The 72089-nt window shown below is 37.2% G+C and overlaps 3 protein-coding genes across 3 annotated transcripts; 1 reads left to right on the plus strand and 2 right to left on the minus strand.

The window, feature by feature from the left end:
* Positions 1-8649: 8649 nt before the first annotated feature.
* On the plus strand, positions 8650-16150 carry LOC141653330 (uncharacterized). Its single transcript, XM_074461054.1, has 15 exons — positions 8650-8960; positions 9429-9543; positions 10370-10481; positions 10583-10627; positions 10763-10830; positions 10915-10969; positions 11070-11149; positions 11318-11401; positions 12237-12350; positions 13093-13211; positions 13338-13455; positions 13711-13841; positions 13970-14123; positions 14234-14313; positions 15723-16150. The coding sequence occupies exons 1-15, from the start codon at positions 8746-8748 to the stop codon at positions 15805-15807; spliced, it is 1575 nt and encodes a 524-aa protein (XP_074317155.1). The 5' UTR covers positions 8650-8745; the 3' UTR covers positions 15808-16150.
* LOC141653329 (chloride channel protein CLC-b) lies at positions 16002-20801 on the minus strand. The gene is made up of 6 exons (XM_074461053.1): positions 20251-20801; positions 19748-19948; positions 19288-19465; positions 18000-18532; positions 16449-17607; positions 16002-16326 (listed from the first exon to the last, which is right to left on the minus strand). The coding sequence occupies exons 1-6, from the start codon at positions 20460-20462 to the stop codon at positions 16219-16221; spliced, it is 2391 nt and encodes a 796-aa protein (XP_074317154.1). The 5' UTR covers positions 20463-20801; the 3' UTR covers positions 16002-16218.
* Positions 20802-24806: 4005 nt separating this feature from the next.
* Positions 24807-31169, minus strand: LOC141653331 (long chain base biosynthesis protein 2a). The gene is made up of 12 exons (XM_074461055.1): positions 30751-31169; positions 30582-30647; positions 29690-29778; positions 29443-29588; positions 29221-29345; positions 29038-29131; positions 28410-28573; positions 26588-26749; positions 26107-26233; positions 25845-26011; positions 25608-25715; positions 24807-25197 (listed from the first exon to the last, which is right to left on the minus strand). The coding sequence occupies exons 1-12, from the start codon at positions 30874-30876 to the stop codon at positions 25102-25104; spliced, it is 1470 nt and encodes a 489-aa protein (XP_074317156.1). The 5' UTR covers positions 30877-31169; the 3' UTR covers positions 24807-25101.
* Between the last annotated feature and the right edge of the window lie 40920 nt (positions 31170-72089).

The following is a 72089-nucleotide window of genomic DNA, read 5'->3' on the forward strand; positions in this document are numbered from 1 at the left end:
TACCAGGCTTTCGATCTTAGGTCAGGATTTACCAAATCAAATAACCAATTGTGGCCTTTAATTAACTATTTGTATATTTAATGTTGTAATTAACAATAAAGACTAATAAAATTGATTAACCTAATCACCTAATGAACAACCCTTAACTTTTCATGGATCCCCTAAATCCTAGCAAGAAATTTAGCTACCCATGTTAAAATCAATAACAATAATTAAAGTAGATGATAAATAAAAAGGATTCATAATTAAATTGATCGGAAGAGAAATAAACATAAACTAGAACTAAATTGAACGCAAGAGAAATAATTAAAACTAAATAAGAAGAACGAAAGAGGAGATTAAATTAATTACCAAAATAAATCCGAGTACGAGCAAAGTAGAGAAGAGAATTCAATCTAGATCTAAAAAGCTGAGAAAGTTTCTACGTAGTAATCTTTCTAACTGTCTGCTTGCATGAAAATAAGTGTGAAAAGTTGTAACCTAATTAAAAGATTACAAGAGCTTTTATACTAGGTCCAAATAAAAGAAATAAAATGAGCAAAACACGTCTGTCCGTCTAATTAGTCGATCGACCTAGGTGTAGTGTCGATCGACAGTATGTATAGAAGTCTATCGACAGAGCAGAGATGTCTATCGACAGAGCTGAGAGTTCTGCAAAACGGTCTCCTGTGTCGATTGACAATGTCTATCGACATATGGGCCTGTGTCTAATGGTCATGTCTAACGACATATTACACTCTGTCTATCGATATAGAGGGGCAGGTCTATAGACATCATGTATAAAACTCCATTCCTTGCTCTCCTAAGCTCCTCTAAACTCTTCCGAGCTTCCCTCTTGTTCCTTTACCGAACGGATTTGGCTTCTAAATGCATAAGTGGGTTTCAAACCTGCAAGAGACATGAAATACACCCAAAGTAGCAAATACGGGAGGAAATAGAATGAAATAATCATATAAGTAAATAGAAATGTGTGCCAAACATGTGAATAAACGCATATAAAAAGGCACACATCAAGTGCCCTACGCTGTGACATCCTCATTCATTGCGGAAAAGTAAACACATAATTCTAGATAAAAACTGCATGTATATGTTTGTAATAGGTTCATTTGGGTAAAAACCTGTAATTTTTAAAACCTGAACCTGTTATAAAAGTATCCAAATGGGAAGGTGTCAAACATGTAAGGTCTAAAATAAATCTCATAATAAAACATCGCTAAAGTCGCGAAACAAAGTTATACAACCCAAATATGATAAAGGGAGACATATGTCCCTAAAAAGTATATAACATAAAAAGTGTTTAAGGGTCACAATAAAATAAAGTCAATCTAGGTCCCAAGGTTACTTTGCTCGCTAGCTCGTCCATGTACCCCATATATGCATCACTTACCTGTCAATCGCATTTTATACAAATACGAAAGCCACAGTCAGTGGGGAGTAACTCCGAGTTCTCCCAGCCACAAAATGTCATAATTAATATAACATGTAAACATAAGAATATGAATATGAATAACACATAGCCTTAGCATATAGATGCTAGACAATCGTACTCATCATGTGAACAACAATATAACAGCACATAGTCCTAGCATATGAATACTAGACCGACTCATACTACACTATCATGTGAATCACATAACATCCAGGAATCCAAACTCTATCAACCGTAGCCGGCTTGCATCTCACCTTCTATGATTCATAGAATCATCAACAAGAAAGGACAATATATCTAGAGACGGGCATAAGTTCCTAGTATAGTCAATAGTCACTCTGTAACTCGAGTCTATACCACGAGGTAAGGTAAACACCCTAGTCCTAAACCTGCGCAGACCTAGCGAGATGCGGAAAGTACCGCATCCAAGACCCATGATCACACACATGAGTACCCCTAAGGAGTCCACCAAAAGGTTGGCTAGTACTTAAGCTGACCACATACTTCTAAGAGTACGTCAGGAGGTCATGCCCTAACTTGGATATAAGCCCACCAAGCTAAGACACAAAGGCTATTAAGCTGTGAACATACACTCGTCAAAGACTATAAGGGCCTATCTATGACGAAGGCCGAAATACTCACCTAGGACCTAGTCCCAGCTTGAATACTTTAGCCCACACCACACAAGACAAGTAGGACACCCAATTAACCATAAGAGGGGCAAAGAGTCCAAACTTGCACACACCCAAATGATCATACACACCCTAGCATATGAAAGGCTACGCAAGAGCATATTCAGCTGACAATCCAACAATATCTCCAATATCAATAATAATCCAAATTCCAGCTAACCAACAGTACCATAATCCATGAGAACAAGCTAAAATGGCAAAGAGTCAACAAGACTCAAGCATAAGGCATCCAAAGCATCCAACAACCAACATGTGAAATGATAATTACAAATATCAAGGCATAACATAAAACATCCAATAACAACCAATCTCACCTCAAAGACAAACCCTCGACCCTAGTCCCGCGACGGGTCATTGGTCAAATCGAGGCTGACCGGTTTAAACCTAGTTTGACCAAACTCGTTCGGTCAACTGCCCATTTCTAGTCTTGGCCTACTTTGACCCAAATCACAAAATTCATCACAATATCATTCTCATGCTATTTCCAATTTCTATCATGTGAACACTATCAACATAAAGAAAAACATTCCAACTTACAAAATAACTAATTCCACAAAATTCTCGCATAATAAAATAGCATAAATAACCGTCTCACACAAGGGTAAACTTTTCTATAAATTTTAATCGATAAAACGACGCCATTTACTCATACGGACTCCGAATTGAGTGATTCAAGTGGCTAAACCACCTAATTTTCCGATGTCGTTCAATCTGTCATATTTTTGGAAACATTGGAAACCGTCTCGGTCCGGTACTGACGCATTCCAGCCAACACGCGGACTTGTCACAACACATAATTCCTCATCCAAATTTGTTCCAAACAATAATATACAAATGGGTAACATAAATTAAACATAATCATACTCATCTTACTCCATTCATTCATTTATCAACAAGATCGTCTCAAACAACAACAAACAACAACAACAACAAACAACAACAAACAACAAATACAACTATTAATGTGACATTAATTCGTCGAGTAACTCGGAATAGTTACCTTAAGCTAGCAAAGAGACAAGTAATAACTTGAGAAAGCTTCTAAAACCCAAAATTATGCATCATCTTCTACAATATATGAGTCACCTAACTCATCTTCAAATTCTTCACCTATAATAAGAACAACAAAAACACAATTATTAAGCTTTAAATTCGAAACCCTAAAAGATGAGTCTTAAAACAAAATTGGGGGAAATGAAAATAAATCTTACTAGTAGATGAGGATTGAAGAGAGGATTCCAAATATATAATTTTTATGAGATTTGGTGGAGAAATGAAGGATTTATGAAGGATTTAGGGATTGTAAGGAGGTTATTTTGATAGATTTTTGGTGTTTGATGAAAGGGAGAGAGAGAGTGAATTATGGAGGAAATGAAAGATGAAGAGGAGACCCATGGAGGATGGAGGGTGCATGGTTTGGGGTAGGGTGTTTGGGTGAGTTTCAATTGTTTACGTTTTGGTTCGTTTCGACGGAAATTAGAAATATTCGTCGAACGCGATTTTCGAGAAAATTAAAGTTCTTAAACACGATTTTACTATACGATTAAGTACTCATATGCCCAATATTCAAACTCGTTTACCCAACGACCGTAAGAAATGGGAAAATCCCAATTTTACGACTTTTATCCGAAATCTATTTTATTAAAGGAAAAGGTTTAAAATATAGTTTAAATCACTTTTAAACATTTCTAAACTATCAAAAATAATTACATTTCTTCAAAATAAAATAAGATTATATTTTATCAAATAAATTTTATTCCAAATAAATTAATATAAAATTAAAATAGATTAAAATATTACTTTTAAAATATAATAAAGGTCTTCAAATTTACGGGATGTTACATACGCAGTTCTCGGCAATGTCCAGTTTTCGTAAATTAGACATATCTCACTTGTTTCTTGGTTTGGGCGTGTGACCAACCGTTGAAATCGTAAGAGAACAAGCTATCACCTTCAATTAGGAATCACATCAATACCATTCTTAGAACTCGACTTATGATCATTTTAAGACAGCCCTTCCATAATCAGACTTCATACAAATCAAATTTTCTTAACAAAACAACTTAAACATTAACGATGCAAACAATAACAACTCAAGACTCCTAAAACCAGTCTCGTAGGTGAGATTTTATCATACCAACATGTGAATTAAACACAACATTCAATATGCATGTCAAAAGTAGCCTTACTTCACATGTTTGATTCATTCACAACTCGCATCATACTTTTACCAATCTTATTCGTGCTTCTCGCCAAATAATACTCATCACATCTCACCCATATGAAACTCAAACGAAACATATCACAATTCGATCCATTCACATTGATCCTTACTCATGCCAATCATATTACTCATCAAAATCACCACATTACTCCGCATATCCTCATTAATGCATTAACTACCACATTATACAACTTTCACATCACATACCACATAGCATACATTTTACCTCAATCTCATAACTCCCATGTAGTTAGCGGTTCGAGATCATAAAGGCCATAGTGTTTAGGACATCTCCCAAATCTTTGCGGTAGCTCCAAACAATCTCCTCCCACACTACTACAGATACAGGCTATAACAACAGTTAAAAACCGTTGTTATATAAAAAAGCGAATGTTGTTAAAGCGCCCGTTGTTAAAGGTTTTAACAACGGTTGTTTTTTCTAAGTAACCCGTTGTGAAAACTATTAACAACGGTTTAAAGTAGAAAAAACCGTTGTGGAAAGTGTGACTAAATTTTGGTGGGAAAGTTATAACAACGGTTACAGTAGAAAAAACCGTTGTTATAACTAAAGACAACGGGCTTTTTTTAAAAAACCGTTGTTGTTGATTTAAAAATAAATAAATTAAATTATATATTACTAGATGCATGCATTATTACTGCCCCTTATAATTCCGATGCATGCATTATTACTGCCAAATCCCTGCATATGAAAGGACAATATATGGAATGAGAAGGGTTATAAGATTTGAAGCAGATATGATGGCACAACTTCCTAAACATATATTAATTAAAAAACAACTCAAACGACACATTACTAAGTATAAATTCATGCATTATCTCAATAACCATTCTATTATATCACTATCTTCACGTCCTAAACTCCAAACCCTAAATTTTTAAAACAAACTCCAAACCCTAAATCTTTAAAACAAACTCCAAACTTCCTTCAACAATGAATGATACCATCCGTAATACATGCATTATGACCGAGTACAACAAGAGTTTCATCCCCCGGTTGCTGGACATCGAGAGCAGGTTCAAGAGCTACCTTGAGGAAGCTCGGATCGCACTCAAGGACGCCAAAAAAAATGGCTTGACAGACTCTCTATGCATATCTAAGAATTGCATTTTTAGCAATGTAATTTGTTTTTTTATGTATTTATATATTAATTAATTAAGTTTATTATGCATTCCTCTCCATCATCTTCTTCTTTGTTTTATTTCATTTAATTTGTTTTACAAGCTAATAAACGCAGAAAAACAACAGTGACAAAACTAATTAAGCGAATAATACTTAGAGAAAGAACAATAATGATCGATAAAAACACGTGCAAATAAAATAATTAGAGAAAGAAAATAATGACGGAGATGACAAAACCTAAAACCATGCATATAAAGCGATAGATATTTACTTGATAATTAGAGAAAGTAAGAGACGATGACAACAACAGTGACGGAGATGATAAAGTGACGATGAGAAAGAGAGAAAGAGACGATGAGAAAGTGTCTGTTTGTGTTTGTGTATGTTTGTGTTTGTGTTAGGTTTGTGTTTGTGGGTCAGAAATAGTCGATCTGTGTTTGTGTGGTTTATATTATGGAAAGTATTGACAACGGTTTTTACACATAAACCCGTTGTCATTAGAGAATATATTAACAACGGGTCCTTAGACAACCGTTGTTAAAAAGTATTAACAACGGGTTTATATATAACTGTTGTAATTACTTTTCACTAACTTTGCGCCAAATTATTAACAACGGTTATAATGTATTACAGAGTAAACTGTTGTTATTAGTTTTTATATTAACAACGGTTGTGCAAGTTTGACCCGTTGTTAAAACCTATAACAACGGTTATCAACACATAACCGTTGTAATTAAGTTTAGTAAAATTCGCGCCATCCATTCTACAATCTTATGGTGATTTTCGTGAATAAGCGTTGTTAAAGGAGCGTTGTAGTTGTCTGGATTTGTAGTAGTGCCGGATTCATTTTATTTGACACACCTAAATTCATTTTGATTTATTGGTTTAGATTCCAAGATCTGAGGTAGTAAATATCATTAGACAATAAAAGAACAATTAATATAAGTAGTTTAATACAAAAGGGTTTACAACTACAACTCGTAAACAACCCGGCCTGATATCTACTAACGGAAATACATACAACTGGTGGCCTGGAATTCTAATATCATGAAGTCTAGCTGAACTCGATGTCGTCGCGTCCTCATCAACTAACCCCAGAATTAATGCAACCATAGACAACCTGAAAAAGTCTCACCGCTCACCATTTGCTGGCAATATTAAATGGATCACCGCAGACAAATACAAACGAGACAACAACCAAGAAAACATCACACAAGGTCAGTACCACTATACAATCAATCATAAGAACGGAAGCAATCACGTATTTCACAACATTAAATCCAATCCAACATCGATCAACTCCAAACTCCAAGAACCAGTGTCCGAACCGCAGCCCGGACACAATGTGATGTAAAATTATATGAACAAACGTGATTGAACAGTACGACGAACTGTTCGTACGCAGGATATGATAAAATCGTGTATGTTTGTCGATTGAATTAGTAGTTTTGCAGCGGAATTGTGTTTGTTGTACTGTAGATTTCGTGAATTTGTAAGGTAACAGGGATAGTATGGTGAATCTCGCTCTCCGCCTCGCAAGGTACGAACTCGAAACACTCACAATCAACCTCGCAAGGAAGATTAAAAGACTAAACTCGCAAGCCTAATCAAACAAAGTTCACAATGGAAACTTCTAATAAAATTCTGAATCTCACGTGTTAAGCTAGATCATACACGCCCCCTATTTATACTCCTACTTAGCTTGACTAATAAGCAATCTTTCCTAATTCTACTCGATGTCACAAATCTGACTCGATATCTAATTCCTTAACTTGCATATTAAGCAATCTATTTCTTTCCTAAACTAACTAGGAAAGTTATTAAAATACTAATAATTAAAATACAATCAGATTTAGTGTATTCTAATTAAACTAGGATTAGAAAATAACAAGTTTTCCTAACTTGATTAGAATTAGGATAAGCTAACCTTTCCTAATCTTATTCGAAAGTAAATAAAATAAGCTAAAACTAACTCCACATGGTTTAGGAAACCGTGTCTCCACAGCTTGGACTCGGAATTCGTGTTACTAGCTCTTTCCGAGTATGCTCATACATCACAATGATTTCTCACCGCAGCGAGTAGCCTTGCCAAGTTCTCATCGCAATGGGTAACCCTCCCCTGCCAGTGGCAGACCGCAGCCTTGCCACCTAGAGTCCCGCTCATCACAACGAGCGAACCCAGATCATTAAAGTGCACACCCTCATGTGACGAGAGCCACAAGAGGAGAATTATGGGGTTGAAGTCCAGTTCCCGACATAGATTCACAACCACAATGCTAATATCAACATCATCTCAAAAATCATATCAAACAAGTATATCACATCATCAACCATATAGCAATATTGAGTACCATACCTTTTAGCGATTCTACGGTCACAAGAAATTGATAACAATTCAATATCAATCTTCTATGAAACCGCTACCTACATACAGTAATCGCATATAATCACTATAAACTCCATTCAATACCCTTATCATAGCAATTTCCCCCAAATCCCAAGATCTAGGGTTAGTCTCAAAAGAAAACTGATTAAACATCTTAGATTTAAAAACTTTCGCAAAGGAATGTAAATGAAGATGAAGGTTGAAACCCTAATCTGACAATCGCCACGAATCTCTCACAAGAATGATTAAAGAGGGATGAGAAAAAGTGTAGATGTGTTTTAGAATGTGTTTAGAGTTAAAATGATTTTAATTTCGATTTGTTGTTTAAATTTGTTTCGATAATTTGATTGAATTGCTTGGGGTGGGAGGGTTAGTTTGGAAAGTTCATTAAAATTTGTCGACGATGAATAACGATCGAATATAAAATTTCTATCGGGTTCATGACCTGTCCTCGCCTAAGTTGACTTTCTTCCACGGAAACGTCAGTTGAAGCAGTTTCGCTCCATACAGCAGAAGACCGGCCGGCGTCCTATTTTTTAGCGGGGCACCTACCGAGATAGAGGGTGTTGATTTTCGCCGTACACATTTTACTTGTGCAGTACATTATTGACAATTATACCCCTCATTTCTCCACCCATCTTCTCTCTAAAAAAAATTATGAAGTGCTGAACTGTAGAAACTTGTATCCAGCCCAACAGTTTAACAACCCCAGCAGGCCAACCCAAAACCTCCTCACTCATCATCTCTTTTTTTTTTTTTTTTGACAATAATCACTCATCATCTCTATTCTCTATAACACTCGTATGGTATCTTCTTTCTTCAGTCTTCTTACACTATTACCAGTATCTTAGCAGTTAGCTGAAACAATTAAAAATGTCAATCTCCATTATCTCACCTTTCCACCTCTCTCCGACGACGTCGTATCACCGCCGTATAATAACAAGCTCAGTACGCGCGCAACCAACAGTATCTGCGCCGCCAAAACCACCGCCGACAATTACCTTAAACCCTAACAACAATAACAACCTCAATTCAACTCCTCTTCCTCCTTCCTTATCCTGCGCTCTTCAATGCCCTCATTTTCAATCGTACGTCACTCGCTCTTGTATTTTCTATTTTTAATGTGTTTTGATGTTCAATTAGTCTCTTTCCATTCTCTCAAATATACACGTCCTACTCCTACTATAATTCAATATTGTAAGAATTGCGAGTTGCCATTGTCCCAAAACTATTATAAATTCGTTACGCTCGGGTCAACAGGTAGTTATTAGAACAAGTTAATTGGTTAAATATAATATAAGACCGTCCTACAGAAGAATTTGTGTTCGATGTAATATTGACTGAATTCTCGCATTTTCACATTATCTGTTGCGAATTCTACATGTGCGTTTTTTCAGTGTAATTTAGGCAAGTGGAGCAGGTTACTGAATTTTCAAGCTTGTGATATACTTATGTTGAAATGTGGGAGCATAAACTTGAATTAATAACAATCAGTTGATTGTTTCATTATTTTTAATGTAAATTTTAGATAGTGTGTTTTTAAACATGATGATTAGGTGCTCGGGATGTACACACGAATATGATCTTCATCGACCGAGTGTGGTGGATGAGGCTGCTGATTTTTTCAAGCGGCTTGGTGTAGTTGATTTCAGTTTTGATACTTGTAGATTGGTAAGTTCATGTATTTTCATTGGAGTACCAAATTAAGATTCTTATTATCCTTATTGTTAAGGAAATGATTATTAGCAGCGAAACCGGTATTTAGAGTTTAGAAGTGCCAACTAATGATGCAATGGAACAAACTAGGAAAAAGATCGAATATTTTAACTAAAAATTCCAAATTTTACAATGTTCAGGGTCCGGCTGCCCTTGCCGGGCTTTTTTTCCACCACTGTACACTATGCTACTTTATTGGAGCTGACATTGTAGTTTGTCCGTATGTGTATTTATGGAATCATATGTAGTTCCTAAGAATTTATTTAAATAAGTTTGTTTTGCATCAATTAGTAGACAATTTTCAAATTATTTAGGGGGTTGATTGTGAGGATTTTTTCCGGTTATATACTACTATGTCAAAATTTGATTTTCTGTAATGTATGTCATAGAATATTCTGTAAAATTAATAGACATTTGAAGATGTACTTTATTTCCGTGAATATATATTGGATGACATATCTGGCTATTTAAGAAACCTGTTAATGTAAGGTTGTTTCTGATGATTCTACAAACATGGGATAATATGTTGGATTTGCTATCTCCTACAACTTGTAAAATATGGTCTCACGTTTCGTTTGTAGATTCACAATGGTTGTGTATGTAATCTCATATATGTACAAGCTATAGATATCAATTTGCGGTGTTTTATATGTAGACTGACAAAATTGGGCTGGGATTAAATTATTATTTGATATGTTGCTGGATTTGGTTCTAAAGAGTAGAACACATATTTCACTGTGAAGCGCTCACTTTTATTCGCAATGTTTTGGAATTGAATCAGTATGGCTGGAGATGTCGAGCAAAGTTGGCTGTTCGTGGTTCATCGGTAAATCCTCTTATTGGTCTATATCAAGAGGGTACACATAATGTAATAGACATTCCTCAGTGCAAAGGTTCGACTTCCATTGTCTGAAACATTTTTATATGCAGTTTCTTCTGATTTTGTCTGTGTGAATGTTTTCTAATGAAATGGATTTATTTGATTGGTCTACAGCCCATCATCCCAGCATCAATGCAGCAATTGAGCTACTTAGAACTGGTGCGCTGTTCAAAGATGGTTTGATCAACCATTCTGTTTTTCTCTGTTGGCGTTGTCGTGCTGTTGACCAGTGAAATAATCTGTGTCTAAATTACTTCAGGATTATGTTCTTTCTAATCTATTGCTTATTTTCAGGTATAACTGAATTAAATGTGGAGCCGTATGATGAAGACTTGGGTACGGGTGAACTGCGATATGTGCAAGTTAGTGATGGTTTCTAACAATGTTTTTTAGTAATTGTTTTGTTCATAATCTGCTCCAATATTATTGATTTTGAGTGCTTGCAGATGGCTGTGACAACACATGATACCTCACTACCATTTTCTGATAGATATAGAAATGGTTCCCATCTAAACCCATACTGCCTTAAAGTTGAAGCTGATTTTGTCTTTTGATGGGATTAATTATGACGCTTGTTATTGTTTTATACATCTGATTTCAGGTAAAGTGCAGGTTAGTTTAGTATGGAACTCGAGAAGCGAGACCTCACCGAGTTCTGATAAACTAAATGCTTTGGCCAATGTAAGCTCTTTGATTTATTTTGCAAGTATAGCGTTATTTCCATTCATAATTGTTAAGTAAATGTCTCCAAATAGGATCCCATTGATTTAGATAAAATATTTTCTATTGCTACCTTTTTTCTGTTCTCGATTTCCACGTGCCTTTTATGATTATTATTTTTGGTTTTAGTTCCTATGGAGAAAGGGTGGCGAAAGGTGCAACATTCATCTCATTCACTCTGTTTGGGCCAACTTTCAGACATCAACGAATAATGTAAGTTACGTATCCAAATTTTTCATTAGCTTTCAATTATTAAGATCTGATTATCTTATGTCATTGTTATGGGCCTTCGGGATTTCGCAATTCTTAACCATTTACATTTTTGGTTAGAGTTAGGAGTGATGCACCTATGAACATGCGCTAGCCAAGAAAATTGGGGCAGCCCTCTTTGTAGAATATGGCGTGATATTTTCTTAATATATTTTTTAATTGAAAATTGCATTTTTTTTTGAAAATTTTAAAAGACTGTGTGCTAATAATAAGTTATTTTTAGAAGTTCCATTTCAGTCTTACCTCTATACTCATCGTGATAGTTATCAGAATTGTCTAATAAGACACGAAATGTTGGTAACAGTAGTAAAGTATTAAGAACCAATTGCAGAATTAATCACATTCATAGCATCTATTATGCTCATTTGATACATAAAGTATTTGTTCCTTAAAGATTCAACCATAAAATAACTTTTGTGGATCATCTTATTTGTAAGTTGCAACTTTGACTTCTATAGTTGTACCGGAAGGTGGCTTTTATGAACCAAGTAAGGCCATGCGAAAAATGTTGTGCAATTACAGTAGATATGCGAAACTCATGGTAACTTGTAATTGTAGGTAGGATTTGAGTATGAAGTGGTATCTGTTCTAGAACATAATTGCTTCTCTTCTACTATGTTTTGCGTGCGAAATTAATTTTCTAGGTGATGGGCTTTATCACGTATTTCTAATTAAATTTCGAAAATGCATTTTGGCTACACCGGGTATTATTTGCTGTTGATAACTTGCCCCATTTTTTAAGTAGTGAAAGACTTGAAGGCAAATATTTGCTATGCAGATAATTTTTGGAAACAGGTGGAGACATCTTTTTGGTGAGAGAGACTTTTGGGAACATGTTGGAGGTATCGATGTTTACTTGACTCCCTCGAGTTTCGGGCAAGCAAACACTCGGGTATAAATCTTTACTCTTTGGAAACATATGTAGGTCCTAGGTGAACTTGAGTTATGCATTTATGATTTTGTTTAGCATGGGAAGCTACTGCTGAGGATTTTTTTGCCATATTGGTTTCTTCATTTTGAGCCACTTATGTATTTCATTACATTTTACAACTCGCGCACTACATTACTTGCATCAACCACTTCAGTTTTGTCACAGTTTTCTTCTTCATTTTGTGAGAAAACTTCTTACCTGAAGTTTGACTTAATTTTTGAACCCTTGGACCTGCAACATCAATGAACTTCCATTAAGCATCACATAGAGTGTATCACAGGAAAAATGTTGATTGGGGATGAGGTAAAAACGAGAGTAATATTCCTCTAAAAGTGCATATGATAGGAGCATGTGGATTTGGCTATGTTACTCCGACTCGGCTGCAAGTGTCGGACATGGCATGATATCGGTGTGTCGCGTAGGGTTATTTCCCGTGAAGTTTTCAGTTTTTTGGTCTAAAATGAAGTCTTAAAAGTGTTGTGTCGTGTCGGGCACTCCAATTGTTGGACACACGACATGCGACACCCAACCAAATTGAAGGTCAGTGTACAATTTGGTATTTATAAAGAGCTGAAGGTCCTAACTAAAAAAATCAGCATCTGCTTTGTCTTAACAACATCAACTGACTTATAAGTACGTAATCAATTGAGACATGTAAATTCTAAATTATTTCAATGGTTGATCTCTACCACCCTTGCTTCAGGCATTCGACTCTTTGCTGCGAAAGCTGCAGAAGTATGTCCCACATGGTTCATCAGTGGCTGATTTATATGGAGGAGCCGGTGTTATAGGATTATCATTGGCTGCTTCTAAGAAGAGCAGGTATCAAAATCTCATTTTTGTCAAAGAGGCTTATTATTTGCCTTGATTACAAAAAGTTATATACAGAGTACCGTATTTGGAACCATAATATTTTTTTCCCCTTTCTCTCCTCTCTGTGGTTCTCAGGTCCGTGAAGTGCATTGAGATTAATAAGGACTCAAAGCACTGCTTTGAGAAGACAGTAAGCCGTTTACCAACTGGCGTGGATTGCAAAATGAGCTGGCATAATGCAGATGCTTCAGTGGTAAGGGCCCTTTTTTTTTTTTTGTCACTGTTCAATCCTCCCTTTGTAAAACAATTTGAAAAACTAAACCTTTCAAGTTTAATGAAAACGAGGCATGTATTCGAGTCTGGGTTGTGAATGAAGAGGCACTAGTCCAAACAAAGCATCCAAGGGCCTGGTCCCTTTTTTCTCCATTTTCATTCTTTAGTATTCCTTTTCTAATAAGATTAGTGATCTACTGCCTCTTAGTTTCAACATGTTTTTTGCCTGGTGCAGGAGCCTACTTCTTGGCTTGTGGGTTCTGATGTAGTTGTGGTTGACCCTCCTAGAAAAGGGCTGGATGAATCAGTTCTCCATGCATTATGGACTATATCATCTGCAAAGCGCAAGGCAGATACTTCTGCAAGGTTATTTTTTTTTTCTTTCATTATGGCTGTGATTTGATGATAGATCTTATGTAGCCCTACGTCTTTAGGTTTTTGATGCATGTTACGATATTTTATTTTCTCTAAAATTGAAACTGTCATCTTTTCAGTACTTCCACTAACCTGAAAGAAGAAAAAAGGCCATGGATTTTACGAGAAAGGGAAGAATCCATTAGTGTAGAAAGCAAAACAATTTGGCCAGAAAGTGATGCTCTGCCTCAAACACTTATTTATATAAGCTGTGGATGGGATAGCTTCAAAAGGGTATGTTTAATCACCCCAGTTGGAATAGCTACTTTTACCTGTATATGTTAATCTGCATGATTAAGATTGAGATTTCCTAATTAGTTCCTGATGCCGTGATTGATTAATAGGACTGCAAGCATTTGTTATCTAGCAAGGCTTGGCATTTGGATAAAGCACATGGCTTTAACTTCTTTCCTGGAACACAAAGGTAACGTCAAGATTGACCTGTTATGCTATTTATTTTAGTACCTATTATTTGAAAGTAAGTTGGGAGTATAGATAAACTTGTTCTTAAAAAAGATCTCTGTGAACGGACAATAAGATAGTTAATATATAACCTGTTTGACAAAGAGCCAGTTGCCTCCCTAGTTCCCTGCTTATTATGTATACAACAACAACAACATTACCCCAGTGCCTCAATGGCTCCCGCATTTTGCGGGGTAAGGGGGGGTCGGATGTATGCAGCCTTACCCTTGTGGTAGCAACACAAAGAGGCTGTTTCCGAATGACCCAAGATGAAAATTGCGTCGAGAACTGCATCGAAGGACCGCTACTTCACAAAAGAAAGAAGTGCAGCCACTTTAGTGAGCCATTTTGATTTATTCCATTATAATCCATAACCAAAGAGTAATGAGTCTTTGGCTCCATTGGAAATGTGGAAAACCTGCTTATTATGTATATGCTTGACAAATTCTATTGCCAGTGGGAATTAGTGTTTGCGAAGAAAAAGACAGTCACCCAAGTGACGGAAATATCATCCATAGTTTGTCTGCCTCCTTCAGTCATTCTCTTTGTATTTGTTAAATTTGCGCACAGTGCTTGTCCAAATTAATGTAGTTCAACAGTTGCTTAGTGCATACTAAGATAAGACCTTAAGCTTCAAGTTGCCTACTTGGACAGTTCCGACATCTAATACAATTTACATGTCCAGCAGCCAGTTTGTAGTGATATCATCCGAAAGATTGCTTCCTCAGTAGGAATAGAGTGTGATTTCCCCTCAAAAATTCCAATGGAGCCAAATTTGAATATTCTTTAGTTATGGATTACAATGGAACAAATCAAAATGACTCGCCAAAGTGGCTGCACTTTTTTTTTTTCTTTTAGGCACTTGGGCAACGTTGTTGTACAATCAGCTATCTTGGACATGTTTTGATTGTGTCTAGAAGGTTCACATGGTCCGGTTCCTTGACATAGAGTATTATAACAATTGGTTATTTGCATTTACATATATCGTAGGGTTTACAACATATAGACAATCAACAGAAGATACTGTGAACAGGATCCCTTGTGCTTGCTTTACGAAGTTTGCGTTCTGTAGAAGGTTTTTATATTGAGTGCTTTATCATTTTCTCACACCCTTTGTGGAGTCACCTTTCTGCAATGAAAACACAAGGTGAAGCAAAAACCTTTCATGGACTCTTGTAGCCCTTTTTCTTATGGCCTGCTTGTCATCCTGTACTCTTTTTTTTTTTTTTCCTTTTATTATTGTTGTGCTTGTTCTTCATGTTCTTTTTTTATAAGCCAGAAATAATTTGGCTATGGTATAATTCCAAGCTGGTGTTTTTCTTGTACTCTTGTTTTTTAGTAATTGATGATGACCCATTTTTATTGTTGCAGTATTGAGATTTTGGCCATCTTCAAAAGAGATCCTGTGGCAAAGAGTAAGAAAAAGGCAACCAAAAAGAAGCTTAAGAAACCTTGAGGAGAATCAAAATTCTGGACAGGTTGGGTGTGGTCCAAAATTGAATCTTAAACACAAAAAATACCCTGGCTACCCAGAGAATCAAAACTTGATTGGGCTAAGTGACAAAATTTGAAACCACAAGAGAACAAACAATTTCTGAGATGTCAATGGTACTGACATTTTGCTGACGGAGCTGTAGCTATTATTATAGAAACTGTAACATGTAGTACTCTGTACTTTATAGATGGTGTAGCTGAAAAATTTGGGCGAGCCTACAACCTCCTTGTAGGAAAAATGTACAATCTTGTACATATTATATTTAAGAAAAAGAATGCAAACAATCCGGAGTATGTTGAAAGAATATAGAGTGCAAATCTATGGTCTTGACTCTTGAGGTAATAACTCGCCTGTTTTGCGACTTTAGAGAACTCATCTCTGCTTTTCTCTTCCCTTGGCCTTTGGCAGATGAGGGAATACGCTCTCGATGTTGTGGGCCCTCAAATCTTGTCTTGTTAGGATTCCGATTACAGGATATATCTGCAAAAAAGAACATTACTGGTTACACATTCATTCAGAAATCCTTACATCTATTCCTATTTTACTCTATATCAGCTATGTACTGCATGTATATTATATGTTACAGGACAACAGGAACTTACCCCTGAACCTTGGTACTTTGGTACAATGAGAAGATGACGAAGAGCAACCTGCCTAAAGAGCACCATTGCCTTTGCTGCAGAAGTGTCTTCTACTACGGTATAAGGAGTTTTGTTCGTAAAGGGGTGTAAATCAACATACATCTCCATCTCATGTTTCGAAATGGCTACTTGTTCAAAGTTTGTGTCTCTCTCAGCCAGCTCAGCCCATGTAAATTTCTCTCTCACTTCCCATTCTTCTGTTCGTCTTAGTTCTTTCATGAACCATTTTTTCTTTAGCACAGCTACAAGGTGAGCCCTCAAGATGAGTCCATGGAGCTCCATTAGCTTAGAATGATGTGCATTTGGTATTGGTAGCATTGCATCATCATCAATCACGGGAAAGCCATTGTGGGTAGTGTTCTTGAGAACATCTACAATCCTCGAGACTTTTTCAACTCCACGTAGACTGACTAATGGAGGCTTGACATCAGCGAGCTCACCAACAGTGATGTTTCTCATCCATGGCTCAGGGTTTGAATCTAGAAAAGGAAGGCCTTTAAGGTCTAGTATAATATCATATATGCTAGGGTTGAAACAATCCCCTACAGTTTTCGATATGAGGAGGACAAGCATTGTTATGGGAAGTAGTAGTAGATTATTGGTGAGTTCAAGGAAAATGACACAAAGGGATACAGTCATTCTCATTGAGCCCGACATGAGGGAGGCGGCACCGAGTACTGCATAAAGACCCTCGTCGATTTTTGAGTAATTTTTCATGGCTAACCCGAGTAAGCGCCCATAAGCTGAACCAATAAGAATGATGGGTAGGAAAAGTCCGGAGGGTACGGCTATGCCAAAGGTAAAGAGACCCAATATGCAGTAGAGTGCAAAGTAGATTAACAGAGAGACGGGATGGAACTCTCCAGGTGTATTTGTTGAAAAGATGTTCCTAACAGCATCATCATTGGTTGAAAAGAGTAAGCTACCAAGGTCGTTATAGTAGCCTTCTGGACAGTTGAATCTTTTGAAGTTCCCTGTTCTTCCTGTTGTTGAGCAGGTGACATTGCTAATTGACGGATCACATTTTGTGCAATTTACGAGGAAAGGTAGGCCGTACATGCACACTGAGGTGAAGACCGAAACTGTAAGACTTAGAAGAATCTTTGCCAGCTTTCCCTTCCTGCAACAGAATACAGCAGTAAGAAAATGCTGTTCCAAATCCAGAACTATAGAGCTTTAAGTAGTTAAGTCTGCACTAAAGGTGTCAAATGGATTGGGAGGGTTGAGTTTGGTTGGATCAATGCGGGCTGTGTCAGAATAGTGGTCGGGTCAATACGGATTTATTATTTTGCCTAAAATTAGGGGTTTGGTCAATATGGGTCGGATCGGGTTGGGGTCAAACATACATTATCACGTCTTTTTCCTGGCCGATTTTCATTTAAATGTTTGATTTCACTATTATTTCAAAGGTTATGTTAAATATTAATATCTTAATCCATTTGATGTAGATCTCTTGCTTGATCTTGTGAAGAAGGTAATTCTAGATGTGAAAAGAAGTTGGATAAAGCTTACTCATTGATGAGATTGTACAGTCTAAGGACTTTGTGAAGAAGGTAGTTATACAAGCTTCCGAGAACTCCACCAATGAGTCCTATGAGGATGACGGGGATGATATCCATCACGTGGTACCGCACAGTGACACTACTCACATCGAACATGATGAGCCCTCCATCGCCAAATAGCCCACATTGTCCAGAACTGCAATACTCTATGAAAGCTCTGAGAATCACAACTACAACTGCTGTGCTAAAGAATGTTCTCCATAGGAGGGCGCTTCTCCACCATGTTGCCACTTCCTCCAGAGCAAAAAGTACGCCTCCTACTGGAGATCGAAATGCTGCACAAACCCCTGAAGAGGCCCCACATGTGATCAGGTCTCTCCTGTCCCTGTCGTTGTTCATCAAGCGAAGCCAACGCCATTTTATACGGTACTTCTCGGTCCCACCTTGACCGAGTAAAGAAGCAATGCAAGCTCCTATATGTACCAAAGGTCCTTCTTTACCGAGGTCTAATCCAGCAGAGACAGCTCCGATACTGCCAATTATCTGTTGCAGCAGCAAATAAGTTTACGCAGGTAACAATTTAGTTTTTGATGCTCGTGATTATTATATTGAATGTTTAAGCCTACACATATAATCTAGATTGCTGGTTTTTTAGTTAGCATGCTGGGTTGACTACATTACACCGTGAGACCTTTCATTTTCTAATTATTTGGTCATTTGATAGTAGTTTGAGACTTTGAGGCTTGAGTAATCTTTATGAATGATATCACAAATTAGATAAAACTGAGTGTACAATCATCAACATTATTTCTATGATTCTATCCCTTGACTGACATGCTTCTTTCCAAACGAAGATTGAAAACTATGATTATGATACAAACTGGGAAATGAAAATTTTGAGAAGTGCTGCCTAGAGCTAATGATCATTTAGGTTGATCCTGTGAAGATAAATGCGTACTGAAGCAACTGTTAGATAATTTAGATTACATAGAAATTAGAATACAATAACAAAGCCTTAGTCATGCAATAATTTGAGCTTGCTAACATGAAATGTTTGATTAGTACATGATATAAGGAAAACATGTTGGAGATATGTATGAAACGGTTTTTCTAATGTGTGCCAACTTTAATAACCTAAATGTGGTAAGATTCACAAGATATTGTCATGGCATATTAAAGTATAAACTCATTTTTACCATGATTAATGGGGATATCTTATGAGTCTTACCACATTTAGGTTATTGTGTACCCTTAGGGCACACGTTAGAAAAACCGTGTGAAAATCATAGCTCACCAACCTTGACAAACAGTGTTGGGGCTCCATACATGTTTGGGGTATCAACACCATTAAGGTAAGCTTTAATTTCTGGTATTCCAGGCCCAGCTGCGGTTGGTGCGAAAAAAACAACTAACAAAGTTGCCATTAGAGTAAGTAGGAAATTTATGCCTGTCAATGTTATCAGCCCCATCATATACCTGCACCATAAACAATAACCAAACCAAAAAAACTTTTGAGTCATCTTATACATTATTGTGCTTTGACTCTATAGTGGCCGCGTCATATTCCAGGCATAGTTGATGTGTATGGTACTTGGGCATTTCATTTTATACTCCAAAAACTTGGGAATTTTCCTTAAATACCCGATTTCGATTTTTAGACAAGCACTTGTCTCATAATTCTGAATGAGTATGTACGTAGTTTATAGATCAAATCTATGTGATACTAATATAGTTGAGTTACTCTACAGAAATAAGCACCTGTCCTGCATCACGTATTCTGAAACTAGAAGAAGCTTGTAACCAGCAATGTTTTCGACAGCGAGATTAATAAGAGTAGCAATAAGCCCAGTTAACAGCCCCACTAGAAACGCCAGTTTCCATTTCAAAAACACATATTGCAACACTTGAATTTTTGACCGACTTCTCCAATCCTGTTTGAACAGATCGTTCTCGTTGATTCTGCATCAAAAGTACAGACATGTCTTGAGTTATGTTTAGTTAAGATGGCTCTTTCACATCATAATAGTCTATCATATAATCTTTTACAAGACACGGGAATTTCAACCAAACACATGCAATTCTGTGGTTAGCTGGTTTCAGAAAGGTACAGCATGTACACAACCTTACACCTTAAACCACAGACACATAGGAGTTAGTTATACTATGGATAAGAATAGCAAGAAAGTTTAGGATGTATGCAACCTTATCCATAACAGTGCTATGGAACACAAACCACAGATAAAAAGAGAGGGAGAACGTACTCGTAATCGAGGCTTTCAATATGCGAAACCTTAGCACCCACCATAGCTAAGTGGCTAGCAGAGAGAGTTCTATTTCTCTTAAGAAGAGGTTGGTGTAAGTTGTATTCAAGGTCTACGCTTCCTGAAGTTGCTTCTCCATTTTGATGATCATCTGACTCCATTGTTTCCGTGTTTATTGGTTTTGATGTTGTTGTTTCTTCTGCTTCTGCCATGGCTTCTTTCTGTTTTATTTGTCTCTCTGTTTTTTTTTTGTTGCAAAACTATGTGAAGTTGGAGAGCTATTATATACTCCTGTATTTTTTTATGGTTGCTTGGATAAAGTTACATGAATATTTTTCTACTGCATTATTGCAATCACATTTTTGCCCTTTTTTGTATTTTATACATTTTATACATGTCACTTGGATATTGGACACCTTATTCTTTGGAACAGCCTATAATACGTGGGGAAAAGTAGAAAAATTCAAATTTAGAAAATTTGGAGGGTGTCGTTTGACACTTGGAAAAAACAGTAATCTTAGTGCTTTATTAATTTATTTTATCTTTATGCTGGCTTTTTTTTTTCTTCTGTCACCCCAAATTATTTTAGTGTGGACGGTGGTTGAATTGGTCGTGTTATTGTCTATGCCTCCTTGGTTGATTAGTGTTCGTATTGCCGTCTGAAATTCTTGTAATCATTGTTCGTTTTCTAATATACACAAAAATTCAAATGAGACTATTTTATGCATATAGCGGACTCATTTTATATGATAATGATTTGTTTAATGAATATTTTTGCTCTTGTTATTACTACTAATCTTAAAATATTACTCTACTAATTAATCTTAAAAGGCAAATTCACCCTTTTGCTTTCTTTCCCCTGATTGCTTTCTTTCTCCTGAATGGAATGATGACCTACTTCTCTTTTTGTTAGTGAGGTTATGTCGCACCCATTTTTAATATTTTTCTATGTTATAATCAGATTGTATATCGTTATTAGCGCTTTACTATGTAGCATGTGTTTCTTTCGAGTGTCCGAACTTATAATTTACTTGTGTGCTTGGTTAAGACATTATCGGTTAACAATGTTATAAGATTACCAGAATTAATGTCGTCAGGTACTTGGTTTAACGGCAACTAATGCCTCGTTGACAAAAACTTATGAGCGGTTTTTTTTTTTTTGTTCAGATGAGTGCACTATGTTGGGGGTAAAAATCGAACCCTCAACTTCATGATTGGAGTAAGAGAGTTGTTACCACTTGAACTAATTATTGTTCTTATAAGAGACGATTTCTTATTTTGGTAACCCTTTTATGCGTTAATCGTAATCGTTTTGATGTATTTGTTATATTAATTTGGTTACATACAGGAGTATCAAGATCCAAATCCCAGCCACATGTTGCAAGGCTGATCCACATGGAAGACATATTGTGTCTCTTCCAAGCTCCAATTTGCATATGGGAACTAGTCATAATTCACAGGAAATAGATGGGGTGTCTATCTTTCAGCCAGATAAGCATAAGCAGTTAATATTGAAGAAATGACAAGTGTTTGAATCGGAATGGTCGGATCCGAACGAATCATTGGTGAGGAATAAATATGGCTCTTCATACCATCGAAAAGATCAGCTTATCCATAATTATTGAATAATGATAATATGAGTCTCCTAAGATATGGAGGGTGGCGATATATAATTCCGTGTACCGTCAGCTAACATTATGACTTTATTCACATGAATATGATCATTCTGGATCTAATTAGGGCCATTTATTCAGCCGAAATTACTTTTATTATTTTTCTTTTGAAATTATTGTCATGTTGGAAAGTTTTCATTTGTTTTATAATTGTGAAACTGTGGAAAAGGTTTTCCCTCTCTTCATATGGCAAAATCTTTATTTTGCTAGTTAAATAAAGAGAATGATAACAGATTTTGGACTCGGGACATAAGTACCATGCTTATTTAGTTACCGTGACATTTAAGATTAAGGCATCTTTAAATTGAATTACTATTACTACAATGATTTGTTTAATAGATCATCATACCTTAAGATTTAAGAATCAGTACTTTTATAACCCCAGTATAGGAACACAAGAGTTAATGTTAAAGCGAAATCACAAATACTATCATCATTTATAATTTTATTAGTTAAATAAGCTCATATTTACTAATCTATTGTCTCCCAAAGAAAATGTATTAGCAAGAAACGGTATACATGGCGGAGCTAGGATTTGACCTCAGCAGGGACGAACAGGTAATGGTTTAAGGGAAACTCGAAAAAAGTTTAACTAAAAACTTTGAAATTTCCGACCGCTAGCGGTGGCGAGCACAATGGTGGAGCTAGCGAGGGAGCCCGCTGGTGGATGAAAATTTCAAAATTTTTAGTTAAAATTTTCTTGCCTTTTCGACCTTTTCCTTATACCATTACTCTTTCGGTCCCGTTAAGTTCCAATCCTGGCTTCACCATGTGCGTCTTTGTTAGCCCCGCGCTCCACCACTTTTGGTATGGGCTTGGCTCGTATTTTCGCCATCTATGAATGAGTCGAGCTAACAAGTCACGGTCTTAGGGTGCTACAGATCTAAAATAAATGAAGCAGGCCACTAGTCTTTGTGTGATGTTCTTTTGGACCTACTTGTCCTTTAAACACATGCCAAATAACCAGTGACACCTAACTCCATATATACCTACTTTACATAGACAGCTGTATGATGCTCCGTCTATTTGCCGCATTTTAATGTCCATACACTTTGATTGTTTAAGGGTTTATCGACCTGATAATTCAAATTCTCCCTTTAAACCAAAACTATCCATCTACAGCTACTATTCGTCTAAAACTGTAGATAAATAGTGTCCCTTTCACAAAATAAAAGTGGATGATAATTAATTATGAATCAAATGCTACTTATAAAAACAAAGTAAGAGAGTAAAGAAATGTATGGCTTTCAAAATCTAGAGTATCATAGTTTTTTTTTTTTTTTTTTTTTTTATATGACGAGGGGGTTGAATCCCTACCACGATTCATTCGCACCACAACATGGATCATGTAAGCCACCACTTCGCCAAAGCTGCGTGAAAGTGATCATCGCCCCATTTGGTAGTCAAATCAGGGACCTCTCAACTCCCGCATTTTCGCAAGTTTTCGCCGCTTAACCTTCTACCATTTGACTAACACCATCATTTTTATTTTTGAAAGTAAGATTGTAAAATGTTTTCAAATAGTAAATGACAGTTATACGGAGTAACACACTAATCCTCCAATGCGTCGTCCTTATCTCTCGTCCTATCAAACCCGATGATCTCCAGTCCATCACCTTTAGTCGGCCCAGATATTCCCAATTCTGCCATATACTGACTGACTAGAAACGGAATGATCACTCCGGTTCAATCAAAATGTCAATAGTATCGTACAAGCACACGCCCGAAGAGATCCGTAAGGGCATGGTAAATGGCAAGGACCTTGATCCTCAAGACCTCAACTAATGCGAGGAAGTGCATATATATGGTAATTTAGTAATATGACCTTGTTGAGGGTGTGACTGACTTTAATATGACAAGTTGTCTGTAAGCTTTATTTTCAGTTGTCCTAGGAATCCAACTAACGCAACAAAACAAACCAAATGTTGCATCATTGTATTCGCCTTTAAGAATCGATGCCACATTCGAGTTGGTCCTAAACCATGATAAATTAGGGTGGTCATGGCTCTCAGAATAGGATAGTTCAAACGTATTGTATGGTATAAGGCTATAAGCATCTCATAACCTTTCCATTACACTCTAGACTTACTTAAAACCGTCATAAGCTTTTTAATATACATAGCCATTATCGCTTATCATTAAATGAACCACATAACATAAAAAGGGAATATTTTAAAATTAAGACAGTCTCAAACGAGATTTTGACTTCCATCACCAATTTAATGCATTAATTATGCATCCCAAGTAGACCTGGCAAAATGAACCCGACCCGAAAAGACTGACCCGAGACCCTAAATCAACCCAAACTGCCGCACCCGAAAGACACCCGAAGCCCGAATTGACCCGACCTGGCCTGAAAATAACCCGAGCTTTCATGGACCCGTAACAGACCCGACCCGGAATGACCCAATCTGAAACCACCCAACCCGAAAATGACCCGACAAAACATAACTTTAATTGACCCAAAAGACTTGAAATGCCATTTTTTCTCTTAATTATTGACCCGAAAATGACCCAGCCCGAACAACCCAGCCCGCTTGACCCGACAAACAAACCCGAAACAACCCGGAAACCCGAAAGGACCCGAACTAACCCGACAATGCGGCAAACCCGAGATGACCCGACCCGAATTAGCATGACCCAAACCCGTTGACCCGTTTTGCCAGGTCATTCCCAAGTCCCAACATGCGGACTTTAACTGCTTTTGAGCCGTTTATAAAAAAAATGAGGACTTGCAAGATTCGTATGTATGAGAATCCGCAGTAACAAACCAAAACTTGACTACTCAATCAAAGAATGAAAAAGAGAAGCACCATCCTCATGCATCTACAAAATTTAATGATTGGATTGTATACATGCAAACATCTCGCAAAAGACTGTACACAGTCAAAAAAGAGGGTTTCTTTAATCTACATGAACACAATTCCATAGAGGTATCAACCAAATGATAGCTTTCAATAATTACAAAACGGCGTACCTCTAAAGGGGAAGCCCCCCGGGTTAGACCAATACTGACGAGGAATGAAATAAAAATCACTTCACAATTTCCAGAACAATAAAAGCAGATGACGGCATAACACACAGCACCCCGCTACTCCTTTGGAGACGGAAATTACTACGTTAACAGCCCATCTAACCTCACCCTGCTTAATACTACAAAAATGAAAAATGGAGAGTTCTAATCGAGCTTCAGCATTCCATCCTCCTGATGCACTTTCTTCGGCTCTGCAGGGAAGTATTTGATGCCAACTAGGTCGCCAACCTCGCTTATAACCTAAAAAATTTAACCAAATTTTTTTTAGTTAAAATTACCTGTGAGTTTTGTATGAGAATGTCTCATATGAATGCTCAATCCAAATCATTATATCTTTCTCATCTAATTATATCTTGTAGTAGCATTAGCTTTTCGTTGTTTTGAATGTAGTGTTAGTTTTACTGGATGTAACAATGGCAATGGCTATAAAAGCCATATGTAGTTGCATCTTTTTTGCCGTTGTCAAAATCAAAAGGAGTTGATCTCACACGTAAAATAAAGTTTGAATCTTGTTTCCCTGAAAGGAGTGCCTATAAACTACCCCAGTGACTTGTTCATTCACTGGACTACCCTATATAAACTCCGGGCAGTTCCAAAAGTAGCAGTAACAAATGATACATCGTGTTCTAGAACCGAAAATGTGCACTAACCTCCAAAGCCTTGACCAGATCCTCTCGGGAGTGAGAAGCAGATATACATATGCGAGCCCTTGCCAATAATAGTGGTGTTGCTGGAAATCCAACTACAACAACAGCCACCTGCAAATTTCCAGGGGGAAAAGGTACAAAGAAATATTATTAGATCCAGCCAGAGCCAAACATGTCAGTGATTATCTGAAACAAAATTTCCAAGATATAAAAAGAGTTATTCACGATACTGATGCTTACATTTTTCCGAAGGCACTCCCTAGAGAAAGCAGGAATTTTGGAGGGATTGTAGAGCATAATGGGCATCACAGGGGAGTCATTATCACCAAGTACCTCAAAACCCATTTTCTTCAGCTCTGACCGAAAAAAATTACTGTTTTCACGAATTCTGGCAAGTTTTTGAGCACCTGATATACACATTTATGTCAATACTACAGAATTCAACGCAAAAACAACCAAAATCAAGTAGACAGTAGCAAAGGCGAAGATAGTAATCTCAGACCTCTACTGGACCCATCCTCTCCAAGAAGAACTTGAATTGCAGAAATGATTTGTTGTGCAGCAGGTGGTGATATTGATGTTCCATACAAATGAGCAGGACACGCGTATTTGAGGTATTGAATAAGCTCCTGCAAAAAATTAACTAAATGCTTAGCTGAAAATATTGATTTTACACACTTCCAGGTCTTGGAAAATATAAGATGCTACTCCCTCCGTCCCGGTCATTTGTTGTCCTATTCCATTTTTGGTGTCTCAGTCAATTGTTGTCCTTTCTATTTTAGGATTCCATTTGATGAGCAATTTAATCCTTCACAGTTGACACTCAATTTGGTCCACTTCTCATATTATAATTGGCCCCCTTCTCTTTCCTTGTCTTTGTGCCAAAACCAAAGGACAACAATTGACCTAGACGGAAGGAGTATTTGACAACCATACTAATAACTAAACTCTTGCTCAGAGGTACAAAATTCATAAAAATAAACCTTAGAGCCAGCAATATAACCACCACAGGATCCAAATGATTTTGTAAATGTTCCCATCATGATATCCACATCAGCTGTGTCGACTCCTAAGAGCTCACAAACACCCCTGCCTGTCTTTCCAACAGCTCCAATGCTATGTGCTTCATCCAGATAAACATATGCCTACAACATACAGATGAAATGTAACATCAAGAAAAGAACAAGAGGCACAGAGAACACCACCAGGTCTTGTAAGGTTGTTAATTTTGCTATTCTTATTCTAGGTTATAGTTGTCGATAGCAACTTTTACAATTCTCGATAGTTATTAAATTACAAAATTAATTTGCAATTCAGAAAGACATTTTTTCCCCATAATCACACAAAACACCCCCACGGAATGACCTTAATCAAACATAAAACAGTGAGTATTACAGAGTCTGTCTTAAAATGTGAATCTCACAGCGGTCAGTTGCCTTGTACAAAGCTTCAGACAGAACCACTTAGCAATTGCAAGGACGTGTAAGGAATTAACCACCTCATGCAAGGTTAATAGTTACCATACTGCCCAAACTTTTCACTACTGCTCAAAAATCCATGTCAAGCATTTGAAGTTTGGACATGGGTACAGATACATGTACTAGAGTCCGAGCAATACAAATCAAGTCATGATTCAGAAAAGTTAACTATCACGCTTCAGCTAACAAGAAAAATTTCATTGGAAGGTAGGTTAATGCTACCAGTCTACCACCCAATGTCAAGCCCATGAATAACAAAAGCTAGCTTTTGTAGAGTTCTTGACCTAAACCCCTTTTATGTAGGATGAATAGTCTTTTGCCTGCCGATGTTAAAGGACATATGAAAACGAGACTTCTTCATGCCAAGATTCACCACCGTCACATACATAACACGAACATGGTAAATAATATTTCCTGATAAATCTTCTGGTTTTCAAGGTGCAACTGTGCAAAGGCACCTTGGCAAAGCCACCAATACCATCAAGCCAATCCTTCACCAATAGTTTTCCTACTATATGTTTAAGGATTTATACTTGCTACAAACAGAGTCCCCAGATTACAGCCCCTTGTGCCTCCAAGCTCCATACTATGAGTATTTCATCATCCCATTCCTCCTTTCACCAACTAAAACCTCAATCAGCAGTATGTCATCTCCATAAATCCTCGCAGGTTAATCATAGCGCTATGGATTCTCCTGCTGCATTAGTAAACTAGGACCTGAATCCATCTAGTGCTTCAGTCAGTTTGGGATATTTGGATACACATTGCAAGGATACAAGTAAAGCCAATGGACATTCACACCCCTTACCGGCTTACCCTGCCCTAGACAGGAGACTAGCTAGAGATACAAGGGCAATGGCACGCTATGGTTTCAGTGATCAAGCTACAATTTGGACTTCGCCTTTGAAGACAGGGCAGGCATATGGTCCAATTGTTTAGGAGAGAATTTGGATAATCTACCTAAGTTCTAAACGGACAGACAGCAGCAAAGATAGCAACATGCAAATCTTAGTTTACACAATACATGGAGTGTAAACATTTATAGGCAGTATTTATCATGTATACATAAAATAATCGCTTTATAAAAAGAAAATGTCAAATCTTCTCAAACATTGTCACATTAATGTTCAATCTTGATAAGTAGCATAAAGTTCATGCCATTTTGAAAATCACAATCCCCAGTTCAGAAAACCAAACAATTAAACTTCAAAAAAGGAGAGAGTATATAATTAGTAAAGAACATTGTCTATAAGAATTACTACTAGTTAGGATAAAAACTGTCAAGACCTCATAAGTAGGAATGTTCATTGTAAGGTTATTTGCATACCTTGTATTTTTTGCATATTGCAACAATCTCAGGGAGATTGCATAGCTCGCCTTCCATACTGTATATTCCTTCCACAACAACAATTATTTTCTTCCAGGGTCGGTGTGTCCTAGCTTGACCTTCGGCAATTTGTTCCCTTAAAACTCTTTCAAGGTCAGATGGAACTGGAAAAAATCAGATAGCACTTCTCAGTTAAGAGAAAGCACGCCAGATAAAGAGGAAAAAGAAAATGACTAACTTTTACAAAAGGGTGAACTCATCTTATCATAGTAGTATACCAAACTTGCACAAGGCAAAGACGTGAACCTCAAGCACACGAGACACGTCATTTTAGAAGACAAACTTGTATTTTTTAAAATAAGAATTTTTGACACAATACCTCCTTTTTTAAATATTTTTAAACTTCAAAGAAGTTTAACATGAAAAAAAAGTAAAAGCTAGGGATAATGAGGCAAAGGGGAAAATGTAATAAATAAAAGAAATAGATGACAACAGTGTGAAAAATTCAATATAATGTGACTGACTAGATTTAACATATGAACAAGGCGTGCCACAGACCTTGAGTTGTTTACGCTAGCGCTTCACTAAGCCCTGTAACTAGATTTTAAAAACTAAGATAGGAACTCACTATTGTGTTGGAAGATGGAAATCGTAGCCCCGGATCCTCGAGCACCATTAACAATTGAACTGTGATTAAGAGAATCACTTATAATCAACCCACCCTGTTGATGAATATGAAAACATTAGTATTCATGACACTTGACATGGGTAGTGTAAACATTTGCAGTAATTTATAAGCATATAAACATACCTTCCCAATCAAGACAGGTATAATAGCAGAATTTGTAGCATAACCCATCCCAAAGACTAAAGCATCAGGCTTTCCCACAAATTTAGCGACACACTCCTCCAATTCAGAATGCAGTACAGTAGTGCCTGCAATAAATCAGCCTTAGCTAATATTATGGCACATGATCCACATACCTAGTGTCCACACAAAAAAAAATGAGAAAATTAAAAACATTATAAGCACCTCCATCTACACGTGGGCTACAAGTGCTTGCAGAAAATTTCTTCAACGATTCAATAGAACGGGGTGTGCAGTATTCATCGGCTGCAGCAAATCCGAGGTAATTATATGACCCCAAATTAAGACAATGCTTAACTTTGTCCATACGTCTGTAACAACCGAGTTTTAATTTATTAGTGATAAACAACACCCAAAGTTGGACTATTAAGCAATATAAATAAAAAGGTGTTCCTCCATGAAAAATACATACATTAAAGTCTTGTTACGATCGTTGGAAAAACGTTCCACCACATCAAACCAAGCATCAGGAGCACTCGAAATTGGCCTTCCGAAACAGTCCTACAGCCGGCAAGAGAATATCGGTCACATTGTAACACACTCAAACCTTAAGCTGTACAGTTTATCATAAATCCCAATTTCACACAGCCTTAATATCCCTTTCCTGGCTAAAGGAGCAATAGTATCCCAAACTAAACATCATTTCAATTTTTCAATAAAGGAGCACACTTCACAGTTCAATACTTTTACCTTCTTAAATATATAGGGAGTATCAATAGCAGATCCACAAAATTTTCTTTCCGGGCTCCCAAGGAAAATATAATATGTATTTCTACATGAAAATATAAATTTATTCTATTTTTAGAAGTGGACCAAAATACACCCAAAAAAAATGTTACCCCGAAAAGAGCCTGTGGATGCGCCACTGCCGAGTATCACAGATACAAATATTCACGTAAGGCCGTGTTATACAAGAATTGGTATATAAAACCACCATAAACTGACCAAAATATCCTCCAAAGTTAAGTTTCAGCAAATTACATAAGTTGCTTTATGAGTATAACCTTCCTTAAATTGTGATTTTACCTCATAAAACCGTTTTACACAAGACTGTGTATCATGAATAACCCAAAGCATCACATTCTAACATATGGCACATTCATTCTAAACCAAATCACACACCAAAAGAAAAAACATGCTTCTATGAATTAAAATTAAATGAAATACAGAAGTTAATCAAATACAAAATCATATTCTATAGATAGTAATGAATGAGTTGCTAAGGAATGCTAACCAACAAGGCAACAAAAGGATCGTCTCACACGGTAAACGGTTATATTCTATATTTGTTCAAATTTAATTACCTGGATACGAAGATAAAGTCGACGAGTATAGAAATCCTCGGAATCCAAACATATAGGCGCGTAACCCTAAATCATCAAAAAAATAATTAAAAAAGCGACAATTACGAAATCAACAACAAAAAAAAAAAAAAAAAAGTAGAATTCAAAAATTCAAAAATCAGAAAAATACCTGGAGATTATTAGATTTTCCCCAATCGATAATTTTGCGAAACAAATCACGTAATTGACCAAAAGCAAACAACAAAGTATAACTTAAATAAGTTGATAATGCGGTCAAATATGGAATCGTAATCATCTTCTCTTACAAAATAATTAATTAGGTAATTAAGAGATGAGATCTCAGATTAAAATTGAAAAATATAAGATTAAGAGATCTGAGAAGATGAAACAACTACCATGGATGATTAAGAAAATTAGGGGAAGAAGAAGAAGATGAGGGTAATGTAATTATTATGTAAATGTAATTCTACGGAGTATGTGATTAATTAATGATTGTAATTGTAATTATGTTTTTAGAGATGTGTAATTAGCTGGCTCTCCTAATTTTGGTAAATTGGTGTTTCAGCTATTTTAGTTTGGTTTGGATTTAGACTTTTGTTTTGTTTAGTCCGATTTGGATATATTACTTCTCTTTTTTAAATGGTTGTTTGATCAAAGTTAGGAGTTTCTCTTCACCAAAAGAACGTCAAGCCCTATTTTTTACCATATCAATGGTAACATGGTAAAAAATGGAATAAAGGAAGCTTTTTTCGAGCGATTTTAGAGAGTCCAACATTCACGAAATACTTTCGACCAATAATAATTAAAAAAAACTGTTAATTAGATATAATAGAATATTATTTACGTATTGAAGGAAAGATAAAAGTCTACCACCAACATAATTTGTGCAATCAAACTCTAACACTCAAATTTTAATCAATAATAATATTTGACATAGACTATGAGACTTATTGCAGAGTAACAATAAGGGAAGAATCATAGTTCAGTTAAGTGTTTACATGAGAATCAAATAGAACTCATTGATTATGTATAAAACCATGCGTTTAATTCTTTTAGTTCATTAAACTCTTTGATAGATAGTCCACTTTTGATATTTGTTTTATTTGTTTATTGATGTTGATATTGCTAATATGATACATACCTCTTTTTTTATTTCTATAGTTAACTTAATTATGTAATTTCTTGCTAATTTTCTTTTGCTTTATAAATGCTTTCAGGAGTAGATGTACGTGAGATTATTCATTTGCTGAAGTCATCAACAACAACAATAGCTTGGTTGTAAATTTTTAGATTACATCATACTATAAAGGTAACTTTTATTAAGATATTATGCAATAAAAGACAACATAATCAAATCTATAAATACTATTAAAAGGCTAGCATAAAAATGTCACGTAGACAATGCCACATGGGATGAAAAAAAGCCACGTATACAATAACAGTGTGACTTGGCAAACTAATATGACATGGATTATCAATTTATTCATATATTGCATTAATTTAATTCACTTATTTTCTTTAAAAATCCATCCATATTCCATTAGCTTTAAACTTAATTAACTCAAAAAAAAAAAAAACTACAATAAGAAAATACACATTAACTATAAGTTAATAATTTCAAGAAATTTCATATGGATTAGTATTATATCTATTCGAAATAAAAAAAAAATTGAATACATAAGAAATTAAGAACGAAGAAGAATAAATGAAGTTGAAAACAATATTTTTTGTATTGTCACATTTGTCACTAATTCACTACTTTTTTTTTTGAAAGGCACCAATTCACTATTGTTGTTATTATAACTTTGTTGTATATAGAAGATGTTTTATAGAACTAATTAATCAACAATTGAGCATTAAATATCATATAAAATATTTTCTTAGGAAAATATAAAATATATGGAAAAAAAATATTTATTTAATTTAAGTAATTTACAAACAAATTCAGTAAATACTTAAATGAAATTAAACACTAATAATAAAATTCTAAAAGGGAGTAATACCGTATATTTAGTTCATGAAATTATTTCACGTAAACGATAAGGTTTTGGAAAATATAAAATATATAGAAAAGAAAATATTTATTTAATTTAAATAATTTACAAAAAAATTCTGTAAATACATAAGTAAATTAAACACTAATAATAGAATTTTAAAAGGGTAGTAATACCATGTATTTTTTTCATGAAATTATATCACTTAAATGATAATTTAAATGAGACCTTCTCCATTCCACTTTTATTGTTTAATTATCCGTTAAAATTTATTCCAAATTAATTATTTTTTTCAAAATTTAGAATGATAAATGACTTAATTATTAGTATCTATACAATATAATAAGAAGACAAGTTGAGTAGTTTATTATTTGACGTCTGTCATGTCAAGCAATTTTAAGTGCCACATTTTATGTTATTTTTCTTTGCATTTAATTTTAATCCACGTGTAATTTTTCTGTTGGTTACTAATAATTCAATTATATTAATTACTTAATTATTTAACTAAAATTAAGTAAGTATCCAACTAAAAGTAATCTCTAAATATCATGTGTTACATTCTTATAAAATACAAACAAAATAAAAAAATACTAGTGGCAAACACAAAAAACAAATTAATAAAACTCTTTATTTTCCTCTCATAAATTTGGTATTAATCTACCTATTCATTTAACTTTTTTTTTTCTTTTTTTTAATAGATGGTCTTTTGGTTTTTCCTCACAATTATTATACTTTGTATTTATTTCACCATTTTTTTATCTCCCCCTTAGTTCACACAACATTCCTCTTCTCTCAAATAAATTATTGAAATTAATTACAAAAATTTCCTTATATAAATATTATAACAATTCTATTTTCCATTTTTATCCAAAAAATTGGTAGGTAAAGTATGCATATATAACCAATTGAATTATTTAACTTTTTAATTCTTATTATGTTTTGAATTAATTAATAGTTTGAATCTTATATAAATATTACAACAATCCTATTTTTCATTTTTATCCAAAAAGTTGCTAGGTAAAGTATGCATATATAAACAATTGAATTATTTAACTTTTTTATTCTTATTATGTTTTGAATTAATTAATAGTTAAAATTCTAAAAGGGAAGCAATACCGTGTATTTAGTTCATGAAATTATTTCACGTAAAGGATAAGGTTTTGGAAAATATAAAATATATGGAAAAGAAAATATTTATTTAATTTAAATAATTTACAAACAAATTCTGTAAATACATAAGTAAATTAAACACTAATAATAGAATTTTAGAAGGGTAGTAATACCATGTATTTAGTTCATGAAATTATATCACGTAAATTATAATTTAAATGAGACCTTCTCCATTCCACTTTTATTGTTTAATTATCCTTTAAAATTTATTCCAAATTAATTGTTTTTTCAAAATTTTGTATGATAAATGACTTAATTATTAGTATCTATACAACATAATAAAAAAACAAGATGAGTAGTTTATTATTTGACGCGTGTCATGTTAAGCAATTTTTAATGCCACATTTTATGTTATTTTTCTTTGCATTTAATTTTAATCCACGTGTAATTTTTCTATTGGTTACTAATAATTCAATTATATTAATTACTTAATTATCTAACTAAAAGTAGGTAATTATCTAACTAAAAGTAATCTCTAAATATCATGTGTTACATGCTTATAAAATACAAAAAATAAAAAAATATTAGTGCTAAACACAAAAAACAAATTAATACAAACTCTTTATTTTCCTCTCATAAATTTGGTATTAATCTACCTATTCATTTAACTTTTTTTTTTTCTTTAATTTAATAGATGGGCTTTTGGTTTTTCCTCACAATTATAATACTTTGTATTTATTTCACCATTTTTTATCTCCCTCTTAGTTCACACAACATTCTTCTTCTCTCAAATAAATTATTGAAATTAATTACAAAAATTTCCTTATAAAAATATTATAACAATCCTATTTTTCATTTTTATCCAAAAAGTTGGTAGGTAAAGTATGCACATATAACCAATTGAATTATTTAACTTTTTTATTCTTATTATGTTTTGAATTAATTAATAGTTTGAATCTTATATAAATATTACAACAATCCTATTTTTTATTTTTTATCCAAAAAGTTGCTAGGTAAAGTATGCATATATAAACAATTGAATTATTTAACCTTTTTATTCTTATTATGTTTTGAATTAATTAATAGTTTGAATCTTATATAAATATTACAACAATCCTATTTTTCATTTTTTATCCAAAAAGTTGCTAGGTAAAGTATGCATATATAAACAATTGAATTATTTAACTTTTTTATTCTTATTATGTTTTGAATTAATTAATAGTTAAAATTCTAAAAGGGAAGTAATACCGTATATTTAGTTCATGAAATTATTTCACGTAAAAGATAAGGTTTTGGAAAATATAAAATATATGGAAAAGAAAATATTTATTTAATTTAAATTTTTTACAAACAAATTCTGTAAATACACAAGTAAATTAAACACTAATAATAGAATTTTAAAAGGGTAGTAGTACCATGTATTTAGTTCATGAAATTATATCACGTAAATTATAATTTAAATGAGACCTTCTCCATTCCACTTTTATTGTTTAATTATCCTTTAAAATTTATTCCAAATTAATTGTTTTTTCAAAATTTAGTATGATAAATGACTTAATTATTAGTATCTATACAACATAATAAAAAAGCAAGATGAGTAGTTTATTATTTAACGTGTGTCATGTTAAGCAATTTTAAGTGCCACATTTTATGTTATTTTGCTTTGCATTTAATTTTAATCCACGTGTAATTTTTATATTGGTTACTAATAATTCAATTATATTAATTACTTAATTATCTAACTAAAAGTAAGTAATTATCTAACTAAAAGTAATCTCTAAATATCATGTGTTACATGCTTATAAAATACAAAAAATAAAAAAATATTAGTGTTAAACACAAAAAACAAATTAATACAAACTCTTTATTTTCCTCTCATAAATTTGGTATTAATCTACCTATTCATTTAACTTTTTTTTTTTTTATTTAATAGATGGTCTTTTGGTTTTTCCTCACAATTATAATACTTTGTATTTATTTCACCATTTTTTATCTCCCTCTTAGTTCACACAACATTCTTCTTCTCTCAAATAAATTATTGAAATTAATTACAAAAATTTCCTTATAAAAATATTATAACAATCCTATTTTTCATTTTTATCCAAAAAGTTGGTAGGTAAAGTATGCACATATAACCAATTGAATTATTTAACTTTTTTATTCTTATTATGTTTTGAATTAATTAATAGTTTGAATCTTATATAAATATTACAACAATCCTATTTTTCATTTTTTATCCAAAAAGTTGCTAGGTAAAGTATGCATATATAAACAATTGAATTATTTAACCTTTTTATTCTTATTATGTTTTGAATTAATTAATAGTTTGAATCTTATATAAATATTACAACAATCCTATTTTTCATTTTTTATCCAAAAAGTTGCTAGGTAAAGTATGCATATATAAACAATTGAATTATTTAACTTTTTTATTCTTATTATGTTTTGAATTAATTAATAGTTAAAATTCTAAAAGGGAAGTAATACCGTATATTTAGTTCATGAAATTATTTCACGTAAAAGATAAGGTTTTGGAAAATATAAAATATATGGAAAAGAAAATATTTATTTAATTTAAATTTTTTACAAACAAATTCTGTAAATACACAAGTAAATTAAACACTAATAATAGAATTTTAAAAGGGTAGTAGTACCATGTATTTAGTTCATGAAATTATATCACGTAAATTATAATTTAAATGAGACCTTCTCCATTCCACTTTTATTGTTTAATTATCCTTTAAAATTTATTCCAAATTAATTGTTTTTTCAAAATTTAGTATGATAAATGACTTAATTATTAGTATCTATACAACATAATAAAAAAGCAAGATGAGTAGTTTATTATTTGACGTGTGTCATGTTAAGCAATTTTAAGTGCCACATTTTATGTTATTTTGCTTTGCATTTAATTTTAATCCACGTGTAATTTTTATATTGGTTACTAATAATTCAATTATATTAATTACTTAATTATCTAACTAAAAGTAAGTAATTATCTAACTAAAAGTAATCTCTAAATATCATGTGTTACATGCTTATAAAATACAAAAAATAAAAAAATATTAGTGCTAAACACAAAAAACAAATTAATACAAACTCTTTATTTTCCTCTCATAAATTTGGTATTATTCTACCTATTCATTTAACTTTTTTTTTTCTTTTTTTTAATAGATGGTCTTTTGGTTTTTCCTCACAATTATTATACTTTGTATTTATTTCACCATTTTTTATCTCCCCCTTAGTTCACATAACATTCTTCTTCTCTCAAATAAATTATTGAAATTAATTACAAAAATTTCCTTATATAAATATTATAACAATCCTATTTTTCATTTTTATCCAAAAATTTGGTAGGTAAAGTATGCATATATACGAGGCGGACCCAGGATTTAATATATGGGATAGCAAAAAAAAAATTACTCTTTATATGCATGTAAGGAGATTGAACCGGTCATTTGGTGAAAAACAAAAGCCTTTACCACGAAGAACATGTTTATTGGAGATTTACTAGAATAATATCTACTTATTACTGTTTAACAATAATTGGGGTAGCAAAAATCGTCTTGTAAACCATTTTTTTTTACGTTTGGGGTAGCGGACGCCACCCCTTGCTACTAGGTGGGTCCGCCCCTGCATATATAACCAATTGAATTATTTAACTTTTTTATTCTTATTATGTTTTGAATTAATTAATAGTTTGAATCTTATATAAATATTACAACAATCCTATTTTTCATTTTTATCCAAAAAGTTGCTAGGTAAAATATGCATATATAAACAATTGAATTATTTAACTTTTTTATTCTTATTATGTTTTAAATTAATTAATAGTTAGAATCTTATTTAATTATTATTTTTGTATTTGTATTAAAATTGTAGGAGGATGACATACTCACATATCAAAAACATTGCATGAAATCTGGAAATAATGGTTATGAAACTTCTTTGCAATTATCTTTTGACTTGAATAATTTTTCAGTTTCATTGGGGTTTCCTTTTTTATTATTATTATTATTATGTATGCACAATATCAAATTGTACTATGAATCTCTAATTATTGGTAACATGTTACATTATATATTCCAACTCTTAGAATATTAATTGACAAATTTTGTAAATTGTACTAAATTGTCTTATACCCTTTCGTGCACTTCTGTGTACTCTTCAACTTGTATTTTGTCAATCAGGTTATAAATCAAATATATTAGTCGACAAACAGATTATAAATAAAATGTCTTAATGGAAGTGTTGAAGTTATATGCTCCAAGGATATAAATCGGATCTTTTAATGCGGATCAAGGTAAATATTTTGCATGGTTTTTGATTGAAATCCAATGATAATTTTCCAATCCATTGTTCCATTTTGAATGCTTTCAAAGTTTCAAGCCTTTAAATCATTTTTTGTTTTCCATCAAATATTTTCTTCTAGCACTCTCAATATTTCTTCGAAAAATATTTACTTTTTTTGCTTGTATATATTTTTGTTTTCTCATAATCAATTGTTACGAATATTTTAAAATTATATATCACTTAGGTATTTCGTTATATAAAAATCATTTCAATAATATTTTTCCCAATACGTTGGAAATCAATTGAATTTACAAGGACGATGTTGCAAGACCGACGAGCCGACAAGAATTGTAAATGTATTATTTGTTAAAAGTTTAACAAACTCCATTGCATTTAAGAAAATAAACTTGTAATTTTAGCCTAATTAGTAAGATAAACATAAGTTGTATTTTAACATAGCGCTTTCTGTGCATTATTCGTATCGTCTCTAATTGACTAAAGGCAATATGTAAAATTCAGTTATAAAAATCATTACCATCCATTCATTTATATATTTTACATATTTACTTTATTTTACATTTCTTTTTTCATTAGAATACCTTAGGTAATAAAGAATAGAATTAGATGTCCAAGTGTCCAACATTTTGTTTCTTTGTCGGATAAAAATAGAACCAAGGTTCTCCGAACGCACCAAAACAACACTAAAAACAATTTATCAAGTACTAGAATGCCAAAAGCCGTCAATGTTGAGTGAACTGAATAACCACCATGACAAAGCCAAGCGCCCTCGAAATCCAGAGACAATCTAAACACCGTAAAAAGAAAAGCACAGAACAAAAACAGAAAGGGACTAACAATAATTAACACAACAAGACAACATTCAATAAAAGAACAAAGACAATGAGGACCGTAGCAAAATAAGAGTAGTTTTCAAAGTTAATATTCCACTGTTTGAATGCAATTTTACGTTTCCGATAATTTGTGTTGACTTTGCTTATAGGCTTTGAGAATAAGTTGTTTAAAGTGCTCTAATGAAACACAAGGCAATACAATTTCCCATTTAATTTATATGCAATAGCAGTTTTCGAAATCAGATAATGGACATTCGTTGTTCTTTAAAATGAGGGATTCATGGGTTTTGGTGCTATAATATATCTTACCCTCATGAATTATGACAGGACCCTCTTTATTGCCTTGCTTAGGTACCCTACCAACATATCTCCAAGATAATAAGCAAGAAGACAAACAAGCCAAATAACGCATTCATGAACGATACCGCAAAAATAAAAGAACAAAAACAATCAAGCCCGTGATTCTCACGGGTCACAAAACTAGTGTCCTCTTAATAAGAGTAAAATTTAAATGAAAATTGAAGAAATCAATTAGCTTACTTTAAGGATGCAGTTTGCTCCACTAATGCTAACACGAGAATGTGAAAATTGACTAAATACGGAGTACCTATTTCGAAAACTCATACCATTAATTACACTATAGATTTTCGATAGTATGGCTTATATGTTTCTATTTTAAGTTCGTATAAATTGTCGATTCTATCATGTGCCAATTATTTCTTACGAAGTGTTTTTTAAAATTGATTATATGTAACTGAAAAGGAATAAGAGTAACTCTTGTGTAAGGAGTTTTTACAGAATAAGAGTAACTCTTGTGTAAGGAGATTTTACATTAATATAATCGTAAAACATACAAATACAATCCTATTAGTGAGTAAAAATAATTATTTAAAGTGTCCGTTTCACGATAAATTTGTGTCAAACTGCATTATCCAAATTATTCCGGGTGTAATTCCGGAGCAGGATTATGACCACGTTAGCTTGTTGAATGATGTCTTTTCTTGTCTCTTCCTTTCGCTCTCTCCTGTAAAGATGAACAAACTGAGGGCTCAGCTTGGTACCGAGCGTACTCACTCCGACGCTCAAGTCAGTAAACTTAAAGAGATTAAGTTGTGTGTTAACTTGGCAAAGTATATTGTAGAGAGATAAGGGAGTTTATACCAGATTATTAGTGAGTTTTGGGATAGTTTTCGGATCCTTTTCTCAATGAAAGAAGTGGAGTATTTATAGATTTTCACCTTTTGTCACGTAGTGGCCAAGTGGCCAAGTGGCAGAGCAGGTGGAAAGACTGTCTTACCCTCGGCCGAAAGACCCATGGCAGGCCGGCAGGCCGGGTTGACTCCATGCCGAGGGGACCGGATGTGAGTACGCGGATATGCCTCTCGGTCGGCTAGTTGCCGAGCCGAGACCCAAGTGACAGGCCGACAGGCTGCGTCGGTTAGGCTGTCTAGTACGTTGACTTGCTGTCTTTTGGCTTTGACCTTTCTCAATGTGTTGACTCGGTCAGCGGGTGCAGAATATGCCCCATCAATTTGCCCCCAGCGTAGTCTATGCCGTAGTATGGACCTTCGATGAGTGTTGAGCGTATTCTGCGCAAGTTGAACTTCTTCCCCGGCTTCTTCTTCCTCGGCTTGGTTCTGTTCAGGCCGTACCATATCCCCCCTCCACATGGTTGTGTAATGGACATCCAATGTGGAAAAGAAAATGGCGCTGGCCGAGACCAAGGTTGAGAGTGCCGTGAGCTTTTGATTGCCCCCGGCCGGTGCTGCAAAGCTTGGTTGATCAGCTGGCCGTTGGCAAGTAGATTTCAAGTAGCGTGTCGAAGAAGGTTGATAACTGTTTGTCGATTGACATTCCGTGGCTGCATGCTCGACACGTGGCTTGGCATTGATTGGTGGGCGTTTCATGGGCTTTGCTCTGATTGGTCCGTTTCGTGGGCTTTGCTCTATAAATAGAGCAGTTAGCCCCTCATTTTGGCCATCAAACTTCATTTTCTCAAAAAATTTCCTCTCTCTAGTTTTTTCGAAGAAATTTCTCTCTAGTCTTCAAAGCGTTACTCGGCGTAACACTTTTTCCCAAGGTAAACAAACAAATTTTTCCAACTTTTACTTGTTAATTATTTGTTGTCACCAAGTCTTCTGTTGATGCTCAACCCAGTACCTCTGCGCCGGGGGGCGAACCGTCGCATCCTGATGAGCAGGAGCCACTGGTTGTCACCCCGATAGGGTTTGGGGGTCCTAAGTCTCCTTCTCCTGAAATTGATGAGAAATTTTTGGAGGGTTTTGATGATGACGATGATGAGGCGACCCCATCCGTCTTAGGGAGGCCGCATTACTCGTGGCACGGTGAAGCTTGTTCGATTAGGCCTGATACCGTGTGGACGAACAAGTTCACCCTTGTCTCTGGGCCTGATCTTTTTGAAGATCAGTATAGCTTTGGGAGGGGGTATAGAATCATTGCCCCTGTAGGTGATCAGGCCGTCTGTTGCCCCCCGAGGGTTGTATCTGCGTGTACATCAGACATCTGGAGTATGGGCTCCGATTTCCTCTGAATGAACACGTCGCGGCTATAATCAAAGCCATGAACGTCGCCGTGGCCCAACTGCATCCGTTGGCCATCAGGACAATTATTGGCTTCGTCCGGCTTTGTCTTTTTAAGGGGGAGACCCCGACGGTGAACCTGTTCCGCCGGCTCCACCATCTTCGGCAGACTACCCTAGGTGGCACGGGGTGGTACAGCGTGCAGACGGAGGCGGGTTATGTTACCGTTTCCAAGCTGACATCTTGCAAGGATTGGAAGGGGCGGTGGGTATACGTCGAGGTTCCGGAGGACTATCCGCTGCCCCGGTCCTTTCAGAGCCGCGTCAATTTGCGGTGTGAGAGTCAGGGGGAGCATGACAGATATGTCTCCCGGAGTAAGCTTAAGATGGACGCCAGCAAGGTCTATCTTCAGGAGGACGAGTTGCGGGCAATGAGGCTGTTTGAGGATGAGAAGGATGGCACGCCGAAAGGATGGATGCCCCCGACGTAGATCGTCCTTCAAGACGAGCTGCTTTGCCACGTCGGCCTCATACCGGCCCTCGGCCAGGGTGAGTGGGGTCGGTATGAGGCCCACCTTTGCTTTTTATGCTTCTGTATTTGAGCTTTGGTTTATTTATTTTGCTTAACTCCTGCTTTGTTTCTTTTGCAGATCGATTTGATCGGGATCTTCCTGTCTCCGTCCTCAAGAGGTTGGGACTTGACGAGGATGGGAGAGTTGTTGAGCTACATCCTAAGGCCGCGCCACGTGATCGCAGACCGGCCCCTCACGAACTTATGGAGCAGGCGATGAAGGCAATGGATGTGGCGGCGGCTCAAGCGCAGATTGCTGGTAACGTGCCGCGCCGGAGACCAAAGACAACGTCTACGGCGGCAACGGCGTCAACTCCAGCTCAATCTTCAATCCCCGTAGTCCAAAAGGAGCAGGTGGTCGTCGATGTTGAAGAGGAGGTCACCGTTGTGGAGGGCCCTCCTCCTTCAAATAAGAGAAAAGAGGCAACGCCTGCTGCTGCTGTTACCGAGGCGGGGAGAGAAAAGGGGTCAGCCGGCCCTCTGCCCAAGAAGGCTAGGACCGGTACGGATCTAACCCACGGCTCGGATTTAGCAGGTTCCTTAGGCGTTCCTGATGACAGGCTTTCTGATATGTCGATGAATGTTGACATGGATGCTTTGTCTGTATTTTTTGTAGATCAGCCGTCGCCAGCTGCTGTTCTCACCGAACGGCAATTGGAGATGCAGCCTGTGCAGACGGGCGATAAAAATGTCACCGCCGACTCCTCATCCCAGAAGGTTTCCCCCGCTCAGCTTGTGGCGGAAGGCACAAGGTTGTCCAAGAGGCTGGTGAAGTGGACTGAACTAGCCGGCGCTCATATTATGGAGCAAGAAAAGGTCATGGCCCAAGCTGCCCTTGTGCTTGAACGGCTTAGGATCGAGCTTGCTGCTTCTAAGAAGGAGGCCGAGAGGTCGAAGAAAGACTTCCAGGCCGCCATGAAGGACTTCCTTGCTGAGCGAAAGCTTAAGGAGGAAGCTGATAAGGCGGTCCTAGCCGAGAGAGCCAAGGTTGAGGCTGCGTTGGCTGACGCCGCTAAACTGCGGGAGGAGGGAGAGAAGCTTCAGGGCGGTTATAATGCCATGGTTGAGCAGAGGGAAATATGGAAGTCCCTGCATCTGATCGAGGCGAAGGAGCACAAGAACACAAAGGCTATCCTTGCTCAGAGGGAGAAGGACATTGAGACGCTGAAAACCGTCATCATCCCTGCATGTGTGCCCAGTACCAGGACCAAGCTGAAGATGCTACCAGGGATGCAATTAAAGAGCTCCTTCCTGAAGGCTCCTTCCCGTGGCAAGATTTTGACCGGCTTCTTGATGAGAAGGCGGCTGCTGCGGAGGCCAAGGCTGCGGAGAAGGCGAAGGCGGCGAAGGCCGCACAGGAGGCTGCGGAGAAGGCGGCCCGGGATGCTAAGGTGAAGGAGGCCAGAGAGGAGGCTGAGAGGGCAAAAGCAAGTGAAGCTGCCAAGCTCTCCTCTGGGCCGCCCACCGTTGGTGATGCTGCTACTGCTGCCGGTGGCGAGCAGCAACAAGCATAGGGAGACGGGCGGCCGTCACCAGATTCACCCGGTCCTTCTGACAGCTTCAGCTGTTCGGGGGCCAACTATTGAGCCTTTCCTCCCTGCCATCCTTTTGGCGCTTCAAGTCTTATGTTTGTAACCTTTTGCTGTACCTTTTGTTTTTGTTAAACTTTGGTAGGTTGTGTTTAGGCTATCCCTATGGGGACGGTCGTCGACTCTTTCTTGTCTTACTTGTAAACATTTTTAATAAAGTCTGTTTATTTGCCCTTGGCTTGGCCGGGGCTTTGATCTCAATCCTCCATTCAGTTGTCTCCTTACGTTTTTGAACATATTGAGCGCTTTTTTTGTTTTTACCTTCGGCTTGGCCGAGGCAGTTAGAATGCGTATCTCAACTGTACTTAAACGTTTTTAAACATGTTGGCATGTCGGTCGCTTCCTTCTCTACTCCCGGTCTTAGCCGAGGCGGTCAGATTTGCGCTTCCCAACCGCTGTTGTGAACATGTTAGCGTATCGGTCGTTGTTTCCCCGTCACTCCCGGCTTTGGCCGGGGCAATCGAGGTTACGACTCGACAGCGTTCGTATCTGTAGACATATTGATCGCTTCCTCTGCCACTCCCGGATTGGCCGAGGCGGTCAGATTTGCGTTTCTCAACTGTACTTATACGTTCCTAAGCATGTTGGTCGATTTCACGAGTATCAACTGCCATTGTAGTGACTGCCCGGCTTTGGCCGTGGCGTCTACTCGTGACTACCCGGCTTTGGCCGCGACGTCTACCTTGGTACGACTACGGAGGGGACGAGCATTTTGATGGAAAACTTGGATAATTCTTCATTAGATATAATCACGCGTTGGGGTGCCCACAACGGTCTCGGACACCTCCGCCGCTATACAAAATACTTCCTAAGGTTGTCCGTGTTCCAATGGCTCATTAGAGGAACACCCTCCATGTCCGTCATCGGCCCGGTATGTCCCGGCCTCATTTCTTCAACCACTTTGTAGGGTCCTTCCCAGTTGGCCGTCATTTTACCATGGATGTTTCCTTTGTTGGTTGCGGCCGACTTTCTTAGGACTAGATCTCCTACTCTTAAGTCTCTTTTGTGGACCCTACGGTTGTATGCTCTTCTCATTCGGTTTTGATAAACTGCCAAGTTGAGTTGTGCCGCGTCTCGACTTTCTTCGACCAGGTCTAGGGAGGCTCTCAGGCCCTCCTCATTTTCGACTGGGTCAAAAGTTTGCGTTCTGAATGTCGGCACCGCTGCTTCAATTGGCAGGACGGCCTCAGACCCATAGACTAGGTGGAATGGACTGTACCCTGTTGCTTCTTTCTCCATGGTTCGAAGGGACCACAGGACGCCGGGTAGTTCATCAGCCCATCTTCCCTTTAGATCTTCAACCTTCTTTTTCAGCCCGTTCAATATTGTTTTATTGGCTGCCTCCGCCTGTCCGTTGCTCTGAGGGTGGCAGACGGAGGAGTATGCAAATTTGATACTGAGCTCCTCCAACCAATTCATCACCATGTCGCTCCAAAACTCTCGGCCGTGGTCAAATACCATGACTTGGGGCAACCCAAATCGAGTTATGATGTTCTCCCAAATCACCTTTCTTACGGCCGCCGTGGTCTTGGCAGGTACCGCGACAGCCTCGACCCATTTGGTGAAGTAGTCAACGGCGACAATTAGGTACTTCCTTCCTCCGGAGGCCGTCGGAAATGGCCCTAATAAATCCATCCCCCACTGTGCAAATGGTAGGGGGCTAAGTACTGGTTGCAAGTCTCGGGAAGGTGCATGTATCACCGAAACATGCATCTGACAATTCTTGCACTTCTTGGTCTTTGTTCTGAAATCTTTCAGCATGGTCGGCCAGAAGTAGCCGGCTCGGAGAGCTTTGTGGGCTAACGTTCTCGCCCCCATGTGATGTCCGCAGATGCCTTCGTGAATCTCTGTCAGTATAAGCTCCGCGTCGGCTGGGCCGACACATTTCAAAAGTGGTCTTATTACGGACCTTCTATACAATTCTCCTTCGAACACCAAGTACCTTGCGGCGATCCTTCTTATCTTCTGCGAGAGACTGCGATCCTCCGGTAACTCTTTTGTCAGTTTGTATTTCATGATCGGAGTCATCCACGTCGTCTCGGCTTCTATGTCGCCCACCATGCCGACTGTAACACCCCCTCATACCAAGGTACCTTACCAGGACTACCCCAGCATGAAAGGTTGTTACCATCTCGGTTGCCCGAGGTTAGTATATATCAAAAGCAACAGTCCAAACACATTTATTAATGTACGGTAATTATAAAAGTTACATAGTCTCCAAAATCTAATAAACGAATTATCCAAATGGCAACAACTACCAAAACAATAACTAAAGCTCGTGATGGTGTCATCTAATCCAGCGTGGTGACTCCCCCATGACTGCCCCCAAGCTCAATAAATGTATCACCTGTCACAATCTGCTCACCATCCCCGAATGGATCACCGCAGGTTTTACAAAACAACAACACGGGGTCAGTACTACTCAATCAATATAAGACAACAAACATTACCACCAGCTGATCATCGATCTCACGCACGAAGAACCGACTACACACCGAAGTGTGTAGCCCTCGCCAGATTACCCATCGCAACAGGTAATCCTCGCCGCCAGTGGGTGACCGCAGCCCATCCCCACCTAGTCCAGCTCATCAACGAGCGACTAACAATCCCTGTCCCTTAATGTGCACATCCCCTCCCATGGCGGGTTCCACGGAGGGCGAACTAGGGTGTGAAGCCACTCCCGCAAGTGACTCCACCACAATCACACAAACCACAGCATCACAGCTGTCACAACACCACAACCGTCACAACACAATCACCTCACCACCGTCACCACAACACTCATACTCCGATGATCAGCAGATAACAACAATTACAATACAATAGTAATCTCAATCAATTAACGATCGAGTAGGGGGAAACCCTACCTTTTCACAATCCGCTATCTGCAATCAACCATACAAATGCATAACAAATATCACATCGTCACCTACAACAATAATCACATAATACAATTACACATTGCACAATCCCATTTTCCCCAATTCCATATATACAGTAACCCCAAAAGAATACAAATGACAAGGGAATGAAACTTACCAACAGTAGAATAAGAGACTACACGCAAGGATCACGACGATTTGCACACACAACGAGATATGAGGATGATTAGGGAGTGATTAGGGAGAGATCGTAGAATGATTAGGGTTGGAAGTGATGTTTTAGAAACTGACGTCGAATATAAAATAACCCTAACATTCCCTAATCAAACCGATAAAATAACATTCGCCAGACCGGATACTCGGTCGAGTAAAGCTATACTCGGCCGAGTATCATCTACTCGATCGAGTATTCTCCATACTCGGCCGAGTATTACTCAGCGAGAACCAAAACGGACTCCACAATTAACACTACTCGGCCGAGTAGGCTCTACTCGGTCGAGTATACAACTTAACAAAATCCGTAGTGTTACAATCTTCCCCCCTTAAAAAGAACTTCGTCCCCGAAGTTCCAACCCAACCTATAAAACATGGACACCTAACACCAGCTCCACTAACCACGCTTACTAGATAACATATCCTCTCGGTATAGACTCCATAACATTATCGAATAACCACAAAATAATGTTTCCAATCTTGTCTCACTTCCATAACACTCAATAGCACTCAATACCAAGACAATCCACAAAAGAAGATCAACCATCAAAACGGAATGTTACATTCTACCACTCTTAAAAGGAACTTCGTCCTCGAAGTTTACTCACACTCATCAACATCATCATCCAGCTGCCAAAACTCTCGAACTCATAAATATCATCATCCACTTTTATCAACACTATCGAAAAATTCTCACACTCCTAAACATCGAACTACTACAAGCACATCCATGGCCTTTTAACACTATCAACCACTATATGTACCCATCCATTCCTTATGCTACACCAACACTCTACGTCCAATAATATTACGACATGCACAACCCTTAAACGCTCTTTGCCGCATCCTACTCCTCTTAAGACACATGTTACGTCCTCGTAACTCACTAATACTAGAACCTTAGCTATACCTCTCATTATCCTCATCACCACCACATGTGAAAGATACCCGCCTATAATCTAAACACTTACTATAACCAAGGCTCTCTTACTTAAACAGTTCTCATATCTCAACTCATTCTGCACTCCATCTAACCAATACCACACAATCCTGATCATGACAAACACTCTAACTTTTCCACATTACCGCAACACGACATACCTCTCTATATAACTATATAAAACTCTTATCGCCAAGAGCATAATTCACGATCCACACTTGTTACGTACACTCACACTAGATCCTCAAGTTCCTTTCTTTCCTTACCGCAAGACTCATACATAACTTAACACGACACTAAATACCCAACACCCTACACTCACTGTCTCAACAAAGGATTATGAACCATCTGCATATATCAAATCATTACCACACATGTTCTACGAATCACTTGCATATATCAGATCATTACCATGTCTACCAAAGCCTCATCTAGAACAAGATCAAAATTATCATGTAATGACCTATCACTGTTGTGTCCCATCAACAGAATATCACTATACCATGATAACAACGAAAACATATACAACTCTCTTTCACATCATCCTCTACCCTCATTCCCAAACCGAAACTGGTAAGAAACATCAACAAACAAAACAAAAGTCTACATGTCTAACCGAAACTCACAAGAAACAACAAGAACAAAACAACAATCGTGCATAATGGTCCAGTACTTTGAAACTCAAATCGTAACCACCCCGTGTACTCAACCACAACCGGTGACGGCATCGCAACACCGCAACCAACAGCCGCACCACAGCGCGAAAATGCCCGCATCACAATACGAAGTACCATGCCCGGATCACCACCCGAGGCACAACAACCATATCGATAAACATCACAACCACATATAATTCCCATAAAAACTGACTCAGTATGACATTTCGAACAAGAAAACTCATTCAAAACCGTTTTACTAGATTATAACACATCATACATGAACATCATCCTTACCATTTCACGGGATAAACATGTATCATGAATACACATATAATTTTAACTATTCTTGCCAGATCAATCAAATTATTACCTTTTGAACCTCATTTCATTAGTATACCGTACCCAACATAAATTACAAAACATTCATATAACAACTTTATAATTATCACACCATACCACTTCTTGTGAGGTCAGAACCTCACACAAACATTTACACATATCATAGACCCGTAATCACATCCAACTAGTCAATCCTGATCACGTAAGTTACCACTTGACAATGAATACCTCTCATCCGGACTTAACTCAGGTGCCTTTCATAACATATCCTCTCTTACACACAATTATCACCCCTCCGGCAAATGTAGCCATAACATCGTGACCAACTTCCAGCGAACACCTCGTATATCCACATCTTATACTTCCTCACAACCAAACATACCAACCACCTCCACAAAATCAACCTCATTAGAACAACTAACTTCTCTAAAGTGACATCATTCTCAGCCACTAGTGACACTACTATGACACCAACATCCTTCATGTGACTACTCTCTTACTATCACTTCTTAATATAACAATTTGTTTCCTCTCTTTGGTTATCATCCCAAATACGAACATCCAATCCATCAACAAAACATACCTCAACATTATTCCCAATTCTATCCTTTATCATATCGCTACCTAACTCTCCACCAAAATCTCAGATCTTGCAACACTCCACAAGCTTCTTATTCCCTTAATACCTCGAAACTCACGGCTAACACGTCGTCCTGCTCTCCTATATAACTATTAACTCACACCCTCTAGTGGGGATATCGTACATTTCATAATTTCCTACCTTCATGCTCCTTAACTCCGGTCAACGTTCTCTCAACTTACTTCCATCCCTCTTTCCCTCCTTTTACTCAATAATGCCAATTAATAAGTCATCTCCTTTCTCTTTCCACCTAACTCTTAGTCATTTGTTTATTTTCCATAGCTCCACAACTCTAATTCCATTAATTCATATCAATATCTTATCATTCTTCTTATCATTTATCATCTCTCATCTTGCTTCATACTCACCCTTGTCACCATCAAGTCCACGCACTAACAGTTACTCTTCAATTAGTCGTATCTCCCTTTCGCATCTCTAGAAACCAAAATTCACTTCATACCGTTTGTCCAAAGAATTACACACTGGGCTCACCCCTTGATATTCCAACTTCCCAAACTTAGCCACTATCTACAAATCCACATCGAGACATAACTTCCTTTAAGTTCACTATATACCTCTCTTTCCTATCTTCTTACAACAACCTTCCATTACATATATCCTTAAGCAACTCTATCCTAGCTGTTTTCCTCCATAAATCCTTACACATCCAAATATGCCACTATTCGTATCCCTTATCTCAATCTTTCATTCTCATGCTTCTTTATACTTACATCACCCTTGCCCATATACACTTACTTTTATACTACTCAACACACGACTATATCACTCGTCATATCTCACAAAACATGCTATTTACCTCGATTAGCTCATCATTCTTCCCTTTTCTTTTTTTTTTCCACTATCCTTCACAACCACATTAACACATGTCTTCCTTACCCAACACATGTCCCTCATAAGCCGTCATTCTCCATGTCATAACTTTCGGTAACTTACGTATCAAGACCGTCTCACATATAAAAGAATGCGTTAAGACTCAAAACATTCATGTGTATATACCCTACGACTCAAAACAATGTAAAAACATAGCCACCGGCTCAAAACAAAAGTAAGAACATAGCCACCGACTCAAAGTGGCCGCCCAATGAGGTACTCAGTCGAGTACATAACATACTAGGTCGAGTACAAGGTACTCGGTCGAGTAACTATATTACTCGGTCGAGTTTTTGACTCAGAAGCAAACTCAATTGTCGTAGAAGGATTACTCGGTCGAGTATTGGGAATACTCGGCCGAGTAGACCTTACTCGGTCGAGTATGAGACTACTCGGCCGAGTTCACGACTCCAGACGCTAAACAGTATTATCACAGAGAGATTACTAGGCCGAATATGGAACACTCGGTCGAGTATAAAAGATACTCGGCCGAGTAGGGACTACTCGGTCGAGTATCGGCGCAGTTCTCAGCACCGTCCAGTTTTCGTAAAACAGTCATATCTCACTCGTTACTTGGTCATTTTGGGCGTGTGACCTATCGTTAGAATCTTAAGAGGACAAGCTACCACCTCAACTTGGAATCACAACAATATCTTTTCTAGAACTAGACTTATGACAGTTTTAAGACAACCCTTCCGTAATCGATCTTCATACTAATCAAATTTCCTAAACCAAAACAATTTGAACATGCATCAAGCAACAACAACAACTCAAAACTCCAAGAAACCAGTACACAAGTGAACTCTTATCATACTCACATGAAAATTAAACACAACATTCACATATATAGATGCATGACCTTAATCACATGCTTCTACCAACAATCAAGCATTAAAATCATCATGTTCATATGCACATGTACCACTACCATACTTCATGTTCAACATTGTATTAAACAGGTAACATGATCACATTCTTCATGCTCAATATCAACCAGATACAATTCACAATTCACCCTTCATATTTTTACCATGTTTCAACACTTAACATGCCAACATATTCCATGCTCAAAGTTTAACATCAACAAATTCTCGATACATCTTTCGACAACCATCACATTCCACTTCTTTCATCATTTCATCCAACCATGCACAAGATTCCAACTATAGGTATCAAACACACATGACTCAACATACAACAATTTCCCCCCATGTGACCGGCTTGAGATCGTAAGGGCCTTAATGCGACTTCGGGACGTCTCCCAAGTCTTTGCGGCAGCTCCAAACAACTCTCCCCGGGTTCATTTTATTTAGACTCCCTAAGTTCATTGGGTTCATTTGTTTTAGGTGTCGGAATCGTCGGTCTCAGTGATGCTTTTAGCATTTCTGATATCCACCAGCACGGTTCGACTGACATTCTTGATGCTTGAACTGGCAAGTTTTGAGAGAGCGTCGGCTCGGTTGTTCTCAGACTTGGGGATGCACTGTATTTGGAAAGATTTCAACTTTGAGGTGTCGGCTTTTACCCTCTCCAAGTACCTTATCATCCCGTCGTCTCGAGTCTCATACTCTCCTCTGATTTGATTAGCCACTAAGAGTGAGTCTGTCTTCAACACAATATGCTCCGCCCCGGCAGCTCTAGCTAGCTCGACTCCAGTTATCACCGCCTCATATTCGGATTCGTTGTTTGAGGCCGAGAAAGTAAACTTCAAGGCGTACTCAAACTCGTCCCCGTTAGGGCTGATGATAAGGATGCCGGCTCCTGAGCTGTTCGCCGTGGAGGACCCGTCGGTGTATACTTCCCACACACCGGGATGGGATTCTTCTTGATATGTGCACTCGGCCAGGAAGTCTACAAGCGCTTGCCCCTTTATCGAGGGCCTCGGTTTGTATTGAATGCTGAAGCCGGATAGCTCTACTGCCCAATTGATGAGCCTGCCGGATTTTTCGAATTTTTCCAATGCTTTCTCCAATGGTTGGTCGGTTAAGACCGTCACGGGATGTGCGTCGAAGTAGGGTTTCAGCTTCCTTGCGGCAACGACGACGGCAAGGGCTGCTTTTTCGATCAGTGGGTAGTTTCTTTCGGCGGCTAACAGTGTATGGCTGATAAAATAGATTGGGTGTTGCTGCTTGTTTTCTTTCTCGACGATGACAGACCGGCCGTGGCCGAGGTAAGCGCTAAATATAGGTATAGCGTCTCCCCGGCGTCGGCACGGACGGGGTCGGGAGAGTTAGAAGGTGGGCTTTCGGTTGTTTGAAAGCCGCACTGTTCCTCCCCTAGCAAAAGTCTTTATTCCCCTTCAACACTTTAAAGAATGGGGTGCTCTTGTCGGCCGACCGAGAGATGAAGCGGGCGAGAGCCGCCATCCTCCCGGTCAACATCATAACCTCTTTTCGATTCCTCGGCTCCGCAGTCTAGTATTGCTTGGACTTTCTCTCCGGATTAGCATCAATTCCCGGCGCTGACAAGCACGCCGAGGAACTTACCGGCCCGGACACCGAAGTTGCATTTCATTGGGTTAAGCTTCATCTTATATTTCCTTAGTGAACAAAATGTCTCGCTCAAGTCGGCCAAGTGCTCGCTGTCAGACTTGCTTTTTACAATAGCATCGTCGACGTAAGCCTCGATGTTTCGCCCTTTTTGATCTTGAAACACTTTGTCCACCAGCCTAGTGTAAGTTGCGCCAGCGTTTTTCAAACCGAACGACATCATTTTATACATGTATGTGCCGTGTATGGTGATGAATGCGACTAAGCACTTAGGCATGTCTTCCTCGGCCATGAATACCGATGATACCACGAGAAGGCGTCTAGCGAGGCTCAAGATAGTGTAGCCTGCCGTTGCGTCAATTAAACTATCTATTCGAGGCAAGGGATAGCAATCTTTAGGGCACGCTTTATTAAGATTTGTAAAATCAACACACATCCTCCACGCCCCTGATGACTTCCTCACCATTACAACATTTGCTAGCCACTCAGGGTAAGTACAAGGCATGATAAAGCCCACCTCTAATAGTTTATCTACCTCGGCTTTGATGGCCTCATCCTTCTCGGCCGAGGAGTTCCTCATCTTCTGTTTGACAGGGCAAGCGGTGGAGAGTACGTTCAGCTTGTGAACGATCACCTCCCGGCTCACGCCTGGCATCTCGACATTTCTTGAGTATGCGAATACATCTTTGTTCTTCCTAAGCAGGTCTAGGAGATCGGCTCTGAATTTTGGCTCCAGGTTGGCACCGATAATTACGGTGCGCTCTGGGTCAATTTTCACCTCCTCGGTCTCGGCACCTTCGACCATGCCGACATTAGTATCCATCTTTTCGCCCTCCTGCTGTAAGGATGGGCTCTTCCCCTTCTCTGATTTCTTCGCCACTTTGAGGGATTGCATGTTGCACCCTGCGCGAGATACTTGATATTGACAATTTCGTCTCTCTCGTCCTTTGAGACGAGCTTTTGTGCTTCCCCCCGGTCCGAGACATACATCAATGTCAGGGCCCGGATGGACATCACTGCATCGGCCTCGCTCAAAGTAACCCGGCCTATAAGGACATTGTAGGCGGACGAACCATCAATAACCACAAACTCAGATAAAACATTTTTGGCCGCATCTGCTTGGCCGAACATCACCGGCAGTCTGATTGACCCCAGGGGTACCAGGCCGGCCCCAGAGAAGCTGTATAGCGGGTTGGTGCAGGGGCTCAGGTCTTCAATCTTCAGACCGAGATTGCTGAGAAAGCACTCCCTGAACATGATGTTCGTGTAGGCGCCTGTGTCAATCAGGCACCTCTTCACCAAGTGGTTGGCTATGTCTAGGTGGACTACAAGCGGGTCGCTGTGCGGGGCAACGACGTCTTCGTAGTCCTTCTTTTCGATGGTTATATCGGGGACGGTGGAAGCGGGGATCGCTGTTTTGGGCACAAAGTTGATGGCTTGGTAAAGCTCATTTAGGTGCCGTTTGTGCCCATTAGCTGACCCACTGTTCTCGTTTCCTCCGATGACAACCTGGATCACTCCCATCCGCTGGAATACTGATTTTCTGTTCGCCCCGTCGGAGCTTGTTTCTGGGCCTCCAGCTACATACTTGCTGAGGGCCCCCCTTTCGGATTAGCTCCTCGATGGCGTTCCTCAGATGCCGACAGTTGTCGGTCTTATGGCCGGTTTGGCCGTGGTAGTCACAAAACTGGTTAGTGTCACCGTTCCCCCTCGCATTGGGGGGCCTGGCCCACTTCTGCCCTTCATTCTTGCTTAGGGCAAAGACCTCGGCCGGTGATTTGACCAGGGGGGTGAGACCGCTGTACCGCTTCTGGGTGTATGGTCCCGAACTACCCCCGACGCCCGCCGAGTGCTGTTTCCTATTGAATCTCTCAGGCCGTGACCTATTCATGTCACGGCGTCCTCCATCTACGTTGTCCCGGCGGCTCATCCTCTCTGGGTGCCCAGCTTCACTGTGGCCTACCCAGGTCTTGTGATAGTCCTCCACCTTTACGGCTCGGTCGGCCATCTTTCTGGCGGAGTCTAGGTTGAGGTCCTCGCATTTGATGAGCTCATTTTTGAACTCGCCTTTCGGGAGGCCTTTCATCAGGTGCGAAGGCCGCCAGTTCGGTGTTCAGCTCACGGATCTGCTGAACCTTAGCGTCGAACCTCTTCACATAGCTACGGAGGGACTCGTCCTCCCCCTGTCGGATAGTCAGGAGGTCTGATGTCTCCACGGCCCTTCGCTTGTTGCAAGCGTACTGGGCTATGAAGTTGTCTCTCAGGTCGGCATAGCAGTATACTGAGCCATTAGGTAGCCCCTTATACCAACTCTGAGCCATGCCATGGAGGGTCGTTGGGAAGACTCGGCACCACACCTCATCGGGTTGCTCCCACACCGACATGTACGACTCGAAAGTCTCGGCATGGTCGGTTGGGTCGTTATCCCCTTTGTATGATAGGGGCGGCAGCTTCAGTTTGGTCGGCACCGGGACTTCGAGGACATAGGCACTGAGGGGCTGTCTGACCAAGTGCCGAATGACACGCGGCGATCGGCTCCTCGCAACCCTAGTCCGGCTTCTCTCCATGTGGCGGGAAGGGCTTCTTGTTATCCGACTTTGGTGAGTCGGACTTCTTTCATTCCTCCGGGGGTGGCCTCGTTGTTGCCGCGGCGACGCTGTCCTCCCGCGAGTGGGGGAAGGACTTTGGTATGCCACTGGCACCACGGGCTCCGCCGGTGTCCTTGCATGCCCAGCTCCTTGTATTACTCCGATCAAGTTGTTCGGAGTCACTTTGTGGGCCCTGGTCACCTGTGGAGGCGCTGCCGCCCCTGTCGCCGTGACAGGAGTAACCGGCGTACCACCCATCAGGTCCAGGAATAGCTTCAATTTGGCCGCATCGACCACATGTCCCATGACAGTGACTTGGCCGGTCGGCATCGGTGTTTCTGGCTCTCTCGGCATCCCGTACTTCACCGGCTCTATGACTCGGCCGGTGGGGGACTGCCCGATCTCAGAATTAAGGAACGCGTCATCCTGGTAGAATGCGGTTTCGTCACTCACAATTATTTCTTGTTGTTTTGACATCCTCTTAGCTCTTTGAATGGTTTTTTTGGTTGTTTTTTTTTGTAAGGTAGGTGACTAGCTTTTAGTATCTATCCCCACAGACGGCGCCAATTGTTCCGGGTGTAATTCCGGAGCAGGATTATGACCACGTTAGCTTGTTGAATGATGTCTTTTTTTGTCTCTTCCTTTCGCTCTCTCCTGTAAAGATGAACAAACTGAGGGCTCGACTTGGTACCGAGCGTACTCACTCCGACGCTCAAGTCAGTAAACTTAAAGAGATTAAGTTGTGTGTTAACTTGGCAAAGTATATTGTAGAGAGATAAGGGAGTTTATACCAGATTATTAGTGAGTTTTGGGATAGTTTTGGATCCTTTTCTCAATGAGAGAAGTGGAGTATTTATAGACTTTCACCTTTTGTCACGTAGTAGCCAAGTGGCCAAGTGGCGGAGCGGTGGAAAGAGCATCTTACCCTCGGCCGAAGGACCCATGGCGGGCCGAGCTGGTTGACTCCATCCGAGGGGACCAGGATGTGAGTACGCGGATATGCCTCTCGGTCGGCTAGTTGCCGAGCCGAGACCCAAGTGACAGGCCGACAGGCTGCGTCGGTTAGGCTGTCTAGTACGTTGACTTGCTGTCTTTTGGCTTTGACCTTCCTCAATGTGTTGACTCGGTCAGCGGGTGCAGAATATGCCCCATCACAAATATTTGTGTGTATTTTAATTATTAGTGAGTAAGGCTGAACATTTGTTTTTTTAACACCCTCCAAGTTAGTAGGTATTTGATTAAGTAGTAGTAAAACGTACTCGATAATAATAAAACTCATTCTCATAAGTCCATAACGTCACTATCAAAAGTTAGCTTCCTTGTTCGTAGACAAAGCGGATTCGGAATTATCTTTCATTCCAAGGCCTAACTTGTATCCATGCGCTTCATATTCGCCTGGAGTTTGCTCCTAGAAATATAGCCATCCGCTGCCTCCAAGTAAGAGCCTTCTTCAGTTCAGTGATGCCCACAACTTGAATAAGAGAGTGTTCTAGAGGCACAGGAGGCACAATTGATATCCCGTTTCTCGGATTATCATACAGAAACTGGCCCACGTAGGGCAAATGATGAGCAACAGGAGTACGAGTAGACCTGGCAAAATGGGTCAGACCGGAATGACCCGACCCGAAAAGGCTGACCCGAGATCCGAAAATGACCCGAACTTGCTTAACCCGAATACGATCCGAAACCCGATTTGACCCGACCCAGACCCGACCCGAACATTGTCTGACCCAATGTTGACCCGACCCAAGGTGACCCAACCTGAAAAGACCCGACTCATAATTGACCCGGTCTCAAATGACTTGAAGTGACCCAAAATTACCCGAAGCGATTAGTACTAAGTCATATTAATATTATATATGTCAAAATAAAGTTTCATTGGTTACAATAGTTCCTAATAAATAGTTAAATTTGCAAAATAGTATTTCTTAATCAAAATAATACTAACTTAAGTGCTTAGCCATTAACTCAAAAGCAACCCGCCTCAAAATGACCCATACCCGAAAATGACCCGACCCGAAATGACCCGACAATAGGTCACCCGAAATTGACCCGAAACCCGAAAGTGACCCGACCCGACCCGACCCGAAATATGTGACAGACCCGAAATGACCCGACCCAAACTGACCCGACCCGAACCCGACCCGAGTGACCCGTTTTGCCAGGTCTAAGTACGAGTCCCCAAACATCAAATGTATCCACACACCAGCTATAGGGATTATGGTTTTCAGACATGCTATACCTCTCTCCCCCTTTACCACCGCCTCCAAAAAAACACACCCACCACCATCGTACATACTCCACCAGATTCACCACCACCATATACCAAGCATCACCACCATAACCTATTACCGACTCCTTACCACCTGACCCACCGAAACACCGCCCATAACATCGAGTAATAAACAAGCTGTGTTGAACTCCTACCCGAGATTAATGAGGAGAGGATTCGTCCTCATCAACAAATTAGGACCCAAAACCAGCCAAAATTGTGATTCGTTTACAAATTCTTAATTAAGTGTTTTGACCCAAATGGCGACTGAAGAGAAAACCAAGCTTCAACTTTTCCTCCAATGGCTATCATCACATTCTCTCTGATTTCTTTCTGATTGCATTTATTACTCTATTTATTTATTTCTCATCATTCATTTCTTCACAATCGACATTCTCAGGTTAATGGAGTGGAATTTTGTGGTTGCAACTTCAAATATTGTGATAAAATGAAATATTAATTTGGGGTTAGAATGGTTGTGGGGTTGTGTTATGGTGGTCGTGGGTGTGGCTGTAGGATGTCTGAGTTAGGCAACGGCTGATTATGGGAGGACAATAGCGGTTGTGGACTGGTGGTGGTGCCTGGTGGTGATATGGTGAGGGAGGAGGGTTGAGTGAGTGTGGTTTGGAGGGCAATTAATTAAGAAGAGGGAGGGTCAGTGACTGAAAAAGAAAAAAATTGAGGTAAGTTAACACGTTAAACAGGTAGCCGGTCATTCATATTGTTATGAGAAGAGCGATGCAATAGTATAGTTTATTATGGGTTAAAATAAAGTTCGGATTATTATAAGAAGACGACTAATAGTTCGGATTATTCCTATAAATTAACCCTATTTATAATCTCCAGTTTTATAACAACTTCCAATTAAAAAAATGAGGTATTGTGAGGCTAAAAGGCCCTAGGCCGAACTGGGTTGTGACAAATGTGCATGCATAATACGTATTACATGAAATTTACTCATGTAAAGAGTAAACTGAACGCTGAAATATGCCCCTACGTCTTTTGTTATTGCTAATGTCATATTTAATTATACATAATACGAAGTTTATTTTTCAAATGTCATATGTATTTCTCCTACTAATTTTAAATTTACTTCCCTCACAATACACTTCAACTTCTATTGATAATTTATTATTATATTATTTACATTCATTTGTCATTATATAAAAGTATATTAATCAAAATTTAAATAAGATATTCATAAATTATTGATAAGTACAAAGTTTGATATCTATTTTTCAAGGAGTATTAAAAGATAAAGAAAGTTGCTGCTAAATTGCGAATCGAAATATAATATTATGACAAATGAGTAAATATTTTGAAAAACTTTATTGTGCGATTGTTTTACAATTTAAAGTAAAAATGGTACCACGAGTAATAAAATAGATTTGAATGAGGCTTGAAGGTAAATTAAATACACTTATTATAGAAATATGTATAAGATTAAGATTCAATTCAAGCAACGATCAACTTTAAAAAAAAAGTCATGAAAAACACATAAAAGGGTAAGAGTAGTCTTTCCCTAACATGGTGAAGACCGTCTCTCTCTAGCTTTTCTTCTGACAAATTTACATGCATAAAAAACGGTTGTATTCAATTATATGGAGCAAACTAATTATTATTGATGCTATATATTATTTTTTTTTTTGTAAACTGAGCACATCATCACTATAATTTAGCGAGAGATACGAATTGGAGAAGGGTAAGACATATTCGGCATGCATAATACGATGCTTTAATCACCTTTAGGCAAAAATATAAAAATAAATGAAAAAATTTAAACCTAAAAGGGGGTCACGTACTTGCCAAATCTTCTATAGTTCTCTACCCCATTAATATTTTCATGAAGTTTATGACATTTATTTCATATTAATAAAAAAAATGATTATACTGCTTCGTACAATTTGTGATTTATAACTTTTAGCTAACTTATTTGAATTTGCTTAAATTTATATATTTAAAGTGAAGAATATTAATTATAAATATGATAAAGATAAAGTTTGATCTTTAATTTTCTCAGAGATAAAAAAACTCATTTTTTTATTTTCTTATAATATACTAATTAAAGATTATAATGTAAAACAGGAAATTACAACACAATCTACTATTTCAATATGTCGATGATCAACACTCAAAATAGCACATTTGTTATTTAAATAGTGTAAAAAATATCAAAATGCTAAAAAAAATGTTCAATCTGTCGTTATCAAACAAAACCTAAGTTTTGCATATTTTTTTTGTCATGTTCAACTTAATCTTTACGGGATGTAAAAATGATGAAGTTCAGAAAGTAGCGGTTAGTTTTCTATTAGTTAGATGGACTTTTCAAGAGAGAGATGAAAGCTTTGCATTTTAGACCGTTTTATGTGTGAACCGAAGGGATTAAGTGGTGGGCTAAAGGTTGTTTCGAGTGGAAATGATATTGATTGCGACGAGTTGGTTGACTAAAGTTTTTCCTTACTAGATCTAGAAAGGGGATAATACTTATGAGATAATAAAATTTGAAGAAAAAAAGAACAATAAAAATGAGATGGAAGTAGTAAGATTTATATATGCAAAATGAAATAAATAGCAAAGTTCGTGTATATATATAATATTCAAACTTATTCAGTTTACAACATAGTACTCAAACACTTTGTTTGAGTATTTGGAACTAGTGTAGATCCCGCGTAAATGCGCGGTATTTTAGATAATAACTTACAAAGATGTCAAATATTATAGTTTAGTACTCCGTAAGAAAGAATATTTGATAGTTTTCACACTATATACGATTGACCTTCTAAGAGAACCTTATTATACAAATTACTGCACTGGTACAAATAATATTATTATACGATTACATTAACCAAAAAAATAACCTCAAGTAATGAATTAATTATACAATAAAATTAGAAAAATTGCAAAAGAGGTTGGTCAACTTGTAGTACCTTTGTATCATAAGACATAAAAATAGAATTATAAAAGACATATTTTTTAGCCGAACTTCTTATCATTAAATGTCAATAAATTTTTATCATTAAACTCTTCAAAGAAAAAGAATAATAATTTCGGTATCATAAAATAGACTGGACATAAACTTATAGGAAATGTATATATATATATATATATATATATATATATATATATATATATATATATATATATATATATATATATATATATATATATATATATATATATAGAGGCAAGATCCGGTGAGTCCACTTATATTTTTGAGTCCCATGAGTCCACTTATGTATCACACACTATACATAAGAATATCACGAATAATGAAAACTAACAAACCCATGCCTATCTTCGACCATAGAAGATTAGTTTTCTACTTTCACCTATACAGGCAAGTCGAATGAGGAATTAATCCGGAAAGAACTGCTCATGATCACAATATTATGTGAGAAACATAATCCTGCACTTCAACTCGATATCAAGAAAACAGCAAGTCGAATGAGGACGAAAAGTTCTCTAGTTCTCTCGCATAGGCCTTGGGGGCCTAATCTCGCTGCGGTACCCTTAGTGTGTGAAAAAAAAAAAAGACTAATATATAAATATTAGGAGGATATATATCCAGAGTCATTTGACAAGGCCTAATATAGGTTGCAGTACCTTTCAAAACATTTTAAAGTGTCGCTATGCAATGTCAAGTCCTTGATTTAATATACTTCAACCTCATGCGTATATCAGTGAGTAAACCTCATAAGTCATAATACACCAAGGTTGCCTAACACATAATACGCAAACACGGATCAATAATTTCCTGCCCGATACAAAGAATTTAAGAATTGGTTTTGCGACCGAGGGCATCAAACTAATTTGGTAAGCCTGTAGGATATTATTCTAAAACACTGATTAATGCTACTATAATACAGGACTACAGGTCCAAATACAATATAAACAAATGGGGAAACCAATATTAAATGAGTATATATAAATTTGTAAAGCAAAAAATTGGGAATTCGGAATTGTGTAATGTGCTCAATCGGTGGAGTTCAAGTCTTGCCGGTTTTTGGCTTTCAAACATATACTGTACTTCAAACTGTGCATACGAAATCGTTGTTGGTCCAGTGGTGTCTTTTATTTGGTACTTCGAGCCCTTGATACTATAAGTTAAAGTACTTGTTGTATCATTGTTGTATCTCTATCCAACAAAAATAATAAGGCATCCTTAGGTTCAGTGGTGTGATATTGTATAGTATAACCCGTGATATTGTTTAGTACAACCAGTGATATTGTTTATTGTAAGGTGTGATATTGTTTTGTATAACTCGTGATACTGTTTTACTGGACTCACAGACTCAGATACAATATCATAGGTTATACTAAACAATATCACGTTTTTTACAAAAAAAAAAAAAAAATTTTTTTTTTTTTTTTTTTTTTTTTTTTTTTGTAAAAAAAACGTGATATTTTTGTGTAGAGCGTGTGATACATAAGTGGACTCACGGGACTCAAAAAGATAGGGTGGACTCATGTGATCCTAATTCTATATATATATATATATATATATATATATATATATATATATATATATATATTAATAAAGGAAGCTTTTTTCGAGCGATTCTAGAGTCTCCAATATTGTTGAACTTCCTAAATTAAATAGATAATGGTAATTAAATCTTTTGGTTAAAAAGGTTGGCAAAAAAATATTAAAAAACCAAAAAAGAAACCCAAACGTGACAGTGTTGCAGACTGTAAATTAGATAGACAATGGTTATTAAATCTGAATGGAAAAAAAAGCTGGAACGTAAAAACAAATCTTTTATATCGTAGTGTACAGTGCATCAATCACCTAAGTTGCATAAACTATTCAAGTTAAATCTTAATTGGAAACAAATTAAAAAAACAGAACACCCTTGCAGTTATATTCCTATAATAAGACTGTAAAAAAGTTAATCCTACAGCCATTGCAATTCTATCCCTATCATAAGTCCTTCACTCTCAAGCTTATTCCCAGGTCCAATCAGTTTCCTGCATAACATAAAATTTGTATCATGTTAGGAGAATTTTACACACTATATATATGGACCTTTTGCGTGCCAAATCCCACACACCAACTATCCCATATCTCATAGATCTCCTGGTGAACTACCTAACAATGGCAACATCCAAATTTAGGTTTATCTTGCTTCTCAATATTCATCATAACATTGATATTAAATCATTGCCATTAATTGCATTTATTTTCTCTGTTTCAGTGCTTACTCAACTATCAACGAAATGAACGAAAGCAAGACAAGTGGGAAAATCAAGGCTCGTGGATAGAAATACCAGAGCAATACATCGGTAGTAAAGGAGCATTGGAAGTTGAGGTCATAGTTAACCAGATGTACCCGGAATTTGCAGTCAGGCATAAAGACGAGGAATATCTAAGAGAAAGAGCAATACTCTCACCTTTAAATGAAATAGCAGACATGATAAACAACCACATGGCGAAGTTGGTACCGGGTCAAGAGGTACTATACCGAAGTTCTGATGAGGTCTGCACGTCATCAACTCACCTTGGAAAATTTATAGTCGAAGGGAAAATAATAACGGGTTCAAAGCAGGCCAGTTATATGTAGCAGCTTCAAGGACGACTTCCCCAAGAGTTCAAAGGTCATACGAGAAACATCGTCTCCTTCCCCAAGAGTTCAAAGGTCATACGAGAAACATCGTCTATAAAGAAGTATTTAACAACCTACAATCTTTAACGTGAGAAATCAATTCTACCAAAATAGTAGTTAAAACTTCGACCTTCCGGTATTAACCTTTTATATATAAAATCGTAAGTTCATCATTAATTTAGGTGTTTCAATGTCTAATTGCGATAATAAAGATAAGGCAAAAATTGTCCCCTTTGCCGTTACAGCGGGGCTATTTCTGTACTTTATATTCATTTAGATTGATCGCCTTCGTTAATTGATATGTTAACACACCAGGAAAGATACACAAAAGGACATACCTGTACTTTATATTCATTATAGAACATAACGAACAATCTTCACAAGCTATACTATAGAGAAATCAATTCATGTTTATAACAATCTAAAAGAAACAAAATGATTAAACAGAGGAAATCCTGACCTGTACCAAATATCCTAAAATTCCTCGGACCAACTCCCGGTACTACCAACAAATGAACCACTAATAACCCACCATTGCCGCCATAAATGAACTGCTACCTCTCCTCAACCTCTCCCTTTCCTCCTCCCGGTCTTGCATGCACAAATTAAACAATCATTAAAGTTAAAATAGGAAATTAGATAGAAGACAAAGGATTGTCATGAGTCCCGACCCGAAATGGATTGTTAAAGGCATAGAAAGAAACTAGATCTGAGGTTGAGGATGAGATTGGTGGTGGTTTCACTGATAGTTGCGGTGTTTGATTGCGGTTCGGCGGCGGGTGATGAGTATGATACATAACTGGAGGAAAAAGAGGTCAATAGAAACAATTAAGATAAGTGTTTTGAATTTGATTAACTACTAAAGTGAAAAACATTTACCTACCTAACAAACAGGCAATAGTACTTAATTAATTCGGTCTAACGGAATTTATGGTGAAACTTTTACATATTTACATTTTCTCAACCGGCAATATAATGACTAAATGAACATTTAACACATAGGTATTTATCCGTATCGTTCAATTGCTCAAAGATTAACTACTTCATATAAGACTCATCCTAGCTACTTAGGCTCCGTTTGACAAGATATTTTAGGTACCTGATTTGGTTAAAATAGTTTATTTGATCAAAATTCCAGCACCTTATTTTTCTGTAAGCGTTTGGTAAGTACCTTATTTAACCAAATAAGGTACCTGAAATGAAATGCTACCTAGAGTAGCATTTGAGATTTCAGGTACCTGATTTGATTTGATTTTCCGTTTTTACCCCTTAAATTTATACTATTAAATTATTATTATATCTTTTTACGTAATTTCATCAAAATCAGTTAGCTTTTCAGTTAGTTTGCCAAACATTTTTTTATAAAATCAACTATCTTATCAGTTCCTAATTTTCAGCTACCTTATCAGTTACCTTTTCAGGTTTCAGTTAACTTTTCAGTTTTCAACTACCTTTTCAGGTTTCAGTTACATTTTCAGTTAGTTTTACCAAACAGAGCCTTAGTTTATGTAAGAGTTTGCGTACAAATGCAACAAACAATAGGCCCGTGCATCGCACGGGCATTAAACCTAGTGTATATATATATATATAGAGAGGTAGGATCCGGTGAGAACGATCATTCGGTGAGAACGGTGAGAACAATAATAAATAACCTTTCGCTCCTACCACGTGCACATACATTATAATGACAATACAGTATAAAATACACTCAGTAATCATCACTTTCACAGCTTCATCTTTCTCTTTCAAATTACTAGCCAATTTCAAACACCCGTATTCCAAACAAATTGCCAATCAACCCATCAATTACAATTATTATTCCATCAATTATGATAGCTTAAGTAGTTAACCTGCTGATCATCCCTTCAATTGATTAATTACAATTATAATTGTATCTTCAATGTCGAGATCACCAAAATTTAAAACTACAATGATAATAATTGATTAATTCATCAATCCTTCAATGCCGGTATTGCTCAAAGAAAACTCCATTTCAGGTTCTCGAAACAATTCGTCGCACTCAAGATCAATGCCAGTTCAAGTTCCGGAAACTAAACGATGCCATTTTGGTTTGATACAGCTTCCGCCACCATCGTCGAGGGCAACAACGGTGGAGCATGACTCGACACATGAGCTCTCCAATTATGACATGCTGCTCGTTTTTGTTCGGAACGATGTCGTTGTTGAGTAAACGGCGGATTCAAGCGCCGTATAAGAAAAGATCGTCGCAGTTGTATGCCAATTATTTTCTTATTGTTTGTTGTTGATAAATTATTTTCTTATTGTTTGGTGTTGATATTGTTGTCTGAATATTTAAGGCAGTGATACCAATTTATAAGGGGGCGTTTGTTTCGCACATGGGTATGGGTTTGGAATCAGGAATCATACCTGGATGGTATGGGGTTGGAACTCCATTCCTCATACCTTGTGTTTGTTTCAATTGTATGCGGTATGGGTTTGAAACTAAGCTAAAGTTGAAATATGTAAAATCTAATACTTTAAATAATAATTTTAACATATAAAATCATGAAAATAAAGATTTAATCAAATAATTATATAAAATATTTCATTTACAATATGTCACAATATTTATTTTTACATTTTTGTTTAATTATTGTTTGATACCTATGGGTATCAATCTCATACCCACCCCTCTCCTTGGGTATGAGAAACCCATACCTCATGGGTTTGAGGTATGGGTATGAAACCCCCAAATTTGCCAAACAAACACTTGGTATAGGTTTGGCTCAATCCAAACCCATACCTCATACCTTTTGTGTTTGAACCAAACACCCCCTAACTTAACTATGAGTTTCTGAGTTTTTCATTTTACCATAACTAAATAATAAATCTCTCTTCCACTCTACTGATCTACAATAATTTTTGATGTGTGTACACTAATATTTGATGTATCTAGCATCTATTTTAATGGATCTTAACATAGATACACCCAATTAGTTATTAGGTACATCAAAATTGGTTTGAGATACATCAATATATAAACCAATACACTAATTTCGATTAGCTCCAACAGTGATGGACTTGATGAATATTGAACGTCATCAACTGGGTTGTATACCACCGACCATCCATTTCGGGAAATTTTCCTCGGAAAGTGTGATTGTCTGTCGAAAATGTTATCGTCGGCGTTACGGCGACGATGGTAACACGGTAGTTGTGCACCAACGGAAAGGAGGGGCACGCTAGGAGGGACGAACTGATGGTGGGCTTCATCGGAACGCTTGAGACCATTTGAAGGGGATGCCGAGGATAATCTCGCCGGAGCTCCGGTGAATGGAGTTGTAGGTAACATGGGTTAATGTATCGTATAATGGAAGATGGGTGATTACTGATTAGCCTTTAGTGGAGCTGTGGAGGGATAATTTAGATTTAATCCCAACCATTCATATTTAGTCTAATCTAATGGTAGATATGCGTTCTCACCGTTCTCACCGAATGATCGTTCTCACCGGATGATCGTTCTCACAGTAGACTTACCCGTATTAAGTACGCGTAAACTCATAAGATGAGAAAAGTTGAATTATGACTTAACTATCATAAATTATATATACTTCCCATGGCTCTGATACCAAATTAAGCGGATCTTTTTACAGTACCAACATAGTATAAGAACGAGGACGCACACCCAAGTGCTCATTATAAGTGATATGGGATATTACCACGAAAGTGTTTAATCTGACCTGATAACAACTCGGAGATGACAAGAAAACGCCTAGCGCCTAACCACGGCATAACGGCAAAACGGTGTCTCTCCTTTCACAGTTATCAATTCAGATTGAACAAAATGTGTACCCTCACTAAACCTTCTTATTTTATGTTGATAGGTAATAAAACCATCTTAAGATAATAACAAATCCATGGTTTCATATATAACTTAATCAAGTGTTGTCATAATTCAACAAAGGATTTAGCCTATTAGGCTCATCCTTAGAGTAAAAATAATTAATTAAGAAACAGAAATAAAAACAAGAAAAACTCACAAATTTTAAGTTGTGCTCAGAATGGAAGAGGTACGGTTGACGAGATTTTATTAAGTAAGAAAGAGGATTTACAAGGGGGAGAGAGAGAGCTAAAGAGAAGGGTAGGAGAAGCCTGCCTCTCAACTAAAACATCTGCCTGTTTATATAGGCAAAAAGAAAACTATTTACAAAAGTAGAAACACACTTTATTAGTGCTTACAAACTATTCCACTTTATTAGTGCGATAACTATTACTAATGCTCTATTATTGTGCTAGAATTATTGCTCCATTATGTGTCTTCTGAGTGGCGTCTTTATTCCACTATTTTCCCTTTGTCTTTTGATTTGGCCTCTTTGGCCTTTTTCTTGGTTATTTCTTCTTCTATTAATAATTGAACATCTATCTCTGCTTCCATTTCTTGAGCATCTTGAAGAATGTCAAATTTATTTTTGCTATTGGATGCTGTGGATATTGCCATTGATATATCGCTTGTCTGGGATTTACTATCCTCATGCATTTGTCTTTGAGCTAAAGCCCTTTCTGCCAATTTAGTGTAATGGCTAAAAATTTCAGCTTCAGTTTTATTTTCGACCTGAAATAATTCTTCAGATAACTGGTGTTCTTCCAATTCACCAGATTCTTCCGCATTGAAGATGATCATACTATCAATTTTGTCTTGAATTAAATTGATTGTGTAAATACACTTTAACTCATTTGTATCTTTATCTTGTCTCATCATTGCTTCCCAGAAGCGAGAATAAGATTCTCGTTTTAAACAAAATAATTTGAGATCATTATATCCTGTTTTTGGGATAAATTTCCAAATCCAGGGAATAGAAAATTCAATAAAGAAATTTAATTGAATAATTCCAGGAATATCATCCTGATCAGTTTTTGGAAGCAAATCTTTCCATTCGTCATAAAGATTTTTAAACATTTGTGGCAGAATGTTTTCATTAGTTCTATAAAATTGCCACCATTTGATTAACCAATTTGGTAAATTTTGGTCAAAAACTTCTGGGTAAATTTTTATTAGCCATGTGTGGCTCTTCGTAGGATTTTCATATAAGAAAACTTTATCAAAAGCCTGGACATAATCCCAGTAATTGTATTCAACTTTGATATTATTTTTGTTTATCAAAGTTTTAGAAGTAGATGGAGTTATCCCCCATTCTTCAAAGGATATTATCCTTTTAATATTAATTTTTGAAAATTTCCAGAAATTTCCTGGATCCTCCCAATGATTAAAATTGCATTCATTTTCAGAAAGGATTCCTTCATAAAAACTTCGACTTTTATAAGTCTCCATAGGATATTGATTATTCGTTAAATAACGGTTATATAATAACCAGGGATTATCTTCCCATTTCTTGTCATAATTTTGGAGTATAATAATCTCCCTTTCTTCTGGTGATTTCACCATTTTCTCTTTTTCATCAAGAGACTCTTTCATAATTTTTTTGAAAGATGGAGAACTTATATTAAGTTCTTTTTGTTTCCATATTTGGAATTCTTCAAATTCTTCCTTTGTGATATTATCACATAAATTTTTGGCTATTAGCCTTTTTTCACCATATTGTGCCAAAATATTATTTGGTCTTATATAACCAGATGATGATCCTGGTCCTGGGTTATTCCCAGTTTTGATAATTTCGGATGATTGTCCTGGGTTATTCCCATATCCAATAATTGAGGATGATTGTCCTGTGTTATGGGTATTCCCATATCTGATAATTGAGGATGATTGTCTTCCTCTCCCTCTATTAGAAGGATGCATAAAGCGGCCACGGCCACAGCCTCGACCAAAATCCATTCCTGAAACAAAAAACAAACTCTTATAGAGTTAAATACTCCCTTGTTAAAAAATCAGGGAGATGATTATCAGATCCTTTTTTATAATGTATTTCAAAATCAAAAGGGGCTAAATGAGCCTGCCACCTTGCAAACATTTGTTTGGAAACATCATGTTTAAAATCTTTTTGAAACATAAATTTCGCAGAACTACAATCAGTTCTTATTGTAAATTTTTGGTTATATAAATCATTTTGAAATTTTAAAACATATCTGACTATGGCTAAAACTTCTTTAGCAACCGTTGCATAATTAGATTGTGCAGAATTCCATTTTCCTGAATAAAAATGGACTAAAAATTCCTGTTTATTATTGGGATCTATTTGTTTAAGAATCCCTCCATAACCAATGTCTGAAGCATCAGTTTCTACTATTTTTTCCCAATGAGGGTTTGCTAAACTAAGGCATGGTAAAGATATAACTTTACTCTTAATTTTCTTGACAGCTCTAGTGTGATCATTAGACCAAGCACAGGGATTTTTCTTCAACCTGTCATATAAAATAGCTGTATCTTTTGCCAAATCATCATAATAAGGTGAAATATAATTCAGACTTCCTAAGAATCTTTGAAGTTGAGTTTTATCAGTAATTTCATCTGGGAATTTAGATCCAAATTCAATGCTTCTATTGATTGGAATAATTTGGCCTTTCTCAATATTATGACCCAAAAATCGATTTTAGTAGTCGAAATAAAGACATTTTAGTTTTAGAAATAACTAAACCATTAGATATGACAATTTTTTTGAAAATATCTAAATGCTTAAAATGTTCTTCTATATTCATAGAGAAGATGAGAATGTCATCTATATAAACTATGATAAAATGACTATAATTGTTAAAAATATCATTCATAATTTTTCAAATTCGATGGAGCATTTTTTAAACCAAAAGGCATAACATGCCATTCATATTGTCCAAAAGGAACATTAAAAGCAGTTTTTGTATCTGTCATTGGTCAATTTGAATCGCAATAACCAGATTTTAAATCAAATTTAGAGAATATGAGAGCTTTATACAAACGGTCTAATAAATCTTTTTTATTAGGTATTGGATATCTAATCCATTTTAAAACTTTATTTAAAGGTTTATAATTAATAACTAATCTAGGAACTCCTCGTTCCTTTTCAGCATTTTTGTTAACATAAAAAGCTGTACATGACCATGGTGATTTGGATGGTCCAATGAGTTTTTTTCTCTATAAGAGAACTTATTTCATTTTTGCAAAATTCCAAATATTCTGAATTCATTTGACAAGGTCTAGCCTTGGTAGGAACATTTTCTTCTTTAAAATCTTCTTCATAAGGAAGACTTACTATATGCTTTTTTCTATTCCAAAAAGCATTAGGATGATCATTGCAAATAGATAGAGAGAATTGATTTTCAATATCAATAATTTTTTGTTTTAATTTAGGATTATTAAGCTTTTGATCTAAAGTCAGAATATTAACTTCATGTTTTAAAAAACTTAATTGATTTTCTTTTAAAGAAATTTTACTATAAATCTCATTTATAGCCTTCATAAAGGGTTTCATAATGAAATTAAAAGTAATAGTTTTTCCTTGATAATTGGCAGTTAATTTTTTATTATCTGCAGTACAAGGATAAATCTTTGTTATAAAAGGCGTTCCAAGAATAATAGGAACTGAGAGTTTATTCTTGACTAAAAGAAAGCTTAAAGGAATGCAGGTGTTATCAACACATACATCCGCTTTTGGGAGTTTAAATTCAATATCTAATTTATCTCCTCCTGCCTGAGATAAACTATGAGTAGTTTTGGCAAAATACATGGAGTCAATTTCTCCTTCCTGTATAACATTTAAGTCTGCTCCAGTGTCAATTAAAGCAATAAATTCTTTAGAAAATTGATTATTAATCCTGAGTAAGATCTTAACATACCATTTTTGGCCAGCAACCATATTTATGGTTTGGAGAAATTTTTTATTTCTTTCTAATTCTGGGATAGTTGTTCCGGGTGTAATTCCAGAGCAAGTATAGTTACCACCCGTGGCTTGTTGAATGATGTCTTGAGTTAGATTCTCCTTTGGTCTTAATCGTTCCTCTCGGCCTCTCCTGCAACAATGAACGAACTGAGGGCTTGGCTTTGTGCCAAGCGTACTCACTCCGACGCTCAAGTCAGTAAACTTAAGGGATAAGTTGTTACTTGGCTGAATGTATATTGTAGAGAGATAAGGAAGATATTACCAGATGAATAGTGTATTTAGGTTTCGTTGTGGATTAGTTGGATCCTTTCCTCAATGAAGGTTGAGGAGTATTTATAGGCTTTCACCTTTTGTCACGTAGTGGCCAAGTGGCTAGCAGGTGGAAAGACTGATTTACCCCTCGGCCGAGGGACCTATGGCAGGCCGGCGGGCCCTGTTGACTCACCGCCGAGGGGTCTTGGATGTGAGTACGCGGGTATGTGTCATTTGGCGGGTTGCCATGCCGAGACCAGTGACAGCCGATGGATCGCATCGGCTAGGCTGTCTAAGTCGTTGACTTGCTGTGGATATCTTTGACCTTGCTCAATATGTTGACTCGGTCATCGGTGCAGAATATGCCCCATCAATTTGCCCCCAGCGTAGTCTATGCCGTGGTATGGGCTCCGATGTATGCTTGAGCGTATATTCTGCGCAAGTAATTTGTAAAAAATTCCTGCATCGGCTTCTTCTGCGGCGGCTTCTTTTACCTCGGCCTGGTCTTTCTTAGGCCGTACCATATCCCCCCTCCACATGGATGTGTAAAGGGCATCCGATGTGGAAAAGAAAGTGATTTGGCCGAGACCAGGATTGAGTGTGCTTAGGTTGTTTTTGATTGCCCCGCCGGCGCTTCTTAGCTTGGTTGATTATGTGGCCGGCGGAGAGCTGGTGCTTGGGAATTCGTTGAGGAAGGTGAATAGGCAAGGAGATATGAATAGGCGTGTTGAAGACGCTTGGTCACTGTTGCATTGATTGACGTCTAACTGTTGCAACGATTGACATCCCGTGGTTGCATGTCCGACACGTGTCTGCACGCTGATTGGTTGACGCTTCATGGGCTGTTCTCTGATTGGTCCTTCTTCATTGGCTTTTCCCTATAAATAGGGCAGTTATCCCGTGAAATTGGCCACCAATTTCATTCTCCAAAATTTTCCTCTAAATTTTCAAGGGTTTCATTGTCTTCTAATTTTCAGAGTTGTTACTCCGGCGGGTGTTTTTCTTCAAGGTAAACAAACTT

The sequence above is a fragment of the Silene latifolia genome, chromosome 4 (genome assembly GCF_048544455.1).
Source record: "Silene latifolia isolate original U9 population chromosome 4, ASM4854445v1, whole genome shotgun sequence".
Lineage (NCBI taxonomy): Eukaryota > Viridiplantae > Streptophyta > Magnoliopsida > Caryophyllales > Caryophyllaceae > Silene > Silene latifolia.

Excerpts from the sequence above, each read along its gene's own strand:
- LOC141653330 (XM_074461054.1), top strand. The coding sequence starts at position 8,746 with ATGTCAATCTCCATTATCTCACCTTTCCACCTCTCTCCGACGACGTCG. Across the intron at positions 10,831-10,914 it reads GTGAACTGCGATATGTGCAA|ATGGCTGTGACAACACATGA; the intron begins GTTAGTGATGGT and ends GAGTGCTTGCAG. Across the intron at positions 14,124-14,233 it reads GATGGGATAGCTTCAAAAGG|GACTGCAAGCATTTGTTATC; the intron begins GTATGTTTAATC and ends ATTGATTAATAG.
- LOC141653329 (XM_074461053.1), bottom strand. The coding sequence starts at position 20,462 with ATGGCAGAAGCAGAAGAAACAACAACATCAAAACCAATAAACACGGAA. Across the intron at positions 17,608-17,999 it reads CTGTACAATCTCATCAATGA|GAAGGGAAAGCTGGCAAAGA; the intron begins GTAAGCTTTATC and ends ATTCTGTTGCAG. Across the intron at positions 16,327-16,448 it reads CAAAGTACCAAGGTTCAGGG|ATATATCCTGTAATCGGAAT; the intron begins GTAAGTTCCTGT and ends TCTTTTTTGCAG.
- LOC141653331 (XM_074461055.1), bottom strand. The coding sequence starts at position 30,876 with ATGATTACGATTCCATATTTGACCGCATTATCAACTTATTTAAGTTAT. Across the intron at positions 26,750-28,409 it reads CAATATGCAAAAAATACAAG|GCATATGTTTATCTGGATGA; the intron begins GTATGCAAATAA and ends TGTATGTTGTAG. Across the intron at positions 26,234-26,587 it reads GTTATATTGCTGGCTCTAAG|GAGCTTATTCAATACCTCAA; the intron begins GTTTATTTTTAT and ends AATTTTTTGCAG.